Source organism: Triticum aestivum, chromosome 3A (assembly GCF_018294505.1).
Source record: "Triticum aestivum cultivar Chinese Spring chromosome 3A, IWGSC CS RefSeq v2.1, whole genome shotgun sequence".
NCBI lineage: Eukaryota > Viridiplantae > Streptophyta > Magnoliopsida > Poales > Poaceae > Triticum > Triticum aestivum.
Genome location: NC_057800.1, coordinates 129,950,627 through 130,022,715, shown reverse-complemented (window position 1 = coordinate 130,022,715; position 72,089 = coordinate 129,950,627).

The following is a 72,089-nucleotide window of genomic DNA, read 5'->3' as shown; positions in this document are numbered from 1 at the left end:
CCTTATTCCGGGATTCTCATCAATACGGGCGTGGGTAACCCAACCGCGCCATTGATTACGGCGCTTGGAGATAAGAGAGTTTTACCAGGCTGGTGGGGACACGTAGTTGCATCCACCCATATAAGGGCATAAGGATCCACCTTTTCACCTACGCCTCCTTCCTCCTTTGCCTATCCATTTTCACGCACTCGAGCTCCAGCGCCCAAGTCCGCACTTCCCACCTCAACCTTCTCCAGCCATGTCCGGAGCGAGAGGCAAGTGGATGGTCTCCTCCGTCACGGAGGGACACGTCAAAAAACTGAGGAAGGCCGGATACTTGTCTAACGACATCGCGTACCGGCTTCCCGAAGAGGGGCAGCTCCTCCCCACCCCAAGGCCCCATGAGAGGGTAGTGTTCCTTCCCCACTTCCTCCGCGGACTGGGCTTTCCTATCCACCCATTCGTCCGAGGGCTCATGTTCTACTATGGCCTGGATTTCCATGATCTGGCCCCGAACTTCATCCTCAACATCTCGGCATTTATCGTTGTGTGTGAGGATTTCCTCTGCATCCGCCCCCATTCCGGCCTATGGCTCAAGACTTTGAATGTCAAGCCGAAGGTGGTGCACGGCAACCAGGCGGAGTGCGGAGGCGCCATGGTGGGCAAGATGCCCAACATCTTATGGCTCGAGGGCTCCTTTGTGGAGACCCTGAAGGGGTGGCAATCGGGGTGGTTTTACATCACTGAGCGGTGCGACCCTGAGTGGGTCGCAGCCCCCGAGTTCCGGTCCGGACCCCCAACGCGGCTCACGTCCTGGAAAGAGACAGACCTGTCGTGGGGCAGCAAAGGAGAGGTGACTGGACTGCAAACATGCCTCCAATCCCTGGTGGACAAGCAGCTCAAGCTTGTCAACGTAGTCCAGGTTATGCTCATCCGTCGGATCCTCCCGTTTCAACAACGGGCCTTCAATCTGTGGGAGTTCAACCCGACGCAGCACCGAACTCTAAGCAGGCTCTTCGACACGACATACGAAGATGCCTGGAAGGTGCTCTTCAAGGGCGCCGAGGCTCCCACATCCGCTACCGAGGATCGCGGATTCAACGCGCAGCGTCAGCTAGCGCGGTAAGTTGTTTGTACCTTTTACAGGGTATTAGTTTTTCATAGTTTGAATCTATGCGGGATCTAAGCTCCCTTACCTTTGACAGGCTTGGCAGGCACAGTCCGGACAGATCAACTGTCCGGCTCCTTTGCCCGAAGACCCAGCCGATGCCCGCTTGGCAAAGCTGCTGGTTCCGGCACCCCATGTGGTGCCAGAGAAGAAGGCCACGAAGAAGGCCATGGGGACTCGAAAAAGTGCCCGGTGCCAGGAGGTGTCGGGTTCATCATCCGATGGCTCCAAGGCGCATTCCTCCCGTGAAAACGAGGAGGAGGAATAAGAGACCTCTCCCCCTCCAGAGGGGGGAGAGAAGAAAAGGAAGGCCACCCTTACTGGGGAGGCCGAAGGTTCCAAGAAGGGGAAAACCCTTCCTCCGGACTACTCCACCGACGCCGACGGCGGAGAGGAGTGGCCGCTCAGGGCCAAGCCCCTAGCGAAATCGTAAGTATCTGGATACCAGAGTAATTCATAGTATTCCTTTATTGCACAACTTTCCCTTATGTCGAATATGATTATGCAGCCCACCCAAAGACTGGCTCGACATGTCATCGAGCGGTTCACTGGACTCGTCGGATGTGAATTCGCTTCCGACGGCTACCTCCCCTCGCCCTACGGACGACGCCGAAGTGTTGTCCCAACAGGTTCCAAGCCAGGAGGAGGTGGTCCTGGAGGCGCCGCAAGGCGACCTCCCGGACTCCGGGAGTAAAGGGGATAAAACCCCCCAGGGCTCCAAGTCCGGCTCAAGGCCGGACATCGCTCCGGAACCTTCAAAGGTTCGAGAGTCCGGCGGGCGACCTCCTTCCAAGAGGAGCAAGCCCACTGTGCCGGTGACCCCCGTCCAACCGGGGGCGCCGGACAATCTGTTGGAGGTGCTCGAAGGCGCCTCCATCGATGAGGAGCACCGCACTATTATGAGTGCGGTGGTCCAAAAGGTTCAGTCCGCCAAGAGCGGACTAACTGAAGCTTGTACTAGCCTTTAACAGGATTTGACGTAAGTAAAGAATGTGTAAATAATATTACCGCATAGACAGTAGCCCCTGATGCTTTGTTTGGCGTTCGAGAAGAAAACCCGAATAGAGGATAAAATAAAATTCGCAGGAGTCTAACAAAAAGTAGTCAATATGCGTATGCAGGCTTCCCTGCTGGCGTCCGCCGCACTGACTGCGGAAGTGGACATGCTAAAGCAGAACCTCGAGCAGTCCGAGCAAGAGCTCGGGTGTGCCAAGAAGCAGCTCGAGGACAATGAAGGTAAGAAATACCTTGTTTAAATATATATAAAAAGGTGCAATTGCAAAAAATGACAGGATTATCATGGCTATTGTAGGGGCCACGTCTGAGGTGGCGACCCTTAAGCAAGCGCTGGTCGAGGCCGAGAACAGGGCGGCCACGGAGCGCATCGAGCGGGGGAAGTATGAGGCCCAGGATGGCAAGGTGCGGCAAGAGCTCCAGGCTCTCATGAAAAAACATGAGAGTTTGGAGCTTGACTCAAAGACGCGAGCGTCCGAGCTCGCGGCGGCTATTGAAAATGCCAAGTCTGCCAAGGCCTAATCCCAGAAGGTCCTCCAGGAGTTGGATGAGGTGAAAAAGATAGCGGTGGGTAAGGCATTCTTTATGCAAAGCAAACACATAAATGTGAGTTACTTGTTACTTACCTGAATCCGGAGCTCTCCAGGAGCGTTCGCAGATCTTCCCTGGAGTGTGTCCGATGCCGCCGCATTCTATCGAGCCGAGGAGGGCAGCTCGACAGAGAAGGTGTTCTGGTCTCAGTACGTTGAGGTCGGACACCCCGTGTCCCTGAGCGACCAGCTGAAGCAACTGGTCGAGCTCCACAAGGCGGCCGAACAGGCCATGAAGGGCCTCATAGTTCGGTTGTGGCCTGGAGAGGCTCTTCCTGGGAGCTATTTCGGGCTGGTGCGGCGGCTGGTGGGGGCCTGTCCGAGGCTCAAATTCATCAAGTGCTCCGTCTGCATTGAAGGTGCCCGTAGGGCCCTTGCCCGTGCTAAGGTGCACTGGGGCAAGCTGGATGCTGAGAAGCTTGTGAAGGACGCGCCACCGCCGGGGAAAGAGGATCGCAAGCCCGAGAATTACTATAAGGATGTTCTGAAGGGTGCCTGCCTTGTAGCGGACGAATGTTCCAAGGATGTATTTTTTGAGTAAAACTCGCTCGTTTTGTCCTGTGCGCTGAAAACTTGTTCAAATGCGCCAAGCAATGCTATTGGACTTTAAAATATTACCTTCTATGCGGTTGTTTATCAATTCTGAGAGATGGCGAGTCGTCGGCTTCTACCCCCGTGCCACTAGTGCTGGGGTGTTCGGGGATAAACCTGCTCAGCCCAACGAACAAGGCAATCGGACTATAATGCGTGAACACTCTCACTTTGCCACAGAATTCTATAATTTTAAATTTCGGCAAAGCCCCTGGTATTCGGAAGACCGAGTTTGGGGCGGTATCCACGCCGTGGCCGGACAGAGCCGACTCCTCGCTCTAAGCGGCATAAGTCTTTAGGGACTCGAAAAAACCTCTCGAACAGCGACCAGCTCTCGCTTCATCATGACAGTCAGTTTTAGCTTTCTCCACTGAGGTGCTCGACCCAGCTCAACTGGGGCACAATCGCAGTGGTTCTCCTAGTGCTACCTTAGCCGATATAGCATAACGTAAGGCACCAAAACATAGGAGCCGGGCAAACCCAACTATTGACCCAAGACATGATTCGGAGCCGATGCATATAATGCTATAAGTTAAGGGTGCCGCACTTGTTAAAGTGTTCGGACTTCTCACACCATATTGGGGGGTACTAAAGCCCCTGGCGTATTTTGACCGTACCAAAGTGTACAGGTGCAACATGTCGTTAAGGAACATATATTTGTAAAAAAGGTAATGCAAAAATAGACAAAAGCTATGCATTGTTTATTAAAAAGGGCTGCGATCAAAGCAGAACGATACAAATAATGCGATAAGCAAAAGGTTGGACTATTAACATGTCCGTTTCAAGGGCAGGCTGCGGAATGGTATGCGAAACAGGTATACTGCTCGTGATAGAGACCACCTGGGAGTTCCGTAATGCGGCATGGCTTGTCTGCTTCCATGGTTCTTGCATCGTTTGTGCGGCAATTGAACTACCGAACAGGCCTTCCAAAGAATGGAGTCGTGAAAATAAGAGAAAATTAAAAAATCGGCAGCCCCGGTGCGGTTTAAGCCGTGTTTCGGGCGTGCCGTGATGGTGCCCCTCCCCCTGTGCCCATGGTATTTCTAGAGCATAGTTATGTACGCGAAGCACTGGTGTCGCATTTTTGCAAGGGCTGGGCCTGGGGCCGCATTGCTACGCCTGCTCGGAACGTGCCAGGCGGTCTTGTTGTAGGTTACTCCGGGTGTGCTTGACGGTGTTCGGACGTTTAATGGCCGGACTAGAGAACTGCCTGGAGAGGCTGCTTTGTACTTCCGCTGCAAGGGCCACCGTGTGCTCCTCCGTTTGGAGGGAGCGTTTGGTATTTCCATTGACCGTAATTACTCCTTGAGGGTCTGGCATCTTGAGCTTAAGGTATGCGTAGTGAGATACTGCGTTGAACTTGGCGAATGCGGTTCGCCCGAGCAGTGCGTGATAGCCACTGCGGAATGGGACTATGTCGAAGATTAACTCCTCGCTTCAGAAATTATCCGGAGATCTGAAGACCACTTCAAGTGTGGCTGAGCCTGTACAGTTGGCCTCTACACCTGGTATTACGCCTTTAAAGGTCATTTTGGTGGGCTTAATCCTCGAGGGATCTATGCCCATTTTCCGCACTGTATCCTGGTAAAGCAGGTTCAGGCTGCTGCCGCCATCCATAAGGACTCTAGTGAGATGAAATCCGTCAATAATTGGGTCTAGAACCAATGCGGCGAATCCGCCATGACGGGTGCTAGTGGGATGGTCCCTTCGATCAAAGGTGATCGGGCAGGAGGACCATGGGTTGAACTTTGGGGCGACTGGCTCTACCGCGTATACGTCCCTTAACGCGCGCTTCCGCTCCCTCTTGGGGATGTGGATTGCATATATCATGTTCACCGTCCGCACTTGTGGGGGAAAACCTTTCTGTGCACTATTGTTCGGCGGTCGAGGCTCTTCCTCGTCATCGCTATGCACCCCCTTGTCTTTATTTTCGGCATCTAACTTGCCTGCCTACTTGAACACCCAACAATCCCTGTTGGTGTGATTGGCCGGCTTTTCGGGGGTGCCATGTATTTGGCACAAGCGGTCGAGTATTTGGTCCAAACTGGACGGGCCCCTAGGATTTCTTTTGAATGGCTTTTTCTGCTGACCGGATTTATAGCCTCTGAATCCGGCATTTACTGCTGTATCCTCAGCATTGTCGCCGTTAATGCGGCGCCTCTGCTTGTTGCGACGCGACCTGCCACTACTGTCCCTGGTATCCGAATTACCGGGGTTCTTGGTCATATTATTGCTGCGAGCAAGCCAGCTGTCTTCTCCCGTGCAAAAGCGGGTCATGAGTGTCGTGAGTACTGCCATAGATTTCGGATTTTCCTGTCCAAGGTGTCGGGCAAGCCACTCGTCATGGATATTGTGCTTGAAGGCTGTTAGGGCCTCTGCGTCCGGACAGTCGACTATTTGGTTTTTCTTTGTTAGGAACCGTTTCCAGAATTGCCTGGCCGATTCTTCTGGCTGCTGAATTACGTGGCTTAGGTCATTGGCGTCTGGTGGTCGCACATAAGTGCCCTGCAAATTATCGAGGAATGCGGCTTCCAGGTCCTCCCAACAGCTGATTGATCCTATTGGCAAGCTGTTAAGCCAATGCCGAGCCGGTCCTTTAAGCTTGAGTGGGAGGTATTTGATGGCGTGGAAATCATCACCGCGGGCCATGTGGATATGAAGGAGATAATCCTCGATCCATACCGCAAGATCTGTTGTGCCATCGTATGATTCGACGTTTACGGGTTTGAAACCCTCGGGGATTTGATGATCCATTACTTCGCCTGTGAAGCATAGTGGGTGTGCGGTGCCTCTGTACTGGGCTATATCACGACGTAGCTCCAATGAGCTTTGTCTACTGTGTTCGGCCCTACCAGATTTGTGTCTGGCGTGACAGTTATGGTCTCGAGTCATGGGGCGCCCACGCGATCTGTAGATTGATCTTGTTTGCCTTGCCTTGTCCTCCAACATATCTTGCAGGTCAGGCGCATTTTCTTGTGCCTTGGTACGGGGTGCGGCTTGAGTGGAGTGCCAAGAGGCCTCTCTGTCGCGGCCACGAGGTGGCCGGTCGGCCATATCAAGTGCTTCCTCCTCTAATCGGGGTAGCAATCTGCGCTTTGGGTAGCTCTTGGAGGGGCGTTCGAGTTTATGCTCTTCGGCCGCAAGGACTTCAGTCCATCTGTCGACTAGCAAATCTTGATCAGCTCTAAGTTGTTGCTGTTTTTTCTTGAGGCTTCTTGCCGTGGCCATAAGCCTGCGTTGAAAACGCTCTTGTTTGACAGGATCCTCTGGCACGATGAATTCGTCGTCGTCGAGGCTTGCCTCGTCTTCGGAGGGAGGTATACAATTATCGTCCTCGACCTCTCTATCTGCCGCTCTCTCATGAGGGCTGGCTTCTCCATCCTCCTGTGCTGAATCTTGCTGGAGGGGGTTTTCTTTGGCACTCTCTGGAGTATTATTATCTCCCGTGCTGGAATCACCGTATTTGTTTTAGCGGGATTTTGAGGGGCGACGCTGACGCCGGCGCTTAGGCTGTTTCTTGGAGGGGTCATCCTCCGCTGTTCCATCGCCATCTCCTTCTTTTGGGGTGTCCACCATGTATATGTCATATGATGAGGTGGCTCTCCAGGGCCCAATAGGCGCTGGTTCTTCGTCGTCTCCTGCATCGGCGTCCATACAGTCGATGTCTTCGGAGTCGAAGTCGAGCATGTCGGTTAAATCGTCGACAGTGGCTACAAAGTGGGTGGTGGGTGGGCTTTGAATTTCTTCATCGTCCGTGTCCCAACCTTGCTAACCATAGTCCGGCCAGGGCTCTCCTGATAAAGAGAGAGACTTTAGTATCTTCAGAATATCGCCGAAAGGCGAGTGCTGAAAGATGTCCGCGGCAGTAAACTCCATGATCGGCGCCCGATCAGATTCGATCGGCAGGGGCGCGAGGGGTTCGGAGTTTGGAGATGAGTCCGGCTCCTTGGAGTCATGAGTCTCACGGAGTGCGGGGCTGGTGTTCGGCTCGATCGTCGTTGGGATCACAGCCCCCGAGGCGGTGTCCAACCACCCATCCTCGATCGGCGCAGTTGGCTCCGAATTAAGGGTCAAAGCCGATGCGGGTGCGGCCTCCAGGGCATTGTTCGGCGGCGGAGCTAGATCATGCTCGTCGTGACAGTGCGGCGCGCTCGGCAGTGGCTCGAATCCGTCGAAGATCAAGTCCCCGCGGATGTCCGCCGTGTAGTTTAAACTTCCAAATCTGACCTGACGGCCAGGGGCATAGCTTTCGATCTGCTCCAGATGGCCAAGTGAATTGGCCCACAGTGCGAAGCTGCTGAAGATGAAGATCTGTCCGGGGAGGAAGGTCTCACCCTGGACTGCATCGCTATTGATGATCGTAGGAGCCATCAAGCCTGTCGGCGACGACATAGAGGAACTCTCAATGAAAGCACCAATGTCTGTGTCAAAACCGGCGGATATCGGGTAGGGGGTCCCGAACTATGCATCTAGGCCGGATGGTAACAGGAGGCAAGGGACACGAAGTTTTACCCAGGTTCGGGCCCTCTCGATGGAGGTAAAACCCTACGTCCTGCTTCATTAATATTGATGATATGGGTAGTACAAGAGTAGATCTACCATGAGATCGGAGAGGCTAAACCCTAGAAGCTAGCCTATGGTATGATTGTTGTTCTGTATGTTGTCCTACGGACTAAAACCCTCCGGCTTATATAGACACCGGAGAGGGTTAGGGTTACACAAAGTTGGTTACAATGGTAGGAGATCTACATATCTGTATCGCCAAGCTTGCCTTCCATGCCAAGGAAAGTCCCTTCCAGACACGGGACGAAGTCTTCAATCTTGTATCTTCATAGTCCAGGAGTACGGCTGAAGGTATAGTCCGGCTATCCGAACACCCCCTAATCCAGGACTCCCTCACTTCCGCTTAGCGATCTTCAAGGGTATGAAGATGCACTCCCTCTCTCTCGTTGCTAGATGACTCCATAGATTGATCTTGGTGATGCGTAGAAAATTTTAAGTTTCTGCTACGATCCCCAACAGTGGTATCAGAGCTAGGTCTATGCGTAGTTTCTATGCACGAGTAGAACACAAGTTGTTGTGGGCGTCGACTTTGTCAATTTACTTGCCGTTACTAGTCTTATCTTGATTCGGCGGCATCGTGGGATGAAGCGGCCCGGACCGACCTTACACGTACGCTTACGTGAGACTGGTTCCACCGACTGACATGCACTAGTTGCATAAGGTGGCTAGCGGGTGTCTGTCTCTCCCACTTTAGTTGGATCGGATTCGATGAAAAGGGTCCTTATGAAGGGTAAATAGCAATTGGCATATCACCATTGTGGTTTTGTGTAGGTAAGAAACGTTCTTGCTAGAAACCCATAGCAGCCACGTAAAACATGCAACAACAATTAGAGGACGTCTAACTTGTTTTTGCAGGGTTTTGCTATTTGATGTGATATGGCCAAAAGGATGTGATGAATGATATATGTGATGTATGCGATTGATCATGTTCTTGTAATAGGAATCACGACTTGCATGTCGATGAGTATGACAACTGGTAGGAGCCATAGGAGTTGTCTTAATTTATTTATGACCTACGTGTCAATGAAAACACCATGTAATTACTTTACTTTATTGCTAACCGTTAGCCATAGTAGTAGAAGTAATAGATGACGAGACAACTTCATGAAGACACGATGATGGAGATCATGATGATGGAGATCATGGTGTCATGTCGGTGATGATGATGATCATGGCACCCCGAAGATGGAGATCAAAAGGAGCAAAATGATATTGGCGATATCATGTCACTATTTGATTGCATGTGATGTTTATCATGTTTTACATCTTATTTGGTTAGAACGACGGTAGCATAAATAAGATGATCCCTCGCCATAATTTCAAGAAAGTGTTCCCCCTAACTGTGCACCATTGCTAAGGTCCGTTGTTCCGAAGCACCACGTGATGATCGGGTGTGATTGGTTCTAACATTCACATACAACGGGTGTAAGCCAGAGTTACACACGCAATACACTTAGGTTGACTTGACGAGCCTAGCATGTACAGACATGGCCTCGGAACACGGAAGACCGAAAGGTCGAACATGAGTCGTATAGAAGATACGATCAACATGAAGATGTTCACCGATGATGACTAGTTCATCTCACGTGATGATCGGACACGGCCTAATTGACTCGGATCATGTTCACTTAGATGACTAGAGGGATGTCTATCTAAGTGGGAGTTCATTGAATAATTTGATTAGATGAACTTAACTATCATGAACATAGTCAAAAGATCTTTGCAAATTATGTCGTAGTTCACGCTTTGGTTCTACTATTTTAGATATTTTCCTAGAGAAAATTTAGTTGAGACTTGACAGTAGCAATTATGCGGACTGGGTCCGTAAACTGAGGATTGTCCTCATTGCTGCACAGAAGGATTATGTCCTTAATTCACCGCTCAGTGTGCTGAACCTCGAGCGTCATCTGTAGATGTCGGGAAACATCTGACATACACGTTTTGATGACTACATGATAGTTCAATGCGTAATGCTAACGATTTAGAGTTGTGGCACCAAAGACGTTTTTGAAACATCGCAGAACATATGAGATGTTCCAAAGACTGAAATTGGGATTTCAGACTAGTGCCCACGTCAAGAGGTATGAGACCTCTGACAAGTTTCTTAAGCCTGCAAACTAAGGGAGAAAAGCTCAATCATTGAGCATGTGCTCAGATTGTCTGAGTACTACAATCGCTTGAATCGAGTGGGACTTAATCTTCCAGATGAGATAGTGATGATTCTCCATAGTCACTGCCACCAAGCTATTGGAGCTTCGTGATGAACTATAACATATCAGGGATAGACATGATGATCCTTGAGCAACTCGCGATGTTTGACACCGCGAAAGTAGAAATCAAGTAGGAGCATCAATTGTTGATGGTTAAACCACTAGTTTCAAGAAGGGCAAGGGAAAGAAGGGATACTTCATGAGACGGCAAATCAGTTGCTGCTCTAGTGAAGAAACCCAAGGTTGAACCAAACCCGAGACTAAGTGCTTCAGTAATAAGGGGAACGGTCACTAAAGCAGAAGTACCCTAGATACTTGGTAGATGAGAAGGCTGGCAAGGTCGACAGAAGTATTTTGGATATACGTTATATTAATGTGTACTTTACTAGTACTCCTAGTAGCACCAGGGTATTAAAATACCGGTTCAGTTGCTAAGTGTTAGTAACTCGAAATAAAAGGCTACGGAATAAAAGGAGACTAGCTGAAGGTGAGATGACGATATGTGTTGGAAGTGTTTCCAAGGTTGATATGATCAAGCATCTCATGCTCTGTAGCGACCAGACCTCAAACGGTCTGATCTCTATGCTCACGTGTCATCCCTGGATCAGTAATGCTGACACCACACAGTACTCGAAGGATTTATAACAGAGTAGCAATCACACACTTATTACATCGAGTGTCTCAATAGAGAACTTATTACAAAAAATATGGCTTAAGGCCATCTAATAATGATAACAGCGGAAGGCTTGGAAGATAAGTGAGTCCATCAAATCCAACGGCATGACTGAGTATAGAACCACGACCTAAAAACTCCTTAATTGTCGTCTGAAAAGTCTGCAACATTAACGTTGCAGCCCGAAAACGGGTCATCACATGGAATATGCTGGCAAAGTAACACATAGAGAGTAATGCAATGAAACTGCTATACTATATGCATATTTGGCTGGTGGAAAGCTCTAGGGTTACAGTTTTGCGTAAAGCCAATTTTTCCCTACTACAAAGGAATAAATTTTAATTAACTATCATGGTAGTTGTTAAACATTGAGAATGGTTGACAACATTCTCAATCCCAATTAAGCATCATCATTAAACAAAACCCAACAAAATAAATTTTAGAGTAACATGTTGAGATTCACATGATAATCCAAGTACTAGATACTCAAGATGTCCATAACCAGGGACACGGCTAACCATGATTAGTTTATACACTCTACAGAGGTTTGCGCACTTTTCTCCACAAGACTCGATCGCCTCTGTTTGGTTTCTCGCACTACATGGTGTTTGAGAATACGGATGACCGAGACATAGTCTTTCAGAAGCGCTAGCACCTTACGATGGGTAGACCGTTACACCTAATTTCCCCTAGATCTGCTAGTCTACCCTGTAAGAGTTCGCACGACTTAATCAACTATGCTAGAGCCCATAATAGCTTGTGGCTGCACACGGAAGTTTCTAGTATGAAAAATCTCATGATCCCTTTGGGCATGGGTGGCGGTCCATAAAGAAAAACAGGCAATCCTAGAATACCCAGGTACCTCAATCCACCCAGATGTGTGTTTAAGTTGCCACCTTAGATAAACCATTAATTAACAAACTCACACCTGTCATGGATATCACTCACCCAATCCACGTCTACTAGCATGGCATGGCATAATAGGCAAACGTAGAAGTAACTCCCAAAGGTTTGATAATAAACAGGTAATAGGTACTACCTCAACTACTTCCCATCCCAAAATTTAATTAGATCCTAATCATGCAATGTTTGAGGATTTATCTAATGCAATAAAACTGGGTAGTAGGAGGTATGATCAAAGTGTTACTTGCCTTGCTGATGATCCATGAAACCTAGAGATTCGAAGTAACAGGCGGCGCACTCCGGGTATTCTATCGCAGACAAACAAACAAGCATACAATAAGTATTCATCTAATGCACAGGTAAAACTCAAATAAGAGATCTAACCAGAAAGTTCAACTTAAGAACTCCGGTTTGCAAAAAGAATCAAATCAATCGAAGCAACGAAAGTCAAATGGCAAAAGAAACAGGCTTCGTTTACTATTATGGATATAGGGCAATTTTTACAGTGGCAAAAACTTGTTTACGTTGGTTAAGCGGTTAGAGGGTTTCGAGACGAAAATCCAGGCGCTTGAATCGCCTGATTCCGATAACCGAGCGAAAAGTTATACTAAAACGAAAATCGGATCAGGAATCGCGATCAGAAAAATCGCGGATTTAATCCAAGAAAGGAAAAACGACGAACGTTCGCTAGAACGGACGAACGGACGAATGCTCGCTAAATAAATAAATCAGAAAAACCGATCTATTTAAAAAACTGAAACTAAAAAAAAACCGCGACTCTTTTTTACCTCGGGCGGCGGCGGCGGGCGGCGGCTAGGGTTTCGGGTGCGGTGGGCTGGGGCGGCTCGGGGTGGCGCTATTTAAAGGCTGCCCCCGGGCGGAGTCCCGCTCGGGTATGGCCCGAAGTCGGTTCGCGTTTTTTCAATTATTCCGTGCAGAAAAACAAATAAAAGAAATACTAAACGAACTCCAAAAATCCCGAAATAAATTTTCCCGGGCTTCTAAAATCAAACCGCACAAGGTGAACATTTATTTGGGGCCTAAATGCAATTTTGAAAAACGCACATTTTTCCTAAATTCAAATAAAATACTGAAAACTCTGAAATAAAATCTTATTTGATTTTATTATTAAATCCTCATTATTTCTTTATTTTGGGAAAGTCATTTTATTCCCTCTCTCATATTTTTGTAATAGAAATAATTGATGATGAAATAACTAAAATCAAATGATCCTATTCTCAAAATTTGAGAAAACTCAAATATGAAAATAATGAAATCCCCAACTCTCTCCGTGGGTCCTTGAGTTGTGTATAATTTGTAGGATCAAAGCCAAAAGCAAATAAATTATGATATGCGTTGATGATCTAGTGTATAACATTCCAAATTGAAAATTTGGGATGTTACGAACCTACCCCCCTTAAGATGAATCTCGCCCTCAAGATTTGGGTTGGCTAGAAAATAGGTGAGGGTGGTCCTTGAGCAAATCTTCCTCTCGTTCCCAGGTGACTTCATCCTCCGTGTGGTGGCTCCACTGAACCTTACAAAACTTGATAACCTTGCTGCGGGTGACTCGGCTGGCAAACTCGAGAATCTTAACAGGTTTCTCCTCATAGGTCAAATCACTATCCAACCGAATTGCTTCCAATGGCATTGTGTCTCTCGAGGGTATGTCAGCCATCTCCGTGTGGCACTTCTTTAACTGAGAAACTTGGAACACATCACGAACTCCTGACAATCCTTCGGGCAATTCCAACTTGTAGGCCACTTATCCCATACGTTCCAAAACTCGGTATGGTCCTACAAATCGTGGCGCTAACTTTCCCTTAACACCAAAGCGCTTTGTTCCTTGAAGTGGGGATACTCGAAGATAAACTCTGTCTCCGACTTCGTAAACTGTCTCCTTGCGTTTCGAATCTGCGTAGCTCTTCTGTCTGGATTGAGCTACCTTGAGCCTATCGCGAATTAATTTCACCTTCTGTTCAGACTCCTTAATCAAATCAGGTCCAAACAACTGGCGGTCTCCAACTTCATCCCATGACAACGGTGTTCGGCACCTTCTTCCGTACAAGGCTTCAAAAGGGGCCATCTTTAAACTGGATTGATAACTGTTGTTGTAAAAGAATTCTGCATATGGCAAATTGTCGTCCCAACTAGATCCATAATCTAGCGCACAAGCTCTCAGCATGTCCTCCAAAATCTGATTGACTCTCTCAGTCTGTCCATCGGTCTATGGATGAAAAGCTATGCTGAACTAGGCTGGTACCCAAAGTTTCGTGCAACTGATTCTAGAACTTTGAGGTAAACTGGGTTCCTCTATCCGATACAATGCTCCTTGGAATTCCATGTAAGCATACAATCCTGGTCATGTATATCTTGGCCAATTTCGCACTGGTATAAGTGGTCTTTACTGGGATGAAATGAGCTACTTTCGTCAACCGATCAACTACAACCCAAATCGAGTCATAGCCTGAACGAGTCCTGGGTAATCCCGTGATAAAATCCATGCCTAACTTATGTTGGAAATATGCCCTAGAGGCAATAATAAAAGGATTATTATTATATTTCCTTGTTCATGATAATTTTCTTTTATTCATGCTATAAATTGTGTTATCCGGAAATCGAAATACATGTGTGAATACATAGAGACCAACATGTCCCTAGTAAGCCTCTAGTTGACTAGCTCGTTGATCAACAGATAGTCATGGTTTCCTGACTATGGACATTGGATGTCATTGATAACGAGATCACATCATTAGGAGAATGATGTGATGGACAAGACCCAATCCTAAACATAGCACAAGATCGTATAGTTCGTTTGCTAGAGTTTTTCCAATGTCAAGTATCTTTTCCTTAGACCATGAGATCGTGTAACTCCCGGATACCGTAGGAGTTCTTTGGGTGTACCAAACGTCACAACATCACTGGGTGACTATAAAGGTATACTACGGGTATCTCCGAAAGTGTCTGTTGGGTTGACACGGATCAAGACTGGGATTTGTCACTCCGTATGACGGAGAGGTATCTCTGGGCCCACTCGGTAATGCATCATCATAATGAGCTCAAAGTGACCAAGTGTCAGGTCACGGGATCATGCATTACGGTACGAGTAAAGTGACTTGCCGGTAATGAGATTGAACGAGGTATTGGGAAACCGACGATCGAATCTCGGGCAAGTAACGTACCGACGGACAAAGGGAATTGTATACAGGGTTGCTTGAATCCTCGACATCGTGGTTCATCCGATGAGATCATCGAGGAGCATGTGGGAGCCAACATGGGTATCCAGATCCCGCTGTTGGTTATTGACTGGAGAGCCGTCTCGGTCATGTCTACATGTCTCCCGAACCCGTAGGGTCTACACACTTAAGGTTCGGTGACGCTAGGGTTGTAGAGATATGTATGTGCAGTAACCCAAAAGTTGTTCGGAGTCCCGGATGAGATCCCGGACGTCACGAGGACTTCCGGAATGGTCCGGAGGTAAAGAATTATATATAGGAAGTGCTATTTCGGCCATCGGGACAAGTTTCGGGGTCACCGGTGTTGTATCGGGACCACCGGAAGGGTCCCGGTGGTCCATCGGGTGGGGCCACCTATCCCGGAGGGCCCCATGGGCTGAAGTGGGAGGGGAACCAGCCCCTAGTGGGCTGGTGTGCCCCCCTTGGGCCTTCCCCCTACGCCTAGGGTTGGGAACCCTAGGGTGGGGGGCGCCCCACTTGCCTTGGGGGGCACTCCACCCCCCTTGGCCGCCGCCCCCTTGGGAGATTGGATCTCCAGGGCCGGCGCCCCCCCTGGGGACCCTATATATAAAGGGGGGAGGGAGGGCAGCCGCACCCATGCCCCTGGCGCCTCCCTCTCCCCTCCAACACCTCCTCCTCCTCCGTAGAGAACGGCGAAGCCCTGCTGCGGTGACTGCTGCATCCACCACCACGCCGTCGTGCTGCTGGATCTTCATCAACCTCTCCTCCCCCCTTGCTGGATCAAGAAGGAGGAGACGTCACGCTGACCGTACATGTGTTGAACACAGAGGTGCCGTCCGTTCGGCGCTAGGATCTCCGGTGATTTGGATCACATCGAGTACGACTTCCTCATCCCCGTTCTTTGATTGCTTCCGCGTGTGATCTACAAAGGTATGTAGATGCAATCCGATCTCTCGTTGCTAGATGAACTCATAGATGGATCTTGGTGAAACCGTAGGAAAATTTTTGTTTTCTGCAACGTTCCCCAACAACTTATCCCACTTCCATTCGGGTATCGGCAATGGTTGTAGCAATCCCGCTGGCTTCTGATGCTCTGCCTTTACTCTCTGACATACATCACAAATTGCTACATACTCCGCAATATCTTTCTTCATTCCGGTCCAGCAGAAAATATCCTTCAAATCCAAATACATCTTGGTATTTCCTGGGTGAATCGAATATGGTGAATGGTGTGCCTCTTGCAGAATCAACTTCCTGATCTCCGGGTCATTGGGCACATAAACACGGTCTTCAAACCATAGGGTGTCGTGCTCATCTTCACGAAATCCTTTAGCCTTTCCTTCGCTTATTTTCTCCTTTATGGAGGCAATCTCCTTGTCAGTCTTCTGAGCTTCTCTGATTCTATCCATCGAAGTTGACTGAATCTCCAATGCTGCTACATAGCCTCTCGAAACTATTTCCAAACATAACTCTCAAAGATTTTCGGCTAACTCCCTTGGTATTTCTCCCGTCATTAGTGTATTGACATGGCTCTTACGGCTCAATGCGTCAGCTACTACATTAGCCATTCTGGGATGATAATGCAATCTCATATCATAATCCTTGATGAGATCTAACCATCTCCTTTGTCTGAGGTTTAACTCCTTCTGCGTGAAAATGTATTTCAAACTCTTGTGATCCGTGTACACAATCAGAAAATGTCTCCAAGTCTTCAGTGCATGCACTACGGCTGCTAACTCCAAATCATGCGTAGCATAATTCAACTCATGGGGCTTAAGCTGTCTTGAGGCATATGAAACAACTCTCCCTTCCTGCATAAGCACTGCTCCAAGTCCTCGACGTGAAGCGTCGCAATACACCTCATAATCCTTGGTCTGGTCTGGCAAAATTAATATTGGTGAAGTAACCAAGCGTTTCTTCAACTCCTGGAAACTAGCCTCACACTCCTCAGTCCATATGAACTTGGTATCCTTCTTTAACAACTCCTTCATAGGTTTTGCAATCTTGGAGAAATTCTCAATGAATCTCCGGTAGTATCCTGCGAGTCCAAGAAAACTCCGGATCTCTCCAACCGTTGTTGGGGCTTCCCAATTTGTCACGGTATCAACCTTAGTGGGATCTACTGCTATACCTTCTCCGGATATAACGTGTCCGCGGAATCCTACTTTCTTCAACCAAAACTCACATTTGCTGAACTTGGCATACAACTCATGTTCTCTGAGCTTCTCAAGTACCAATTGCAAATGTTCCTTATGCTCCTCTTCATTCTTCGAGTAAACCAGAATATCATCAATGAACACCACGACGAACTTATCCAAGAACTCCATAAACACTTTGTTCATCATGTTCATAAAATAGGCAGGTGCGTTAGTCAGACCAAATGACATAACGGTATACTCGTACAGCCCATACCTAGTGGTAAAAGCCATCTTAGGTATATCCTATTCTCGAATCTTCAACTGGTAGTATCCTGATCGTAGATTGATCTTGGAAAATACCTTAGCTCCTTGCAATCTATCAAATAGATCATTGATCATTGGTAGTGGGTACTTGTTCTTAATCGTTACTTCATTCAACCCACGATAATCAACAACCATCCTTAACGATCCATCCTTTTTCTCCACTAGAAGTACTGGTGATCCCCAAGGCGACGAACTTGGGCGAATGTAACCTTTATCCAGTAACTCCTTAATCTGCTTCTTAATTTCCACCAAATCCTTTGCAGGCATCCTGTATGGTCTCTTCGATACTGGCCCTGTGCCTGGCAATAGCTCAATCAAACTCAATGTCTCTATCCGGTGGCATGCCTGGCAACTCTTCTGGAAATACTTCAGGGAAATCCCTTACCACTTATACTTCCTCCTGCACAACTCCTGTTAAACAATTTACTTGAGTCCCTTTTTGCATATGTTGGGATACATACTTGATCCTTCTCCCTTCTGGGGTGGTAAGCAAAATTATCTTACCGGCACAATCAATGTTTTCTCCATACATCGACAACCAATCCATACCCAGAATTACATCCAATCCTTGTGATTCCAAAATGATTAAATCCGAGGGAAACACATGCCTACCTATACTCAATGGCACTTGAAAACATCCTTGACTGGCCATATACTCCGCTCTTGGTGAGCTTACTAGCATAGGTGTTCTAAGAACCTTAGTGGGCAGGTTATACTTATCCACAAATCCCCTTGATATGTATGAATACGATGCACCGGTATCAAAAAGAATGAGTGCAGTAAATGAATTAACCAAAAACTTACCGATTACTGCATCTGGCTGCTCTTCAACCTCCTCCACGTTAACGTGGTTCACCTGTCCCCTGTTGAAAGGGTTCGGCTTCTTCCCAGAGCTTCCGTTGCCATTCTAGCCTTTAGGACATTCATTGGCATAATGTCCGGTCTTCTGACACTTAAAGCAAGTGACTTGGCTCAGGTCTTTCTTGGTTGGGATTGATGGGTTGGTACGGTTCTGGCCGTTGCTTCCTCCATTGCCATTACCATTCTTGGTGCCATTGTGATTGCGCGAGCCACGTCCTCCATGGGTATGCTGAAAATGTCCTCCCGATCTAGAGGTAAAACGTGGCTTCTGCTGAGCTCCAGAATTGTACTTTCCTTGTCCATACTTCCTCTTGCGATTCTCAATTTGCTGCTACTTGCCTTCAATCATAAGAGCATGATCTACCAACTCCTGGTAGTTGTTGAAGGTTGCTATCATCAACTGGATGCTCAACTCATCATTTAGTCCTTCCAGAAACTTCTCCTACTTAGCTGCATCGATAGCAACGTCATCTGGGGCATAACGTGCTAATTTACTAAAGTCCTCCACATACTGGCCAACTGTCCGTCCTCCTTGGTGCAAGTTGCGAAACTCACGCTTCTTCATGGCCATAGCTCCTGTTGAGACATGGGCAGTACGAAGAGCCTGCTAAAACTGGTCCCATGTGACAGTGTCGACAGGGAAAGTGGCTGTGAAATTCTCCCACCATGATGTTGTGGGTCCTTCAAGCTGATGCGCGGCAAACTTCACCTTCTCCGCATCTGTGCATCCTGCTGTGGTCAACTCTCTAGCTGTCTTGCGGAGCCAATCATCTGCTACTATCGGCTCGGTGCTACTGGAAAACACCGGCGGATTCAGCCTAAGAAAACGGGCTAAGTGATCAACAAGTGGTGGTGGTTGGGGTGGGTTGTTGTTGTTGTTCCCCTGATTCTGATTCTGGACTAGCAACTGCATCAATGTGTTCTGCTGCTGGATCAACAGGGTGAGCTCCGGTGGAAAGGTAAATCCGGGGTCATGTCTCGGCGGCATCTGAGGGTTTAGAAAAGATGAGATTTAAGAATAGAGGGGTCTAAAGAGAAAACACTACCCATATGCACATGAGGCAAAAGCAAACAATTCACTTCGTTCAATCAAACAAGGGCATACAATCAATCTAACTATCGCAAAAGTGCTCGGACTACTGTATTTACATGGTGGACTACTACTACTGATGAGGTGGTCTACTAGAAATATTCTTCGGTTGCAGACTCCATGATATCTGCTCCGGCTTCATCAACATAATCATCATCGCTATCATCTGGGTCCGAGTCGGTGTCATCGATGAAGATGTAGTCTTCTGGGCGAATCTCCTTGGGTTCTTCGTCTTCTTCTACTGGTGTAGGGCCTCCCATAAATATTCCGATCTTCTTGATGAGATCTTCATTCTTCTCCACCAGTACTTCGATTTCCTCTTCATAATCTTCACGTGTAGCCTTGAGTTCTTCCTCCAGCTCCTTTATTCTTGTCCTTGCCTTCTTTAGGTCTATCATGTTGGCACACATCTGGTTCTCCTGACGCTGAATATGCTGGTTTAATTCCTGGATTAAAGCTGCAATTGATCTATCCTTTCTGGTGCTAATCATCTCCCAGTGCTCATCTCGGCGCCCACAAATCTGGTAGAGAGTATCCTTGAGATCATTGCGGTAGACTTCTCCAATGCGTCCCATGGCGATGTGAGCTGCCATGCTCTTTCCTAGACTCCAAGTTGGTGTATCAAAAGAAAACTCTATGGGCTCAGTGACTGGCATGAACGTCCTTCCTGGAACTTGAACTTGAATCATCCAGCGCTCTTCTTCAGGTAAGGTGGCCTTGTAGGTTTCGGTGAAGCTTGGTACTCCTATGTTCAGGTATCTAGTGACTTCCTTCAAGTGACGTCCAAAGGGTGTATCTTCATCCGGTTGCGTGAACTTGTTCCTTGCATCCGCCATCCTAAAGAATAGAAAAGATGAGAAGTCGGAAAGAGAAGTGAGTGAATAGTGTTCTAGGTCTTTAGCTTAGTGGTCGTGTCCTACAGTCAGCGTGTGCTCTCATACCATCTCTATAGCGACCAGACCTCAAACGGTCCGATCTCTATGCTCAGGTGTCATCCCTGGATCAGTAATGCTGACACCACATAGTACTCGGAGGATTTATAACAGAGTAGCAATCACACACTTATTACACCGAGCGTCTCAATAGAGAACTTATTACAAAAAATATGGCTTAAGGCCATCTAATAATGATAACAGCGGAAGGCTTGGAAGATAAGTGAGTCCATCAACTCCAACGGCATCACTGAGTATAGAACCACGACCTAAAAACTCCTTAGTCGTCGTCTGAAAAGTTTGCAACATTAACGTTGCAGCCCGAAAACGGGTCAGCACATGGAATATGCTGGCAAAGTAACACATAGAGAGTAATGGAATGAAACTGCTATACTATATGCATATTTGGCTGGTGGAAAGCTCTATGGTTACAGTTTTGCATAAAGCCAATTTTTCCCTGCTACAAAGGAATAAATTTTAATTAACTATCATGGTAGTTGTTAAACATTGAGAATGGTTGACAACATTCTCAATCCCAATTAAGCATCATAATTAAACAAAACCCAACAAAATTAATTTTAGAGTAACATGTTGAGATTCACATGATAATCCAAGTACTAGATACTCAAGATGTCCATAACCAAGGACACGGCTAACCATGATTAGTTTATACACTCTGCAGAGGTTTGCGCACTTTTACCCACAAGACTGATCGCCTCTGTTTGGTTTCTCGCACTACATCGTGTTTGAGAAGACGGATGACCGAGACATAGTCTTTCAGAAGCGCTAGCACCTTACGATAGGTAGACCGTTACACCTACTTTCCCCTACATCTGCTAGTCTACCCTGTAAGAGTTCGCACGACTTAATCAACTATGCTAGAGCCCATAATAGCTTGTGGCTGCACACGGAAGTTTCTAGTATGAAAAATCTCATGATCCCTTTGGGCCTGGGTGGCGGTCCATAAAGAAAAACAGGCAATCCTGGAATACCCAGGTACCTCAATCCACCCAGATGTGTGTTTAAGTTGCCACCTTAGATAAACCATTAATTAACAAACTCACACTTGTCATGGATATCACTCACCCAATCCAGGTCTACTAGCATGCCATGGCATAATAGGCAAACGTAGAAGTAACTCCCAAAGGTTTGATAATAAACAGGTAATAGGTACTACCTCAACTACTTCCCATCCCATAATTTAATTAGATCCTAATCATGCAATGTTTGAGGATTTATCTAATGCAATAAAACTGGGTAGTAGGAGGTATGATCAAAGTGTTACTTGCCTTGCAGATGATCCGTGAAACCTAGAGATTCGAAGTAACATGCGGCGCACTCCGGGTATTCTATCGCAGACAAACAAACAAGCATACAATAAGTATTCATCTAATGCACAGGTAAAACTCAAATAAGAGATCTAACCAGAAAGTTCAACTTAAGAACTCCGGTTTGCAAAAAGAATCAAATCAAACGAAGCAACGAAAGTCAAACGGCAAAAGAAACAGGCTTCGTTTACTATTATGGATCTAGGGCAATTTTTACAGTGGCTAAAACTTGTATAAGGTTGTTAAACGGTTCAAGGGTTTCGAGACGAAACTCCAGGCGCTTGAATCACCTGATTCAGATAGCCGAGCGAAAAGTTATACTAAAACGAAAATCGGATCAGGAATCGCGATCAGAAAAATCGCGGATTTAATCCCAGAAAAGAAAAACGACGAACGTTCGCTAGAACGGACGAACGGACGAACGCTCGCTAAATAAATAAATTGGAAAAACCGATCTATTTAAAAAACCGAAACTAAAAAAACCACAATTTTTTTTTCTTTTTTTCTTTTTTTTACCTCGGGCGGCAGGTCCGGCGGCGGCGGCTAGGGTTTCGGGCGCGGTGGGTTGGGGCGGCTCGGGGCGGCACTATTTAAAGGCTGCCCCCGGGCGGAGTCCCGCTCGGGTACGGCCCAAAGTCGGTTCGTGTTTTTTTAATTATTCCATGCAAAAAAACAAATAAAAGAAATACTAAACGGACTCCAAAAATCCCGAAATAAATTTTCCCGGGCTTCTAAAATCAAGCCGCACGAGGTGAACATTTATTTGGGGCCTAAATGCAATTTTGAAAAACGCACATTTTTCCTAAATTCAAATAAAATACCGAAAAACTCCGGAATAAAATCGTATTTGATTTTATTATTAAATCCTCATTATTTCTTAATTTTTGGAAAGTCATTTTATTCCCTCTCTCATATTTTTGTAATAGAGATAATTGATGATGAAATAATTAAAATCAAATGTTCCTATTCTCAAAATTTGAGAAAACTCAAATGTGAAAATAACGAAATCCCCAACTCTCTCCGTGGGTCCTTAAGTTGCGTAGAATTTCTAGGATCAAAGACAAAAGCAAATAAATTATGATATGCATTGATGATCTAGTGTATAACATTCCAAATTGAAAATTTGGGATGTTACATGCTCCCTCTACCATCGAGATTGGTGTTAAACCTAAATAATTGTTATTTGGTGTTTGCGTTGAGCATAGACATGATTGGATTATGTTTATCGCAATATGGTTATTCATTTAAGGAGAATAATGGTTACTCTGTTTATTTGAATAATACCTTCAATGGTCTTGCACCTAAAATGAGTGGTTTATTGAATCTCGATCATAGTGATACACATGTTCATGCCAAAAGATATAAGATAGTAATGATAGTACCACATACTTGTGGCACTGCCATTTGAGTCATGTTGGTATAAAACGCATGAAGAAGCTCCATGTTGATGGATCTTTGGACTCAATCGTTTTTGAAAAGATTGAGACATGCGAACCATGTCTGTTGGTAGATATGCATGAAGAAACTCCATGTAGATGGATCCTTTGGACTCACTTGATTTTGAATCACTTGAGACATGCAAATCATACCACATGGGCAAGATGACTGAAAGGCCTCGTTTTTAGTAAGATGGAACAAGAAAGCAACTTGTTGGAAATAATACATTTTGATGTGTGCATTCCAATGAGTGCTGAGGCACGCAGTGGATATCATTATGTTCTTACTTCACAGATGATTTGAGTAGATGCTGAGTATATTTACTTGATCAAACACAAGTCTGAATTATTGAAAGGTTTAAGTAATTTCAGAGTGAAGTTGAAGATCGTCATGACAAGATGATAAAATGTCTATGATATGATCATAGAGATGAATATCTGAGTTACTAGTTTGGCACACAATTAAGACATTGTGGAAATTGCTTCACAACTAATACCGCCTGGACCACCATAGTGTGATGGTGTGTCCGAACATCATAACTGCACCCTATTGGATATGGTGCATACCATGATGTCTCTTATCAAATTACCACTATCGTTTATGGGTTAGGCATTAGAGACAACCGCATTCACTTTAAATAGGGCACCACACAATTCCGTTGAGACGACACCGTATGAACTATGGTTTAGAGAAACCTAAGCCGCCGTTTCTTAAAAGTTTGGGGCTGCAATGCTTATGTGAAAAAGTTTCAAGCTGATAAGCTCGAACCCAAAGCGGATAAATGCATCTTCATAGAATACCCAAAAATAGTTGGGTATACCTCCTATTTCAGATCCGGAAGCAAAAGTGATTGTTTCTAGAAACGGGTCCTTTCTCGAGGAAAAGTTTCTCTCGAAAGAATTGAGTGGGGGGATGGTGGAGACTTGATGAGGTTATTGAACCATCACTTCAACTAGTGTGTAGCAGGGCACAGGAAGTTGTTCCTGTGGCACCTACACCAATTGAAATGGAAGCTTATAATAGTGATCATGAAACTTCGGATCAAGTCACGACCAAACCTCATAGGTCGACAAGGATGTGTACTACTTCAGAGTGGTACGTAATCCTGTCTTGGAAGTCATGTTGCTAGATAACAAAGAACCTACGAGCTATGGAGAAGCGATGGTGGGCCCGGGTTTCGACGAATGGCTCGAGGCCATAAAATCCGAGAGAGGATCCACGTATAAAACAAAGTATAGACTTTGAAAGAACTACTTGATGGTCGTAAGGCTGTTGGGTGCAGATGGATTTTAAAAGGAAGACAGACAATGATGGTAAGTGTCACCATTAAGAAAGCTCGACTTGTCGTTAAGATGTTTCCCGACAAGTTCAACGTGTTGACTACGATGAGACTTTCTCACTCGTAGCGATGCTAAGAGTCTGTTGGAATTATGTTAGCAGTTACTGCATTATTTATGAAATCTTGCAGATAGGATGTCAAAATGTTGTTTCCTCGACATTTTTCTTGAGGAAAGGTTGTATGTGATACAACCAGAAGGTTTTGTCAATCCTGAAAGATGCTGACAAGTATGCAAAGCTCCAGCAATCCTTCTAAGGACTGGAGTAAGCATCTCGGAATTGGAATGTACGCTTTGATGAGATGATCAAAGATTTTGGGTTTATACAAAGTTTATGAGAAACTTGTATTTCCAAAGGAGTGAGTGGGAGCACTATAGAATTTTTGATGAGTATATGTTGTTACATATTGTTGATCAAAAATGATGTAGAATTTCTGGAAAGCATGCAGGGTTATTTGAAAAGGGTTTTTTGATGGAAAACCTGGATTAAGCTACTTGAACATTGAGCATCAAGATCTATAAGGATAGATCAAAACGCTTAATAGTACTTTCAAACGAACACATACCATAACAAAATTTTGAAGGAGTTCAAATATAGATCGGCAAAGAAGGAGTTCTTGGATGTGTCATAAGGTATGAGTATTGAGTAAGACTCAAGACCTAAGCACGGCAGAATAGAGAGAAAGGACGAAGGTCGTCCCCTATGCTTTAGACGTAGGCTCTATAGTATTCTATGCTGTGTACCGCACCTGAAGTGTGCCTTGCCATGAGTCAGTCAAGGGGTACAAGAGTGATCCAGGAATGGATCACATGACAGCGGTCGAACTTATCCTTAGTAACTAGTGGACTAAGGAATTTTCTCGATTATGGAGGTGGTAAAAGAGTTCGTCATAAAGGGTTACGCCGATGCAATCTTTAACACTTATCTGGATGACTCTAAGCAGTAAACCGGACTCGTATAGTAGAACAGTTATTTGGAATAGCTCCAAATAGAGCGTGGTAGCTGCATCTACAAGATGACTTAGAGATTTGTAAAGCACACACGGATCTGAAAGGTTCAGACCCGTTGACTATAACATCTCTCAAAAGCATAACATGATCAAACCCAGAACTCATTGAGTGTTAATAACATGGTAATGTGAACTAGATTATTGACTCTAGTAAACTCTTTGGGTGTTAGTCACATGGGGATGTGACCATGAGTGTTAATCACATAGCGATGTGAACTGGATTATTGACTCTAGTGCAAGTGGGAGACTGTTGGAAATATGCCCTAGAGGCAATAATAAATTAGTTATTATTATATTTCCTTGTTCATGATAATCGTTTATTATCCATGCTAGAATTGTATTGATAGGAAACTTAGATACATGTGTGGATACATAGACAACACCATGTCCCTAGTAAGCCTCTAGTTGACTAGCTCGTTGATCAATAGATGGTTACGGTTTCCTGACCATGGACATTGGATGTCGTTGAAAACGGGATCACATCATTAGGAGAAAGATGTGATGGACAAGACCCAATCCTAAGCCTAGCACAAGATTGTGTAGTTCGTATGCTAAAGCTTTTCTAGTGTCAAGTATCATTTCCTTAGACCATGAGATTGTGCAAATCTTGGATACCGTAGGAATGCTTTGGGTGTACCAAACATCACAACGTAACTGGGTGGCTATAAAGGTGCACTGCGGGTATCTCCGAAAGTGTCTGTTGGGTTGGCACGAATCGAGACTGAGATTTGTCACTCCGTGTAACAGAGAGATATCTCTGGGCCCACTCGGTAGGACATCATCATAATGTGCACAATGTGGAACAAGTAAAGAGACTTGCCGGTAACGAGATTGAACGAGGTATCGGGATACCGACGATCGAATCTCGGGCAAGTATCGTACCGATAGACAAAGGGGATTGAATACGGGATTGATTGAATCCTCAACATCGTGGTTCATCCAATGAGATCATCGTGGAGCATGTGGGAGCCAACATGGGTATCCAGATCCCGCTGTTGGTTATTGACCGGAGAGTTGTCTCGGTCATGTCTACATGTCTCCCGAACCCATAGGGTCTACACACTTAAGGTTCGGTGACGCTAGAGTTGTAGAGATATTAGTATGCGCTTAACCAAAAGTTGTTCGGAATCCCGGATGAGATCTCAGACGTCACGAGGAGTTCCGGAATGGTCAGGAGGTAAAGATTTATATATAGGAAGTCCAGTTTCGGCCATCGGGAGAGTTTCGGGAGTCATCGGTATTGTACCAGAACCACCGGAAGGGTCCCGGGGGTCCACCGGGTGGAGATACCTATCCTGGAGGGCCCCATGGGCTGAAGGGGCGTGGGAACCAGCCCCTGGTGGGACTGGTGCCCCCCTTGGGCCTCCCATGCGCCTAGGGTTGGAAACCCTAAGGGGTGGGGGCGCCTCCACTTGGCTTGGAGGCCAAGCCACCCCTAGGGCTGCCGCCCCCTCCCTAGATGGGATCTACAAGTGGCCGGCGCCCCCCTAGGCCCCTATATATAGTGGAGGGGAGGGAGGGAAGTGGCACCTGAAGCCCTGGCACCTCCCTCCCTCTCGTGACACCTCTTCCTCCCCACTTGTGCTTGGCGAAGCCCTGCCGGGATCCCTCTACTTCCACCACCACGCCGTCGTGCTGCTGGATCTCCGTCAACTTCTCCTCCCCCCTTGCTGGATCAAGAAGGAGGAGACGTCTCCGCTCCGTACATGTGTTGAACGTGGAGGTGCCGTCTGTTCGGCGCTAAGATCATCGGTGATTTGGATCACGACGAGTACGACTCCATCAACCCCGTTCTCTTGAACGCTTCTGCTTAGCGATCTTCAAGTGTATGAAGATGCACTCCCTCTCTCTCGTTGCTAGATGACCCCATAGATTGATCTTGGTGATGCGTAGAAAATTTTAAATTTCTGCTACGATCCCCAACACTCCATTCTTAGCCAACTCATGAAAATCTTCATGAATACCGGCTGCTCTCAAGAAATATTCGGAAGGCCATTCACACGCCCGAACCTCCGCGGTGCACGGCAAATTATACTTAGGCTTCGGTGCCTTTTCCTTCGAGCTTTGGCTCTATGAGCCCCTCAATAGTCTCCTCATCATTTTCTGAAAAATTCTGAAATTTTTAGTAACTTTAAAATAAAAGTAAACCAAACTCAATAATATTGATAGCAACTACTCCTACAAGTGCCTAGGGCCTATATCATGCATCAAAACTACTTGGAACCATATAAATTTGACATGAAAGCTCAAGAACAAGGTCACCTAAGTAGCAAAAATTTGCAATGAATAAAGCACTAGAACAAAAACTAATTGGACCAATGGAGGAGTCGCATACCAAGGAACAATCTCCCCAAGCAGTTTTGTGAGAGGTGCTTTGAGCAAGGAGATCGAAAATGACAGCAAAACGAGCTTCGACTCGGGTTTGAGCTGGTTATTCGTGTTTGGGGGAGGAAGATGAAGTGTGTGGGTGCAGGAATAAGTGGAGGAGGGCCATCGTGGGCCAACGAGGCAGGGGGCGCACCCTCCACCCTCGTGGGCAGGTGGTTGACCCCCCCTGTTGTGTTCTCAGTGCCAAATATTCTCAAATATTCTAGAAAAAATCATATTTAAATTTCAGGGAATTTGGAGAACTTTTATTTTCGAGGTATTTTTATATTGCACGGATAATCAGATAATTGACAGAATTTTTTTTATTTTTATTTTATTTAATATAAATAACAGAAAGTAAAAGTGGGGTACAGAAGGTTGTGCCTTCTATTTTCATCCATCTCATGATCATCAAAAGGAATCCTCTAACAAGGATGATCAAGTCTTGTTAACGAACTCATTCCGAATAACATGGAACCGGAGAAATTTCGAATAACACTATGTTACCTCAATGGGGATATGCACATCCCTAATAATAAGAATATCATATTTCTTCTTGACAGTAGGAAGAGGAAATTCAAAACCTCCAAATATAATCGATGGAATTTTTCCAGTAGAGTTGATACTATAAACTTGAGGTTGTTTCCTCGGAAAGTGTACCATATGCTCATTACCATTAACATGAAAAGTGGCATTGCCTTTAGTGCAATCAATAACAGCCCCTGTAGTATTCAAAAAGGGTCTTCCAAGAATAATAGACATAATATCGTCCTCGGGAATATCAAGAATAACAAAGTCCGTTAAAATAGTAATGTTTGCAACTACAACAGGCACATCCTCACAAATACCGACAGGTATAGAAGTTGATTGATCAGCCATTTGCAAAGATATTTTAGTTGGTGTCAACTTATTCAAATCAAGTCTACGATAAAAATAGAGAGGCATAACACTAACACCGGCTTCAAGATCACATAAAGCAGTTTTAACATAGTTTCTTTTAATGGAGCATGGTATAGTGGGTACTCCTAGATCTCCAAGTTTCTTTGGTATTCCACCCTTAAAAGTATAAGTAGCAAGCATGGTGGAAATCTCAGCTTCCGGTATCTTTCTTTTATTAGTAATGATATCCTTCATATATTTAGCTTAAGGATTTGTTTTGAGAACATCAGTTAATCGCATACGCAAAAAGATAGGCCTAATCATTTTAGCAAAGCGCTCAAAATCGTAATCATCCTTTTTCTTGGATGGTTTTGAAGGAAAAGGCATGGGTTTCTGAACCCAAGGTTCCCTTTCTTTACCATGTTTCCTAGCAACAAAGTCTCTTTTATCATAACGTTGATTCTTTGATTGTGGGTTATCAAGATCAACAGCAGGTTCAATTTCTACATCATTGTTATTACTAGGTTGAGCATCATCATGAAAATCATTATTAACATTTTCATTAGGCTCATGTTCATTACCAAATTGTGTTTCAGCATCAGACATAGATATATCATTTGGATTATCAGGTGGTTCAGCAATAGGTTCACTAGAAGTTTGCACAGTTCTATCATTTTTCTTTTTCTTCTTTTTAGAAGAACTAGGAACATCAATATTATTTCTCTGAGAATCTTGCTTGATTCTCTTGGGGTGGCCTTCAGGATACAAAGGTTCCTGAGTCATTCTACCAGTTCTAGTTGCCACTCTAACAACATAATCATTTTTCTTACTATTAATTTCTTCAAGCACTTCTTTTTGAGCTTTAAGTACTTGTTCTACTTGAGTGGTAACCATAGAAGCATGTTTGCTAACAAGTTTAAGTTCACCTTTCATATCAGCCATGTAATCACCCAAGCGTCTAATCATATAAGCATTTTCTTTTAATTGTCTACCAAAATAAGCATTGAAGTCTTCTTGCTTATACATAAGGATTGGTTTTGAGCATATCAGTTAATCGCATACGCAAAAAGATAGGTCTAATCATTTCAGCAAAGCGCTCAAAATCCTCATCATCCTTTTTCTTGGATGGTTTGGGCGGAAAAGGCATGGGTTTCTGAACCCATGGCTCTCTTTCTTTACCATGTTTCCTAGCAACAAAGTCTTTTTATCATACCGTCGATTTTTTGATTGTGGGTTATCAAGATCAACAACAGGTTCAATTTCTATGTCATTATCATTACTAGGTTGAGCATCATTATGAACATTATCATTAACATTGCCACTAGTTTTAGGTTCATTACGAGATTGTGTTTCAGCATCAGAAATAGAAATATCATTTGGATTCTCAGGTGTTTCAACAATAGGATCACTAGAAGCATGCAAAGTCCTGTCATTTTTCTTTTTCTTCTTTTTAGAAGTACTAGGTGCATCTATATTATTTCTCTGAGAATCTTGCTCAATTCTCTTAGGGTGGCCTTCAGGATACAAATGTTCCTGAGTCATTCTACCAGTTCTAGTAGCCACTCTAACAACATTATCATTATCTTTACTATTCAATTCATTGAGCAAATCATTTTGATCTTTAAGTACTTGTTCTACTTGAGTGGTAACCATAGAAGCATGTTTACTAATAAGTTTAAGTTCACCTTCAACATTAGCCATATAATCACCCAAGTGTTCAAGCATATTTGAATTGTACTTCAATTTTCTACCAAAATAAGCATTAAAGTCTTCTTGCTTAGCCATAAATTTATCAAACTCATCTAAGCATGGGCTAGCAAATTTAGTAAATGGGATTTCAGCTTTATCATATCTATAGAGAGAATTTACCTTTACTACCTGTGTCGGGTTATCAAGACCATGAGTTTCTTCAATAGGTAATGGATTAAGATTATATGTTTCTTCAACAGGCGGTAAATTAATACCATGTATTTCTTCAATAGGAGGTAAATTCTTAACATATTCAACTTTAATACCCTTTTCTTTCATAGATTTCTTTGCCTCTTGCATATCTTCAGGACTGAGAAATAGAATACCCCTCTTCTTCAGAGTTGGTTTAGGAATAGGCTCAGGAATTGGCTCTGGAGGTGTCCAATTATTTTAATTTGTCAACATATTATTCAATAGAATTTTAGCTTCATCCGGTGTTCTTTCCCTGAAAACAGAACCAGCACAACTATCCAGGTAATCTCTGGAAGCATCGGTTAGTCCATTATAAAAGATATCAAGTATTTCATTTTTCTTAAGAGGATGATCAGGCAAAGCATTAAGTAATTGGAGAAGCCTCCCCCAAGCTTGTGGGAGACTCTCTTCTTCAATTTACACAAAATTATATGTATCCCTTAAAGCAGCTTGTTTCTTATGAGCAGGGAAATATTTAACAGAGAAGTAATAAATAATATCCTCGGGACTACGCACACAACCAGGATCAAGAGAAATAAACCATATCTTAGCATCACCCTTTAATGAGAACGGAAATATTTTGAGGATGTAAAAGTAACGAATTCTCTCATCTTTAGTGAACAGGGTGGTTATATCATTTAGTTTAGTAAGATGTGCCACAACAGTTTCAGATCCATAACCATGAAAAGGATCAAAATCAACCAAAGTAATTATGTCAGGATCAATAGAGAATTCATAATCCTTATCAGTAACAAAGATAGGTGAAATGGCAAAAGCAGGGTCAGGTTTCATTCTAGCATTTAGAGATTGCTTACTCCATTTTGCTAATAACCTTTTAAGTTCATTTCTATTTTTGCAAGCTAAAATAGTGAAAGAAGCTTCTTGATCAAAAACATAACCCTTAGGAATAACAAGTGATTCTTCATCATCACTTTCATCAGTATCATCAGATTCAATATTTTCAATTTCTCTAGCCCTAGCAATTTGTTCATCAAGAAAGTCACTAAGTGGCACAGTAGTATTAGGCATAGAGGTAGTTTCATCATAAGTATCATGCATAGCAGAAGTGGCATCATCAATAACATGCGACATATCAGAACGAATAGCAGAAGCTGGTGTAGGTGTCGCAAACTTACTCATAACAAAAGGTGAATCGAGTGCGGAGCTAGATGGCAGTTCCTTACCTCCCCTCGTAGTTGAGGGATATATCTTGGTTTTTGGATCTCTCAAGTTCTTCATAATGATAAGAAGATATATATATCCCAAGTGACTCAAAGAATAGATCTATGCTCCCCGGCAACGGCGCCTGAAAATAGTCTTGATAACCCACAAGTATAGGGGATCGCAAAAGTTTTCGAGGGTAGAGTATTCAACCCAAATTTATTGATTCTACACAAGGGGGGCCAAAGAATATTCTCAAGTATTAGCAGCTGAGTTGTCAATTCAACCACACCTGGAAACTTAATATCTGCAGCAAAGTGTTTAGTAGCAAAGTAATATGATAGTGGTGATAACGGTAGCAAAAGGTAAAAGAAGTAAAAGTAATGTTTTTGGTATTTTGTAGTGATGATAACAATAGCAACGGGAAAGTAAATAAGCGAAGAACAATATATGGAAAGCTCGTAGGCAATGGATCAGTGATATAGAATTATGCCGGATGTGGTTCATCATGTAACAGTCATAACCTAGGGTGACACAGAACTAGCTCCAGTTCATTGATATAATGTAGGCATGTATTCCGAACATAGTCATACGTGCTTATGGAAAAGAACTTGCATGACATCTTTTGTCCTACCCTCCCATGGCAGCGGGGTCCTTACGGAAACTAAGGGATATTAAGGCCTCCTTTTAATAGAGAACCGGAACAAAGCATTAACATATAGTGAATACATGAACTCCTCAAACTACGGTCATCACCGGTAAGTATCCCGATTATTGTCACTTCGGGGTTAACGGATCATAACACATAATAGGTGACTATAGACTTGCAAGATAGGATCAAGAACACTCATATATTGATGAAAACATAATAGGTTCAGATCTGAAATCATGGCACTCGGGCCCTAGTGACAAGCATAAAGCATAGCAAAGTCATAGCAACATCAATCTCAGAACATAGTGGACAGTAGGGATCAAACCCTAACAAAACTAACTCAATTACATGATAGATCCCATCCAACCCATCACTGTCCAGCAAGCCTACGATGGAATTACTCACGCACGGCGGTGAGCATAATGAAATTGGTGATGGAGGATGGTTGATGATGACGATGGCGACAGATTCCCCTCTCCGGAGCCCCGAATGGACTCCAGATCAGCCCTCCCAAGAGGTTTTAGGGCTTGGCGGCGGCTCCGTATCGTAAAATGCGATGATTTCTTCTCTCTGATTTTTTTCTCCCCGAAACTCAATATATGGAGTTGGAGTTGGAGTCGAAGAGTCAACAGGGGGCCCACGAGGTAGGGGGCGCGCCCCCACCCTCGTGGGGAGGTGGTGGGCCCCCTGGCCTTCATCTTTTGTAGGTATTTTTCTTATTTTCTGAAAAGTGGCTCTGTGAAGTTTCAGGTCATTCCAAGAACGTTTGCTCCTGCACATAAATAACACCATTGTAATTCTGCTAAAAACAGCGTCAGTCCGGGTTAGTTCCATTCAAATCATGCAAGTTAGAGTCCAAAACAAGGGCAAAAGTGTTTGGAAAGGTAGATACGTTGGAGACGTATCAGTTGCCAAGGGGAGTGCCCATACCCGACACTCAGTTCTCCTTTAGTGGTAGTGATGATGGAGTTGTTGAAGATGTAGGCTTGTCGTCCATCTTCCAAGGTATAGGCTCACCATCATAGAAGGATGATCGAGTCTCCGGGATCCTCGAATATGCAGCCAAACTAATCCTCTTCAATCTATATTCATACTCACATTTTTGGTTTTGCAGGTCATATATCTGGGCTTGGAGGTGCTCGATTTTCTCGTGAAGCTTGAAGATGGTCTCCCCAATGTCCTTGGCATCCAGCTTGTGTTTGTTGGTGAACTCCACAATCATCATGTGGTTGGCGTCGAGTCCGCGTTCCACCATCCCCTGGCACTTGAAAACGTGTTGCTCCATTGCTTTGAGTATTGTCTCCACGCTTCCGGTCCTCCTTGGTCCCTCAACATGGCGGATGTGCAGCACCCCCTCACGCAACTCAATGGTTTGAGGGTGTTGCAACACCTCCACGAGGTAGGGGTTGATGACCCTCTCGAAAAACTTATCCTTGGGGGTGCTTGAAGACGTCATGGTGATCTAGATCTGTTAGAAAAACAGCTCGAAACAAAAACAGGAGATATTTGTGTGGTGTGGTGGTCAAAACCTTCAGGAGATTTTATTTTTACTGACCAAAAGAAGTATCGTGCAAGAAAACAGAGTCCGGTGGACACACAGGGTGCCCACGAGGTAGGGGCGCACCCTCCACCCTCGTGGGAGCCTCGTGTCCTTTCCGGACTGCTTCTTATTTTTCCTATTTTCTTAAATATTCCAAAATTTAGAAAAATTGCTATTAGAACTGTTTTGGAGTTGGTTTACTTATTGTACCACATACCTCTTCCATTTCGGAGGATGAAACGTTCTGGAAGGTGACCCTTATATACTCCTCCGGGGTTACGGTTTCAATAACATTAGTTTCAACATTTATAGGATTACTTGAGATATAATGTTTGATTCTTTGACCGTTCACCACCCTTGGATTTGTGCCTTCAAAGTTGTTGATTTTTATGGCACTAGAACATAGACCTCCTCGATAACGTAAGGACCTTCCCATTTAGAGAGGAGTTTTCCTGCAAAAAAAATCTTAAACAAGAGTTGTATAACAATACATAATCACCTACATTAAACTCACATTTTTGTATCCTTTGTCATGCCATCTATTAACTTTTTCTTTAAACAGTTTGGCATTCTCATATGCTTGGGTTCTCCACTCATCAAGTGAGCTAATGACAAATAGTCTCTTCTCACCGGCAAGTTTGAAGTCATAATTGAGCTCTTTAATGGCCCAATATGCCTTATGTTCTAGTTTGAGAGGTAAGTGACATGCTTTTCCATAAACCATTTTATACGGAGACATACCCATAGGATTTTTATATGCAGTTCTATAGGCCTATAATGCATCATCAAGTTTCTTGGACCAATTCTTTCTGGATCTGTTAACAGTCTTTTGCAAAATTAATTTAAGCTCTCTATTACTCAGTTCTACTTGACCACTAGACTGTGGGTGATATGGAGATGCAATTCTATGATTAACATCATACTTAGCAAGCATTTTACGAAAAGCACCATGAATAAAATGTGAACCACAATCAGTCATTAAGTATCTAGGGACTCCAAACCTTGGAAAAACAACTTCTTTAAGCATCTTAATAGAGGTGTTATGATCAGCACTACTAGTTGGAATAGCTTCTACCCACTTAGTAACGTAAGCAACAGCAACTAAAATATGTGTATACACTGGTACGCGTCGGTCCTAAACAAACGGTTTTTAACCCCTTTCCGCGACGACATTCGGAACCTTCGCCAAGTGAGTGTGGGCGATAGGGGGGTCCTTCCCACACGAACCAGAAACCGTTGGGGATATGCCCTCCTGGCACACACGCTTGACAAAATGAGGTTGTGTGCGACCGGCGAGCACTCAAATACAGAAATGCATACATTAGTGCTAAAAAAATACAATTATATAGGCGAAATCATTTCCGGTCGTAAGTACATCCCACACAGTCAGTCACCACTAAACGTTTCCGTTCGTATATACATCCCACATAGTCACTACAAGGAAAACGTTTGCACAAGGTGGTGTAACGCAAACAGTTTTGAAGAGAATATCGTTTGTGATTATTCATTGATCCAACACGGTTTATTCCTAGAAACTGTGTGCGTTGCCTGAGGTCATCGCCCACGGTATTTTTTCGACAACCGTTTGCAATAGCAAAACCCAATTAGCAAGCTAATTGGCCAATTAGCAGGCTAATTTCCCTATTATTAATAATCCATTTACTAATCTAATTGACATTCATATTAAGAACATAATATATTCCATTTCCATATTAAGGAAGAAGGATTTCATAATTGAAATACATCATAGTACAACATGATATAGCTTCAGCGCTTAGCTACCCCATTACACAACTGCACCAGCAGCAAGTTTCACATGCAACATCTAGAACCTTTCAAAATTAGCATCATAGACGGTACATAGAGAGATGCATCTCATCTGGAAAACTACTGAAGCAGAAGGCGAATATTGAGCCTTCATTCATGTCGAAGGTCTTTGCAACTTTAGGCCAGTGCCTGTCGATGATTGACCGTCCATCCTTCGACCTCTTCAGGAAAACTTCAATATTGAACCGTGGGTGTTGTATGAAAACTTTCCTCGCCTCCTAACCACATAGGTGGTTTGAGAGGTAATCATCAGTGAAGCCTGAAAACAAGGATCTGCATAAATATCGTCTCTATATTAGAAATGGGGCAAAGGAATACAAAAAGGCAAGGTATAATAGTTAGTACCATCTTGTAAACCTCAATGCTTCCCATTGTTTCCCTACAACACATATAAGGTAGTTAGCCATCAGGTTAAGTAAGGGTTCGCATGCTATCAGTAAAATATGTTGAGGATAAATAAGCACATTGCATATTCATCACATTAATTCAAGCCACATGGAGGACCCATTTATCCAAACCAAGCATGATTAAGAACTAGGAAATATAGCACTTGTATATGTTTCGCGTGTATTAAGTGCAGCCATTCAATTTATTCCTCACATGGTATACAATAACAGAATGCAGCCACGGCAAGTGAACATCACATTGCAGAATTGAACCAAGCAGTTAACTAAACACCACAACAAATGAACCAAACGTTAAATGAGCACCACATTGCACAATATAACATACTCCAAATAGAAGATCAGACAGTTAACCACACCAAGCATGCTTAACAACTTGGAAATATAGCAATTGTATTTGTTTCTCATGTATTTAGTACAGCCAAATTCGATTTATTCCTCACATGGTATACAATAACAGAATGCAGCCACAACAATTGAACATCACATTGCAGAATTGAACTAAGAAGTTAACTAAACACCACAACAAATGAACCAAGCAGTTAAGTAAACACCAATTGAACAATATAACATACTCCTAATAGAAGATCAGACAGTTAACCAAACCAAGCATGCTTAACAAATTGGAAATATTGTACCCTGAAGAATTGAACATCACATTTGCAGAATTGAACCAAGCAGTTAATTGAACACCACATTGCAAGACATATAGAACATATACACTATAGCAAAATTTTGCATGGTGAAAGTAGATAGCACAATTCATTAGAATTTGTTAAGGAAAGGCAGTAGCTAGCAAACTGAGGATGGGTCCTTATAGTGAGCTAATAAGACAAGCTACTCCTCATTGTCGGAGATATCGATGACGATTGGCTCCTTGGACATGGAAGAGGGCAAGGCCTCCGCATTGTGGGTACCCTCGTTGTAGTGGTGAGTTGCCTGAGCCGCTCCGGGCACCAGCCTTCTGGCTCTTGAGATGAGGTAAGCACATGCACGCTGAGAAAACACATCATAGTCTTCGTTGAAGGCACTGACGGTGGCCTCGAGAAAATGCCACGAACTGTCATTTAAAGCAGCCAACCGCATCACGGCGTCGGCGCGCGATGCGTCAACAGTGGCCTCAACGGCGAGGTGCTCCTCCAAGATCTGGGGGTCGGCATAAATGGCAGCCATCGCGACCTAATCCGCACGTGCGGCCGCGATTTTCTTCTCCGCTGCCAAATGCTCCTTAAGGTCCTGGCTATACTGCATGCACCATGTCTTAGGCCAGCACTTATTTGGTGGAGGGGTCGGTGATTTGGGTGGAAGCTGTCGCACTCGCCCCAGCGGTCGGGGCATGTGCGATGTGGAAGGAGGAGGAGGATGGGGGTCAGGTGTGGATTACCTGCCTGGATAGGCGAGGCCGAGCAGCGTGAAGCAGGGTCGCCGGCGAGGAGGTGGCGGCGCTGCAAGCAAGGAGTGAAGGTTTCAACTTGGAAAGAAGGCGGAACGGGAGGAAATGTGGCTTTTGGTAAGGGGAGGGGGCGGGGAGGTAGATATTTCCGCGGAAGCCAAAAATTTGGAATCGCTTCACACAAAAAATTGGCGCGCAAAGTGTCATCACACGGTCCCTTATTCAGACACAGTCCGAAGATATTTTGTGCTGCATCTCGCACAGTTGGTTATAATAAACTGTGTGGGATCTACTTGATTTTTGGTCTTGATTTCAATTACATAATGGGGTCACAACGGCCATGGACGGTGTTTGAATTGCTAGACCTTTTATCTGCAGTGATCATAAAAGAATTGGAATTATTCAGGGTTCGTTTGGACATTTTTATGTATTAAGTGAGTTTTCAATGCATTTATGTGCATAATTCAAATTTGAACTACATGTGCATGCTCCAGTGCATATAATTTGGTTGAAACATCAAATTTGTGTCCTTGGGTGCATGCTTAGGTCCCATGCAAGAAACAGGAATGAATTTCAAACACTGGGGCACCATTGATTGCCGCCCAAACATTGAGATGCCTCGTTTTTAAATTCTAGTAAATCCAAAACTCGTCTGAAATTCATGAAACTTGGCATGCTATCATGGAGTCGCATCAACATGTCGTGGTGCAAATTTTGTCCCATTTGGGGCGGGTTTGGGTATATGCTTCTCACAAACCGGAGCTTCTCACGACAACCATGATGGTTTTCGGTAGGGAACGTCGCACCTTTGGGGATGAAATGATATCCATTGCCTGTTATTGCTTTCAAGTTTTTTTTTCTCGTGTCAACCTAGAACAACAGGAGTGTTGTGTGAATTTTTCTTATTTTTCGGGGTTCGTTTGGACATTTTTATGCATTAAGTGAGTTTTCAATGCATTTCTGTGCATAATTCTAAATTGAACTACATGTGAATGCTCCAATGCATATAAATTGGTTGAAAAATCAAATCTGTGTCCTTGGGTGCATGCTTAGGTCCCATGCAAGAAATGGGAATGAATTTCAAACACCAGGGCACCGTTGATTGCCGGCAAAACATTGAGATGCGTGGTTTTTCAATTCTAGTAAATCCAAAACTCGTGTGAAATTCAAGAAACTTGGCATGCTATCATCGAGCGGCATCAACATGCCGTGGTACAAATTTTTTCCCATTTGGGGCGGGTTTGGGTACATACTTCTCACAAACCAGAGCTTCTCACAACAAGCATGATGGTTTTCGGTAGGGAACATTCCACCTTTGGGGACGAAACGATATCCATTGCCTCTTATTGCTTTCAAGTTTTTTTCTCGTGTCAACATAGAATAACAGGATTGTTGTGTGTATTTTTGTGATTTTTCGGGGTTCGTTTGGTCATTTTCATGCATTAAGTGAGTTTTCAATGCATTTATGTGCATAATTCAAATTTGAACTTCATGCGCATGCTCCAGTGCATATAAATTGGTTGAAAACTCAAATATGTGTCCATGGGTGCATGCTTAGGTCCCATGCAAGAAATGGGAATGAATTTCAAACACCAGGGCACCGTTGATTGCCGACAAAACATTGAGATGCCTTTTTTTTAATTCTAGTAAATCCAAAACATGTCTGAAATTCATGAAACTTGGCATGCTATCATGGAGCGGCATCAACATGCCATGGTACAAATTTTGTCCCATTTGGGGCAGGTTTGGGTATATGCTTCTCACAAACCTGAGCTTCTAACAACAAGCATGATGGTTTTCGGTAGGGAACATTCCACCTTTGGGAACGAAACAATATCCATTGCCTCTTATTGCTTTCATGTTTTTTTCTTGTGTCAACATAGAACAACAGGAGTGTTGTGTGAATTTTTCTTATTTTTCGGGGTTCGTTTGGACATTTTTATGCATTAAGTGAGCTTTCAATGCATTTATGTGTATAATTCAAATTTGAACTACATGTGCATGCTCCAGTGCATATAAATTGGTTGAAAAATCAAATATGTGTCCTTGGGTGCATGCTTAGGTCCCATGCAAGAAATGGGAATGAATTTCAAACACCAGGGCACCATTGATTGCCGGCAAAACATCGAGATGCCTGATTTTTAAATTCTAGTAAATCCAAAACCCGTATGAAATTCATGAAACTTGGCATGCTATCATGGAGCGGCATCAACTTGCTGTGGTACAAATTTTGTCCCATTTGGGGCAGTTTGGGTATATGCTTCTCACAAACCAGAGCTTCTCACAACAAGCATGATGGTTTTCGGTAGGGAACGTCCCACCTTTGGGGATGAAATGATATCCATTGCCTCTTATTGCTTTCTAGTTTTTTTCTTGTGTCAACATAGAACAACAGGAGTGTTGTGTGAATTTTTCTTATTTTTCGGGGTTCGTTTGTACATTTTTATGCATTAAGTGAGCTTTCAATGCATTTATGTGTATAATTCTAAATTGAACTACATGTGCATGCTCCAATGCATATAAACTGGTTGAAAAATCAAATCTGTGTCCTTGGGTGCATGCTTAGGTCTCATGCAAGAAATGGGAATGAATTTCAAACACCAGGGCACCGTTGATTGTCGGCAAAACATTGAGATGCCTGGTTTTTCAATTCTAGTAAATCCAAAACTCGTCTGAAATACAAGAAACTTGGCATGCTCTCACGGAGCGGCATCAACATGCCGTGGTACAAATTTTGTCCCATTTGGGGCGGGTTTGGGTATATGCTTCTCACAAACCGGAGCTTCTCACAACAAACATGATGGTTTTCGGTAGGGAACGTCCCACCTTTGGGGATGAAATGATATCCATTGCCTCTTATTGCTTTCTAGTTTTTTTTCTCGTGTCAACATAGAACAACAGGAGTGTTGTGTGAATTTTTGTGATTTTTCGGGGTTCGTTTGGACATTTTTATGCATTCACTGAGTTTTCAATGCATTTATGTGCATAATTCTAAATTGAACTACATGTGCATGTTCCAATGCATATAAATTGGTTGAAAAATCAAATGTGTGTCCTTGGGTGCATGCTTAGGTCTCATGCAAGAAATGGGAATGAATTTCAAATACTAGGGCACCGTTGATTGCCGGCAAAACATTGAGATGCCTGATTTTTAAATTCTAGTAAATCCAAAACCCATATGAAATTCATGAAACTTGGCATGCTATCATGGAGCGGCATCAACATGCCGTGGTACAAATTTTGTCCCATGTGGGGCAGTTTGGGTATATGCTTCTCACAAACCGGAGCTTCTCACAACAAGCACGATGGTTTTCGGTAGGGAACGTCCCACCTTTGGGGATGAAATGATATCCATTGCCTCTTATTGCTTTCTAGTTTTTTCCCCATGTCAACATAGAACAACAGGAGTGTTGTGTGAATTTTTCTTATTTTTCGGGGTTCGTTTGGACATTTTTATGTATTAAGTGAGCTTTCAGTGCATTTATTTGTATAATTCTAAATTGAACTACATGTGTATGCTCCAATGCATATAAATTGGTTGAAAAAACAGATCTGTGTCCTTGGGTGCATGCTTAGGTCTCATGCAAGAAATGGGAATGAATTTCAAACACCAGGGCACCGTTGATTGCCGGCAAAACATTGAGATGCCAGCTTTTTAAATTCTAGTAAATCCAAAACTCGTCTAAAATTCAAGAAACTTGGCATGCTATCATGGAGCGGTAGCAACATGTCGTGGTACAAATTTTGTCCCATTTGGGGCGGGTTTGGGTATATGCTTCTCACAAACCGGAGCTTCTCACAACAAGCATGATGGTTTTCGGTAGGGAACGTCCCACCTTTGGGGATGAAATGATATCCATTGCCTCTTATTGCTTTCTAGTTTTTTTGCTCATGTCAACATAGAACAACAGGAGTGTTGTGTGAATTTTTGTGATTTTTCGGGGTTCGTTTGGACATTTTATGCATTAACTGAGTTTTCAATGCATTTATGTGCATAATTCTAAATTGAACTACATGTGCATGCTCCAATGCATATAAATTGGTTGAAAAATCAAATATGTGTCCTCGGGTGCATGCTTATGTCTCATGCAAGAAATGGGAATGAATTTCAAACACGAGGGCACAGTTGATTGCTGGCAATACATTGAGATGCCTGGTTTTTAAATTCTAGTAAATCCAAAAACCGAATGAAATTCAGGAAACTTGGCATGCTATCATCGAGCGGCATCAACATGCCATGGTACAAATTTTGTCCCATTTGGGGCGGGTTTGGGTATATGCTTCTCACAAACCGGAGCTTCTCACAACAAGCATGATGGTTTTCGGTAGGGAACATCCCACCTTTGGGGATGAAATAATATCCATTGCCTATTATTGCTTTCTAGTTTTTTTTCTCGTGTCAACATAGAACAACAGGAGTGTTGTGTGAATTTTTGTGATTTTTCGGGGTTCGTTTGGACATTTTTATGCATTAAGTGAGTTTTCAATGCATTTATGTGCTTAATTCAAATTTTAACTACATGCGCATGCTCCAGTGCATATAAATTGGTTGAAAACTCAAATATGTGTCCTTGGGTGCATCCTTAGGTCCCATGCAAGAAATGGGAATGAATTTCAAACACCAGGGCACCATTGATTGCCGGCAAAACATTGAGATGCCCTATTTTTAAATTCTAGTAAATCCAAAACACGTCTGAAATTCATGAAACTTGGCGTGCTATCATGGAGCGGAATCAACATGTCGTGGTACAAATTTTGTCCAATTTGGGAGAGGTTTGCGTATATGCTTCTCATAAACCGGAGCTTCTCACAACAAGCATGATGGTTTTTGGTAGGGAACGTTCCACCTTTGGGGGCGAAACAATATCCATTGCCTCTTATTGCTTTCAAGTTTTTTCTTGTGTCAACATAGAACAACAGGAGTGTTGTGTGCATCTTTGTGATTTTTCGGGGTTCGTTTGGACATTTTTATGCATCAATTGAGTTTTCAATGCATTTATGTGCATAATTCAATTTTGAACAACATGCGCATGCTCCAGTGCATATAAATTGGTTGAAAAATCAAATATGTGTCATTGGGTGCATGCTTAGGTCCCATGCAAGAAATGGGAATGAATTTCAAACACCAGGGCACCATTGATTGCTGGCCAAACATTGAGATGCCTGGTTTTTAAATTCTAGTAAATCCAAAACTTGGCGTGCTATTATGGAGCGGCATCAACATGTCGTGGTTCAAATTTTGTTCCATTTGGGGCAGGTTTGGGTATATGCTTCTCACAAACCTGAGCTTCTAACAACAAGCATGATGGTTTTCGGTAGGGAACGTCCCACCTTTGCGGACGAAATGATATCCATTGCACCTTATTGCTTTCATGTTTTTTTCTCGTGTCAACATAGAACAACAGGAGTGTTTTGTGAATTTTTGTGATTTTTCGGGGTTCGTTTGGACATTTTTATGCATTAAGTGAGTATTGAATGCATTTATGTGTATAATTCAAATTTCAACTACATGCGCATGCTCCAGTGCATATAAATTGGTTAAAAAAATCAAATCTGTGTCGTTGGGTACATGCTTAGGTCCCATGCAAGAAATGGGAATTAATTTCAAACACCAGGGCACCGTTGATTGCCGGCAAAACATTAAGATGCCTGATTTTTAAATTCTAGTGAATCCAAAACTTGTCTGAAATTCATGAAACTTGGCATGCCATCATGGAGCGGCATCAACATGCCGTGGTACAAATTTTGTCCCATTTGGGGCAGTTTGGGTATATGCTTCTCACAAACCAGAGCTTCTCACAACAAGCATGATGGTTTTCGGTAGGGAACGTCCCACCTTTGGGGACGAAACGATATCCATTGCCTCTTATTGCATTCAAGTTTTTTTCTCGTGTGAACATAGAACAACAGGAGTGTTGTGTGAATTTTTGTGATTTTTTTGGGTCCGTTTGGACATTTTTATGAATTATGTGAGTTTTCAATGCATTTATGTGCATAATTCAAACTTGAACTACGTGTGCATGCCCCAGTGCATATAAATTGGTTGAAACATCAAATTTGTGTCCTTGGGTGCATGCTTAGGTCCCATGCAAGAAATGGGAATGAATTTCAAACACCAGGGCACTGTTGATTGCCGCACGAACATTGAGATGCCTCGTTTTTAAATTCTAGTAAATCCAAAACTCGTCTGAAATTCACGAAACTCTGCATGCTATCATGGAGCGGCATCATCATGTCGTGGTACAAATTTTGTCCAATTTGGGGCAGATTTGGGTATATGCTTCTCACAAACCGGAGCTTCTCTCAACAAGCATGATGGTTTTCGGTAGGGAACGTCCCACCTTGGGGGATGAAATGATATCCATTGCCTCTTATTGCTTTCTAGTTTTTTTTCTTGTGTCAGCATAGAACAACAGGAGTGTCGTGTGCATTTTTCTGATTTTTCGGGGTTCGTTTGGACATTTTTATGCATTAATTGAGTTTTCAATGCATTTATGTGCATAATTCAATTTTGAACTACATGCGCATGCTCGAGTGCATATAAATTGGTTGAAAAATCAAATATGTGTCCTTGGGTGCATGCTTAGGTCCCATGCAAGAAATGGGAATGAATTTCAAAGACCAAGGCGCCGTTGATTGCTGGCCAAACATTGAGATGCCTGGTTTTTAAATTCTAGTAAATCCAAAACCCGTATGAAATTCATGAAACTTGGCATGCTATCATGGAGCGGCATCAACAAGTCGTGGTACAAATTTTGTCCCATTTGGGGAAGGTTTGGGTATATGCTTCTCACAAACCTGACCTTCTAACAACAAGCATGATGGTTTTCGATAGGGAACGTCCCACCTTTGGGGACGAAGCGATATCCATTGCCCCTTATTGCTTTCATGTTTTTTTCTCGTGGCAACATAGAACAACAGGAGTGTTGTGTGAATTTTTCTTATTTTTCGTGGTTCGTTTGGACATTTTTATGCATTAAGTGAGCTTTCAATGCATTTATGTGTATAATTCAAATTTGAACTACATGCGCATGCTCCACTGCATATAAATTGGTTGAAAAATCAAATTTGTGTCCTTGGGTGCATGCTTAGTTCCCATGCAAGAAATGGGAATTAATTTCAAACACCAAGGCACCGTTGATTGCCGGTAAAACATTGAGATGCCTGATTTTTTAATTCTAGTAAATCCAAAACTTGTCTGAAATTCATGAAACTTGGCATGCTATCATGGAGCGGCATCAACATGTCGTGGTACAAATTTTGTCCCATTTGGGGCAGTTTGGGTATATGCTTCTCACAAACCGGAGCTTCTCACAACAAGCATGATGGTTTTCGGTAGGGAACGTCCCACCTTTGGGGACGAAACGATATCCATTGCCTCTTATTGCATTCAAGTTTTTTTTCTCGTGTCAACAAAGAACAACAGGAGTGTTCTGTGAATTTTTGTGATTTTTTGGGGTTCATATGGACATTTTTATGCATTAAGTGAGGTTTCAATGCATTTATGTGCATAATTCAAATTTGAACTACATGTGCATGCTCCAGCGCAAATAACTTGGTTGAAACATCAAATTTGTGTCCTTGGGTGCATGCTTAGGTCCCATGCAAGAAATGGGAATGAATTTCAAACACCAGGGCACCGTTGATTGCCGCCCAAACATTGAGATGACTCGTTTTTAAATTCTAGTAAATCCAAAACTCGTCTGAAATTCATGAAACTTGGCATGCTATTATGGAGCGGCATAAACATGTGGTGGTACAAATTTTGTCCCATTTGGGGCAGGTTTGGGTGTATGCTTCTCACAACAAGCATGATGGTTTTCGGTAGGGAATGTCCCACCTTTGGGGATGAAATGATATCCATTGCCTCTTATTGCTTTCAAGTTTTTTCTCGTGAAAACATAGAACAACAAGAGTGTTGTGTGAATTTTTGTGATTTTTCGGGGTCCGTTTGGACATTTTTATGCATCAAGTGAGTTTTCAATGCATTTATGTGCATAATTCAAATTTGAACTACATGCGCATGCTCAAGTGCATATAAATTGGTTGAAAACTCAAATATGTGTCATTGGGTGCATGCTTAGGTCCCATGCAAGAAATGGGAATGAATTTCAAACACTAGGGCACTGTTGATTGCCGGCAAAACATTGAGATGCCCTGTTTTTAAATTCTAGTAAATCCAAAACTCGTCTGAAATTCATGAAACTTGGCATGCTATCATGGAAGGGCACCCGACATGCTGTGGTATTTTTGTGTCCATTTTGAGAGAAGACGCACTGGAATAATGACAACCAACAAAGGCATATAGAAATAAAAATTGGTGCCACTTTAATATCTCAAACTTTTGTATAATTCAAACCGTGTGCATTCGGTTAAGCATTCATGTGATGCCACGTGTCTTGGTTTTAATGGCTATAGGAGGTGCCGTGTGGATAGCTGCTTGACTGAACGAGAGGCGGGCGAGCACAGCCCGGTGTGCAGGCTCACCGGGAAGCGTACAAGCTGTTCAACGAAGGATCTGTGCATCTCTTCAACGCAAACGGTTCAGATTACGGTATGCAAATTAAAGTCAAACTTTGGCGCTAAGGCAAGAGACACTGCGATTTGTCAAAATATGCAGCTAAAAATCAATATCACCATCTATTTTTTGCAACTAAAATTCAGTAATTAAGCATAGATTTCATTCGTACTAGAGATTGAGAAGTCGTTCTCACCGGGAAGCGTGACAGCCTTGGACCGCCACCCGCCTCGCTCCCATTGGTCTATATTAATGGCACCGTCGAGCGGCCGCACCCCCCCCCCATCCTCGTCACACACACAATTCCTCTCTCTCCGCCCGCATCCTCGATGCCGCTCTGAGTCTTCAAAGTCGTCAGTGTACGAGGATGCCGCCGAATCGCCCCATCAGAGGGAGTGGTGACGCCAGGGCTGCTGAAGCACCGGAGCACGATGTGAATACGGAGACAGAGGTTCCCGTCCCCACCGACGAGGTGGAGAACGAGGCTGCCAACAAGCGGAGGCGGGTCGAGAAAGAACCGCAAGCGACTCCGGCAGGCCTATACTTCATCAACAATCTCGCCGATGATATGTTGATAGTCATCATATCCCTCCTCCCAATCAGAAATCGGGCGAGGACAGCCGCCATTTCCTGGCGGTGGCGCACCCTATGGCTCTGCACCCCTGTCAACCTCATCTGCGCCCACAAGCTCTGCCATGGCTATCGCCAAAGCTTGGATGCGTTCTCCCAGATCCTGGGCAGTCACCATGGCCTAATCAAAGGCCTTATCACGGGCAAGTTCCGTTCCAATGGCAAGGAGCGAGCCAAGCTTGATGACTGGTTCCGATCCCGCGCCATAGATCAGCTCGAGAAGCTAAGTTATAATAATGGGCATCTGAGCTTGCTGCCAACATTCGCGCTCCGCTTCGTGCCCATGTTGTGCCTCGCCAAGTTCATGAACTGCCATCCCCCCTTAATGATGCGTGAGGGAGTCCTGGATTAGGGGGTGTCCGGATGTCCGGACTATACCTTCAGCCGGACTCCTGGACTATGAAGATACAAGATTGAAGACTTTGTCCCGTATACGGAAGGGACTTTCCTTGGCGTGGAAGGCAAGCTTGGCGATATGGATATGTAGATCTCCTACCATTGTAACCGACTTTGTGTAACCCTAACCCTCTCCGGTGTCTATATAAACCGGAGGGTTTTAGTCCGTAGGACAACATACAGAACAACAATCATACCATAGGCTAGCTTCTAGGGTTTAGCCTCTCTGATCTCGTGGTAGATCTACTCTTGTACTACCCATATCATCAATATTAATCAAGCAGGACATAGGGTTTTACCTCCATCGAGAGGGCCCGAACCTGGGTAAAACTTCGTGTCCCTTGCCTCCTATTACCATCCGGCCTAGACGCATAGTTCGGGACCCCCTACCCGAGATCCGCCAGTTTTAACACTGACATTGGTGCTTTCATTGAGAGTTCCTCTGTGTCGTCGCCATTAGGCTTGATGGCTCCTACGATCATCAATAGCGATGCAGTCCAGGGTGAGACCTTCCTCCTCGGATAGATCTTCGTCTTCAGCGGATTCACATTGCGGGCCAATTCACTTGGCCATCTGGAGCAGATTGAAAGCTATGCCCCTGGCTGTCAGGTCACATTTGGAAGTTTAAACTACATGGCTGACATCCGCGGGGACTTGATCTTCGACGGATTCGAGCCACTGCCGAGCGCGCTGCACTGTCACCACGAGCATGATATAGCTCTGCCGCCGAACAATGCCTTAGAGGCCGCGCCCGCATCGGCTTCGACCCTTAATTCGGAGCCAACTGCGTCGATCGAGGATGGGTGGTTGGACGCCACCTCGGGGGCTGCGATCCCAACGGCGATTGAGCCGAACACCAGCCCTGCACTCCGCGAGACTCGTGACTCCAAGGAGCCGGACTCCTCTCCAGACTCCGAACCCTCCGCGCCCCTGCCGATCGAATCCGACTGGGCGCCGATCATGGAGTTCACTGCCGCGAACATCTTTCAGCACTCGCCTTTCGGTGATATTCTGAAGACACTGAAGTCTCTCTCTTTATCAGGGGAGCCCTGGCCGGACTACGGTCAGCAAGGTTGGGATATGGACGATGAAGAAATTCAAAGCCCACCCACCACCCACTTTGTAGCCACTGTCGACGATTTAACCGACATACTCGACTTCGACTTTGAAGACATCGACGGTATGGACGCCGATGCAGGAGACGATGAAGAACCAGCGCCTATTGGGCCCTGGAAAGCCACCTCGTCATATGACATATACATGGTGGACACCCCAAAAGAAGGAGATGGCGATGGAACAGCGGAGGATGACCCCTCCAAGAAACAGCCTAAGCGCCGGCGTTAGCGGCGCCGCTCAAAATCCCGCCAAAACAAATACGGTGATTCCAGCACGGGAGACAATAATACTCCAGAGAGTGCCGAAGAAAACCCCCTCCAGCAAGATTCAGCACAGGAGGATAGAGAAGCCAGCCCTCATGAGAGAGCGGCAGACAAAGAGGTCGAGGACGATAATTGTATACCTCCCTCCGAAGACGAGGCAAGCCTCGACGACGACGAATTCGTCGTGCCAGAGGATCCCGTCGAACAAGAGCATTTTCAACGCAGGCTTATGGCCACGTCAAGAATCCTCAAGAAAAAACAGCAACAGCTTAGAGCTGATCAAGATTTGCTAGTCGACAGATGGACTGAAGTCCTTGCGGCCGAAGAGCATAAACTCGAATGCCCCTCCAAGAGCTACCCAAAGCGCAGATGGCTACCCCGATTAGAGGAGGAAGCACTTGATACGACCGACCGGCCACCTCGTGGCCGCGACAGGGAGGCCTCTCGGCTCTCCACTCAAGCTGCACCCCGTACCAAGGCACGGGAAAATGCGCCTGACCTGCGAGACATGTTGGAGGACAAGGCAAGGCAAACAAGATTGATCTACGGATCGCGTGGGCGCCCCACGACTCGAGACGATAACCGTCACGCCGGACACAAATCCGGCAGGGCCGAACACAGTAGACAAAGCTCATTGGAGCTACGTCGTGATATAGCCCAGTACAGAGGCGCCGCACACCCACTATGCTTCACAGACGAAGTAATGAAGCATCAAATCCCCGAGGGTTTCAAAGCTGTAAACATCGAATCATATGATGGCACAACAGATCCTGCGGTATGGATCGAGGATTACCTCCTTCATATCCACATGGCCCGTGGCGATGATTTCCATGCCATCAAATACCTCCCACTCAAGCTTAAAGGACCGGCTCGGCATTGGCTTAACAGCTTGCCAATAGGATCAATCAGTTGTTGGGAGGACCTGGAAGCCGCATTCCTCGACAATTTCCAAGGCACTTATGTGCGACCACCAGACGCCGATGGCCTAAGCCACGTAATTCAGCAACCAGAGGAATCGGCCAGGCAATTCTGGACACGGTTCCTAACAAAGAAAAATCAAATAGTCGATTGTCCGGACACAGAGGCCCTAGCAGGCTTCAAGCACAATATCCGTAACGAGTGGCTGGCCTGGCACCTTGGACAGGAAAAGCCGAAATCTATGGCAGCACTCACGACACTCATGACCCGCTTTTGTGCGGGAGAAGACAGTTGGCTTGCTCGCAGCAATAATATGACCAAGAACCCCGGTAATTCGGATACCAGGGACAGTAGTGGCAGGTCGCGTCGCAACAAGCAGAGGCGCCGCATTAACGGCGACAATGCTGAGGATACGACAGTTAATGCCGGATTCAGAGGCTATAAATCCGGTCAGCGGAAAAAGCCATTCAAAAGAAATCCTAGGGGCCCGTCCAGTTTGGATCGAATACTCGACCGCTTGTGCCAAATACACGGCACCCCCGAAAAGCTGGCCAATCACACCAACAGGGATTGTTGGGTGTTCAAGCAGGCAGGCAAGTTAGATGCCGAAAATAAAGACAAGGGGCTGCATAGCGATGACGATGAAGAGCCCCGGCCGCCGAACAACAGCGGACAGAAGGGTTTTCCCCCACAAGTGCGGACGGTGAACATGATATACGCAACCCAGATCCCCAAGAGGGAGCGGAAGCGCGCGTTAAGGGACGTATACGCCGTAGAGCCAGTCGCCCCAAAGTTCAACCCATGGTCCTCCTGCCCGATCACCTTTGATCGAAGGGACCATCCCACTAGCACCCGTCATGGCGGATTCGCCGCATTGGTTCTAGACCCAATTATTGACGGATTTCATCTCACTAGAGTCCTTATGGACGGCGGCAGCAGCCTGAACCTGCTTTACCAGGATACAATGCGGAAAATGGGCATAGATCCCTCGAGGATTAAGCCCACTAAAGCGACCTTCAAAGGCATAATACCAGGTGTAGAGGCCAACTATACAGGCTTAGTCACACTTGAAGTGGTCTTCGGATCTCCGGATAATTTCCGAAGCGAGGAGTTAATCTTCGACATAGTCCCATTCCACAGTGGCTATCACGCACTGCTCGGACGAACCGCATTCGCCAAGTTCAATGCAGTACCGCATTACGCATACCTTAAGCTCAAGATGCCAGGCCCTCGAGGTGCAATTACGGTCAATGGAAACACCGAACGCTCCCTCCAAACAGAGGAGCACACGGCGGCCCTCGTAGCGGAAGTACAAAGCAGCCTCTCCACGCAGTTCTCTGGTCCGGCCATTAAACGTTCGAACACCATCAAGCGCGCCCGGAGTAACCTACAACAAGACCGCCTAGCACGTTCCGAGCAGGCGTAGCAATGCGGCCCCAACCCCAGCCCTCGCAAAAATGCGACACCAGTGCTTCGCGTACATAACTACGCTCTAGAAATACCATGGGTAAAGGGGGAGGGGCACCATCACGGCACGCCCGAAACATGGCTTAAACCACACCAGGGGCTACCGATTTTTTAATTTTCTCTTACTTTCAGGACTCCATTCTTCGAAAAGCCTGTTCGGCAGTTCAATTGCCGCACAAACGATGCAAGAACCAGGGAAGCAGACAAGCCATGCCGCATTACGGAACTCCCAGGTGGTCTCTATCACGAGCAGTATACCTGTTTCACATACCATTCCGCAGCCTGCCCCTGGAACGGACATGTTAAATAGTCCAACCTTTTGCTTATCGCATTATTTGTATCGTTCTGCTTTGATTGCAGCCCTTTTTAATAAACAATGCATAGCTTTTGTCTATTTTTGCATTACCTTTTTTTTACAAATATATGTTCCCTAACGACATGTTGCACCCGTACACTTTGGTACGGCCAAAATACGCTAGGAGCTTTAGTACCCCTCAATATGGTGTGAGAAGTCCGAACACTTTAACAAGTGCGGCACCCCGAAATTATAGCATTATATGCATCGGCTCCGAATCATGTCTTGGGTCAATAGTTGGGTTTGCCCAGCTCCTATGTTTTGGTGCCTTACGTTCCACTATATCGGCTAAGGTAGCACTGGGAGAACTACTGTGGTTGTGCCCCAGTTGAGCTGGGTGGAGCACCTCAGTAGAGAAAGCTAAAACTGACTGTCATGATGAAGCGAGAGCTGGTCACTCTTCGAGAGGTTTTTCGAGTCCCTAAAAACTTATGCCGCTTCGAGCGAGGAGTCGGCTCTGTCCGGCCAAGGCGTGGATAGCGCCCCGAACTCGGTCTTCTGAATACCAGGGGCTTCGTCGAAATTTAAAATTATAGAATTCTATGGCTAAGTGAGAGTGTTCACGCATTATAGTCCGATTGCCATGTTCGTTGTGCTGAGCGCCTCCCTCGAAGGACCCAAACATGAGAAAAAGAGCGCTCAGGTTTATCGCCGAACACCCCAGCACTAGCGGCACGGGGGCAGAAGCCGACGACTCGCCATCTCTCAGAATTGATAAACAGCCGCACAGAAGGTAATATTTTAAATTCCAACAGCATTGCTTAGCGCATATGAACAAGTTTTCAGCGCACAGGATAAAACGAGCAAGTTTTACTCAAAAATCACATCCCTGGAACATTCATCCGCCACAAGGCAGGCACCCTTCAGAACATCCGTATAATAATTCTCGGGCTTGCGATGCTCTTTCCCCGGCGGTGGCCCGTCCTTCACAAGCATCTCAGCATCCAGCTTGCCCCAGTGCACCTTAGCACGGGCAAGGGCCCTACAGGCACCTTCAATGCAGATGGAGCGCTTGATGACTCCGAGCCTTGGACAGGCCCCCACCAGCCGCCGCACCAGCCCGAAATAGCTCCCAGGCAGAGCCTAACTAGGCCACAGCCGAACTATGAGGCCCTTCATGGCCTGTTCGGCCGCCTTGTGGAGCTCGACCAGCTGCTTCAGCTGGTCGCTCAGGGGCACGGGGTGTCCGGCCTCAGCATACTGAGACCAGAACACCTTCTCTGTCGAGTTGCCCTCCTCGGCTCGATAGAATGCGGCGGCATCAGACACGCTACGGGGAAGATCTGCGAACGCTCCTGGAGAGCTCCGAATTTGGGTAAGTAACAAGTAACTCACGTTTATATGTTTGCTTTGCATAAAGAATGCCTTACCCGCCGCTATCTTTTTCACCGCATCCAACTCCTGGAGGGTCTTCTGGGATTCGGCCTTGGCAGACGTGGCATCTTTAATAGCCACCGCGAGCTCGGACGCTTGCGTCTTTGAGTCAAGCTCCAAACTCTCATGTTTTTTCATGAGAGCCTGGAGCTCTTACTGCACCTTGCCAACCTGGGCCTCATACTTCTCCCGCTCGGTGCGCTCCATGGCCGCCCTCTTCTCGGCCTCGACCAGCGCTTGCTTAAGGGTCGCCACCTCAGACGTGGCCCCTACAATAGCCATGATAATCCTGTCATTTCTTGCAATTGCACCTTTTTTATATATATTTAAACAAGGTATTTCTTACCTTCCTGGTCCTCGAGCTGCTTCTTGGCCCGCCCGAGCTCTTGCTCGGACTGCTCGAGGCTCTGCTTTAGCGTGTCGCAGTCAGTGCGGCGGACGCCAGCAGAGAAGCCTGCATACGCATATTGACTCTTTTTTGTTAGACTCCTGCGAATTTTATTGATCCTCTATGTGGCTTTTCTTCCCGAACGCCAAACAGAGCATCAGGGGCTACTGTCTATGCGGTAATATTATTTACACATTGTTTACTTACCTCAAAGCTTGTTAAAAGGCTAGTACAAGCTTCAGTCAGTCTGCTCTTGGCGGACTGAACCTTCTGGACTACCGCACTCATAATGGTGCGGTGCTCCTTGTCGATGGAGGCGCCTTTGAGCACCTCCAACAAATTGTCCGGCGCCTCCGGTTGGACGGGGGTCACTGGCATGGCGGGCTTGCTCCTCTTGGAAGGAGGTCGCCCGCCGGACTCTGGAACCTTTGAAGGTTCTGGAGCGGTGTCCGGCCTAGAGCGGCTCTTGGAGCCCTGGGGGGTTTTATCCCCTTTACTCCTGGAGTCCGGGAGGTCGCCTTGCGGCGCCTCCAGGACCACCTCCTCCTGGCTTGGAACCTGGTGGGACAACACTTCGGCGTCGTCCGTAGGGCGGGGGGAGGTAGCCGTCGGAAGCGAATTCACATCCGACGAGTCCAGTGAACCGCTCAACGACGCGTCGAGCCGGTCTTTGGGTGGGCTGCATAATCATATTCGACATAAGGGAAAGTTGTGCAATAAAGGAATACTATGAATTACTCTGGTATCCGGATACTTACGATTTTGCCAGGGGCTTGGCCCTGAGCGGCCACTCCTCTCCGCCGTCGGCGTTGGTGGACTAGTCCGGAGGAAGGGTTTTCACCTTCTTGGACCCTTCGGCCTCCCCAGTAAGGGCGGCCTTCCTTTTCTTCTCTCCCCCCGCTGGAGGGGGAGAGGTCTCTTCTTCCTCATCCTTGTTTTCGCGGGAATAATGCGCCTTGGAGCCATCGGATGATGAACCCGACACCTCCTGGCGCCGGGCACTTTTTCGAGTCCCTGTGTCCTTCTTCGCGGCCTTCTTCTCCGGCACCACATGGGGTGCCGGAACCAGCAGCTTCACCAAGCGGGCATTGGCTGGGTCTTTGGGCAAAGGAGCCGGACAGTTGATCTGTCCGGACTGCGCCTGCCAAGCCTGTCAAAGGTAAGGGAGCTTAGATCCCGCATAGAGTCAAACTATGAAAAACTAATACCATGTAAGAGTTACGAACAACTTATCGCGCTAGCATGACGCTGCGCGCTGAATCCGTGATCCTCGGTAGCGGAGGCGGGAGCCTCGGCGCCCTTGAAGAGCACCTTCCAGGCATCTTCGTACGTCGTATCGAAGAGCCTGCTCAGAGTTCGGTGCTGCGCCGGGTTGAACTCCCACAGATTGAAGGCCCATTGTTGACACGGGAGGATCCGGTGGATGAGCATAACCTAAACTATGTTGACAAGCTTGAGCTGCTTGTCCACCAGGGTTTGGAGGCATGTTTGCAGTCCAGTCACCTCTCCTTTGCTGCCCCACGACAGGCCCATCTCTTTCCAGGACGTGAGCCGCGTCGGGGGTCCGGACCGGAACTCGGGGGCTGCGACCCACTCAGGGTCACGCGACTCGGTGATGTAGAACCACCCTGATTGCCACCCCTTCAGGGTCTCTACAAAGAAGCCCTCGAGCCATAAGACGTTGGGCATCTTGCCCACCATGGCGCCGTCGCACTCCGCTTGGTTGCCGCGCACCACCTTTGGCTTGATTGAAAGTCTTGAGCAATAGGCCGAAATGGGGGTGGATGCAGAGGAAAGCCTCGCACACGACGATAAATGCCGAGATGTTGAGGATGAAGTTCGGGGCTAGATCATGGAAATCCAGGCCATAGTAGAACATGAGTCCCCGGACGAATGGGTGGACAGGAAAGCCCAGTCCGCAGAGGAAGTGGGGAAGGAACTCTACCCTCTCATGGGGCCTTGGGGTGGGGAGGAGTTGCCCCTCTTCGGGAAGCCGGTACGCGATGTCGTTAGACAAGTATCCGGCCTTCCTCAGTTTTTTGACGTGTCCCTCCATGACGGAGGAGACCATCCACTTGCCTCCTGCTCCGGACATGGCTGGAGAAGGTTGAGGTGGGAAGTGCGGACTTGGTTGCTGGAGCTCGAGTGCGCGAAAATGGATAGGCAAAGGAGGAAGAAGGCGTAGGTGAAAAGGTGGATCCTTATCCCCTTATATGGGTGGACGCAACTACGTGTCCCCACCAGCCTGGTAAAACTCGCTTATCTCCAAGCGCCGTAATCAATGGCGCGGTTGGGTTACCAACGCCCGTATTGATGAGAATCCCGAAATAAGGGGACACGATCTCTGCTTCAATGAGACGTGCCAAGAAAACCGCCTCGCATGACACGCTGAGGTGGGACAATAAAACGATTCGAATAAAGGCTTAGCCGTGGTGCGATGTCACACTACGGGATACGTCGGCAGATTATATTTGTGTAAATATTATTCTCTCTATGGCAATATGTGGAAACTTATTTTGCAGAGCCGGACACTATCTTTGTGTTCAAAATCTTCTATGAAGTACTTGGAGGAGGAACCCGCCTTGCAATGCCGAAGACAATCTGCGCGTCGGACTCGTCGTCATTGAAGCCTGGTTCAGGGGCTACTGAGGGAGTCCTGGATTAGGGGGTGTCCGGATGGCCGGACTATACCTTCAGCCGGACTCCTGGACTATGAAGATACAAGATTGAAGACTTCGTCCCGTATCCGGAAGGGACTTTCCTTGGCGTGGAAGGCAAGCTTGGCGATACGGATATGTAGATCTCCTACCATTGTAACCGACTTTGTGTAACCCTAACCCTCTCCGGTGTCTATATAAACCGGAGGGTTTTAGTCCGTAGGACAACATACAGAACAACAATCATACCATAGGCTAGCTTCTAGGGTTTAGCCTCTCCGATCTCGTGGTAGATCTACTCTTGTACTACCCATATCATCAATATTAATCAAGCAGGACGTAAGGTTTTACCTCCATCGAGAGGGCCCGAACCTGGGTAAAACTTCGTGTCCCTTGTCTCCTATTACCATCCGGCCTAGACGCACAGTTCGGGACCCCCTACCCAAGATCCGCCGGTTTTGACACCGACAACGCGCCCGCTCTTTTTCTACCACGACTGAAGCACCTCGAGCTCGTCATCGTCTGCATTCCAAAGGATGACATGGAGCTCCTGCTCCACGGCTGTACTGCACTCGAGTTCCTTCGTCTTCAGGAGATGAATTGGTCGAGTACCTTGCACATCACCTCCAGGACTCTCCGCCCTATTTATGTGTGTTGCTAGTGCTGCAACGAGAGATCACAAAAGGTGGACCACAATATGGTCATCCAGGACACACCTTCACTTGAGAGATTACTTGTAGTTGATCAACAAGGTCCAACAAGAATCAATGTCATTTTTGTGCCGAAATTGGAAGTGGTGGGCTACTCGTCTGTCAAATACTACAACTTTCAGGTACAACAGTCGCCTTATATACCTCTCCTTCTTGATATCAACGTTATAATTATGTTTGAAGATGTATGTTCGTCTGTCATCTAGTGAAGCTTCACCCAGACTCTGGGCACAGTGATGGTCTTGGCACTAGAATCTGTCGTCCCCAACCTGGACAAAGTTTTCAGTTGCCTGAGATGCTTTCCCTGCTTGAAGAAGCCGTATATCAAGGTGATGTTCCTTTCCTGTTAAATGTTAACCATAAAGGAGTTCATTTTTTTGCACCTTTTCCCATGTTTATAATGACTATGTACTATGATTTCTGAAGGAATTTTGGAGGATTTTAAGACATACACCCCCACCCCATATTGGTTGCTTCATTCATATGGTTACAATCGTCCATAAGCATTTCTCCTTTGGATTCATCTGTACTAGTTTTCTTAGGGAATTTTTCATCCAATCCAACCTCTTGTGAAGAAGGATACATGTTTCTAGATTGTAATCAAATTAATACCCATGTTAATCATGACAGATCGAAGATGGCACCAATGTTGGGGATATCTCTTATCAGGAACTTATCGGTCGACCCATGATAAGGGGTAAATCGGTTAGTTTATCGGCACATTGGCCGATTTATCGCCATATCGGCTGGCCGACTCATCTTATCGGTCAGACACCGGTAAGTGATAAATCAGCCGATTTATCAGAATAACGGAAGATATCTTGAATAGTGGATGGCACATTGGTGCATTTTACAAATCCTGCAAACCAAATGGGCATGTAGCACTGTACAAAACTGCATGTAGGCACTAACACGTTCTCTTGTTTTGAAGTGCATATTAGGCCCGGTGGAAGATGTTGATAACGACAATCACATCGAATCCTGGATCTGCATCTCTGAAATATTACTTTGAACTCCTACCGAGGGACCCCACTGGAGATTACACTCGCCATGTTCTTTCTTGCCAGAGCAAAGGTGCTGAGTGTACTGAGGTTGAACACGCATTTAATTAGGAAAGATCAATGGTATAATTATCAGAGGCGGCTAGTACTTCGGAATGGAAGTGCCTCCAAAAATACCAAACTTCGTATGGGAAGAGCATATGGCAAATCAATTGGAAGTTATTGTGTCAAACCCATACATGACTTGTCAGTGGCTGGTCCCTTTTCAAAAATGACGCAACTTGCAATGTTTGAATTTGGGCGTTGTAATCTTTGAACTTGAACCTTGCAATATTTATGGTATTTGTTATATTGAACCATTTATGTTCTCTTGTCTCAAAGCAAACTGTTCATCCGGGTGAACCGCATGTCGTACATCACACACACCTTGATCTGGCTGACCATTTCTTTTGTGTTGCCTAATCACAAACAGTTCATCTGAGTTAACCGTATGTTGTACATCGCATACGCCTTCATCAGGTTGCCCGTTTCTTTTGTTCCGCCTCATCGCAAATGGTTCATCCGAGTAAACTATATGTTGTACATCACACACACCTTGATCTGGCTGACCGTTTCTTTTGTGTTGCCTAATCACAAATAGTTCATCCAAGTGAATCGTATGTTGTACATCGCACACGCCTTCATCAGGCTGCCCGTTTCTTTTGTTCTGCCTCATCGCAAACGGTTCATTGGACTGAACTGTATGCCATGGATCGCACACGCAACTAAAGTCTGAATCGTGTTTGATGCATCCTCCATTGCAAACGTTTTGCACCTTTTTTGACGGGTTTTTTACATCCCCGTTTGTGATTAATGCATCACACACAGTTTCGTGAAAGGGTCTCTGATCTTAGTGTTGCGTTAGCAGCATCCTGCAGTAGTGATACCCATTAGAGGAAGGAAACGGTCCCATATAATCAAAGCCCCAAACATCAAATGGTTCAATAACAAGTGAATAATTCATAGGCATTTCTTGACGTCTACTAATATTACCTCTTTGACATTCATCACAAGACAAGACAAACTTATGGGCATCCTTAAAGAGAGTAGGTCAATAAAAACCGGATTGCAATACCTTATGTGCAGTTCTATCTCTAGCATGGTGTCCTCCATAAGCCTCGGAGTGACACTTGCGTAGGATCTGTTCCTATTCATACTCAGGTACACAACGTCTAATAACACCATCTACTCCTTTATAAAGGTGTGGGTCATCCCAAAAGTAATGTCTTAAATCATAGAAAAACCTTTTCTTTTGCTGGTACGTGAAACTAGGTGGTATAAATTTAGCAACAATATAATTATCATAATCAGCATACCATGGAGAAGTATGAGAAGCATTTATGACAGCTAATTGTTCATTAGGAAAGCTATCATCTATAGGTAGTGGGTCATCAAGAACATTTTTTAACCTAGACAAGTTGTCTACACCGGGGTTCTCAGCTCCCTTTCTATCAATAATATGCAAATCAAATTCTCGTAGCAAGATAACCCATCTAATAAGTCTAGGTTTAGCATCTTTCTTTTCCATAAGATATTTAATAGTAGCATGATCAGTGTGAACAGTTACTTTAGAGTCAACAATATAAGGTCGAAACTTATCACAAGCAAATACAACTGCTAAAAATTCGTTTTTCGTAGTAGCATAATTTCTCTGGGCACTGTCTAGAGCTTTACTAGCATATTGGATGACATTTAATTTCTTATCAACTCTTTATCCTAGAACAGCACCTATAGAATAATCACTAGCATCACACATAATTTCAAAGGGTAAATTCCAATCAGGAGGCTGAACAATAGGTGCAGAAATCAAGCCTTTCTTAAGTATTTCAAATGCTTCTACATAATCGTCATCAAAGACAAAAGGAACATCTTTTTGTAAGAGATTAGTTAGAGGCCTAGAAATTTTTGAGAAGTCTTTAATGAACCACCTATAAAAACCGGTATGACCAGGGAAACTTCTTACACCTTTACTGTCCTTTGGACACGACATCTTTTCAATAGCATCAACTTTAGCTTTATCAACTTTAATACCTCTTTCAGAAATTTTATGCCCCAAGATAATACCTTCATTAACCATAAAATGGCACTTCTCCCAATTCAAGACAAGATTAGTTTCCTCACATCTCTGCAAAACTCGATCAAGGTTGCTTAAGCAATCATCAAAAGAAGTTCCATATAGGGAAAAATCATCCATGAAAACCTCAACAATCTTTTTACAAAAGTCAGAGAATATAGCAGTCATACATCTTTGAAAGGTAGCACGTGCATTACATAGACCAAAAGGCATACGTCTGTAAGCAAAGGTACTGAAAGGGCAAGTAAAGGTGGTCTTTTCCTAATCCTCTTTTGACAGAGGTATTTGAGAGAAACTAGAATAACCATCTAGAAAGGAAAAATGTGTATGTTTGGATAATCTTTCTAGCATTTGATCAACGAAAGGTAGAGGGTAATGATCCTTTTTAGTAGCTTTATTTAGTTTGCGTAAATCAATTACCATTCTATAACCTGTAACAATTCTTTGTGGGATCAATTCATCTTTATCATTAGGAACAACAGTAATACCTCCCTTCTTAGGGACACAATGGACAGGACTTGCCCACTAACTATCAGCAACAGGATAAATTATACCTGCCTCCAGAAGCTTTAGTATTTCTTTTCTTACCACTTCTTTCATCTTAGGATTTAACCATCGTTGGTGATCGACAACCGGTTTAGCGTCTTTCTCCAATTTTTTTGTGCTGGCATAGAGTGGGACTAATGCCCTTAAAATCATCAAGAGTATATCCAATAGCAGCATGGTGCTTCTTCAGAGTTTTCAATAATTTCTCTTCTTGCTCTGAAAGGTTAGCACTAATAATAATAGGATATATCTTCTTTTCATCATGATAAGCATATTTAAGAGTATCAAGTAATGGTTTAAGCTCAAACATGGGATCACCCTTGGGTGGAGGAGGATCCCCTAGAATTTCAACAGGCAAGTTGTGTTTCAAAATAGGTTCCTGTTTAAAGAATACTTCATCTACTTCCCTTCTTTCATTCATAAACATATCATCTTCATGGTCTAGCAAATATTGTTCTAAAGGATCATTAGGAGGCACGGCAATAGAAGCAAGACTAACAATTTCATCTTTACTAGGAAATTCTTTATCATGGGGTTGTCTATGAAATTTAGCAAAATTAAAATCATGAGACATACCCCCTAAACCAATAGCAACAACATCCTTTTTGCAATCTATCTTAGCATTAACAGTATTCAAAAAGGGTCTACCAAATATAATTGGACAAAAATAATATTGTGGGGAACCAAGAACAAGAAAATCAGTAGGATATTTAACTTTCCCACACAAGACTTCAACATCTCTAACAATCCCAACTGGTGAAATGGTGTCTCTATTGGCAAGCTTAATAGTAACATCAATACCTTTTATCTCAGCAGGTGCAATATCATGCATAATTTCTTCGTATAAAGAATGAGGTATTGCACTCGCACTAGCACCCATATCACATAAGCCATGATAGCAATGATCTCCTATTTTAACAGAAATAACAGCCATGCCTACAATAGGTCTATGTTTATTTTTAGTATCAGGTCTAGCAATTCTAGCAGCTTCATCACAAAAGTAAATAACATGCCCATCAATATTATCGGCCAAGAGATCTTTAACCATAGCAATACTAGGTTCAACTTTAATTTGCTCAGAGGGTGTAGGTGTTTTGGTATTACTCTTACAAACCATAGTTGAAGCTTTAGCATGATCCTTTATTTTAGCACGGAAAGGTGGTTTCTCAATATAAGCGATAGGAACAATAGGATCAACATTATAAGTGATAGTCTTTTCTTCAACTTTAATAGGTTCAATTAATTTTACTTCAATGGGATGATGATATTTAAGCCACTTCTCCTTAGGGAGATCAACATGAGTAGCAAATGATTCACAGAAAGAAGCTACTATCTCAGAGTCAAGTCTATATTTAGTGCTAAATTCACAAAAAGCATCAGTATCCATAAAAGATTTAACACAATCAAACTTACGTGTTATACCCGACTCCTTACCTTCGTAGAGTTCCCAATCTTCAGAGTTGCATTTAATTCTTTCCAATAAATCCCATCTGAATTCAATAGTCTTCATCATAAAAGAACCAGTACAAGAAGTATCGAGCATGGAGCGCCTATTGAGAGAAAGCCGAGCATAAAAATTATGAATAATATTTTCTCTTGAAAGCTTATGATTGGGGCATGAATATAACATTGACTTAAGCCTCCCCAATCTTGAGCGATGCTTTCTCCTTCGCGAGGCCAAAAACTATATATATAATTACGACCAGGATGAATCAGATGCATCGGATAAACTTCTGATGAAATTCCAATTTCAATCGGTTGTAGTTCCACGATCCAATATCATCACATAGCCTAAACCATGTCAATGCCTTTCCCTTCAAAGATAAAGGGAAGACCTTCTTCTTGATAACATCCTCAGGCATACCTGCAAGCTTAAATAATCCACAAACTTCATCCACATAGATTAGGTGCAAATCAGGATGCAATGTTCCATCTCCTGTAAAAGAATTAGCTAGCAGTTTGTCTATCATACCCGAGGGAATTTCAAAGTAAACATTTTCAGTAGGTTCAGTAGGTTGAGGAGCAACTCTTTGCTCTACTGGTTGGGGTCAAGATACCCCTAACAAGCCCATCAAATGATTACTTTCCATAGTAATAAGTGATAGTAAATTTCAGCACACTATATAAATTTTTCCTTACCAACACTACAAAAAAAATACACTTCCGTCATAATACGTGTTTGTCATAGTAGGTCGCATTTTCTGTCATGCATGTACATCCATGACGATTTTATGACAGAATCAAGATAGTCATACCTGTGTTGTCGTACAAGTATTCCATGACATTACCAAAATTATCATCATGGAAGTGTCCACTTCCATGACGATAAATCCCGCGTCATAGAAGTGCTTTCGTCAAGGGTGACCAACACGTGGCATCCACCGTAACGAAACGCCGTTAAGCTATCGGGTCGGGTTTTGGATCCGATAACCCATTAACAGCCCCGACCAATGGGGATTTTCCACGTGTAAAATCATCATTGGCTGGAGGAAACACGTGTCGGCTCATCGTTGGGATAGATGTCATCCACTCATTAGACAGAAGGCGCCTATGATACGTCGACACGTGGCACGGCCCAACAGAGGCCCATTCCTGTGAAAAGGCCGGCCCGTTTGACTTGGTCAAAAGGTGGCGGGCCAGCCCATGTAAAGCTTGTTAACGACCTATTCGCATATAGCCCATTTACAGCCTGCTAACCCAAGGCCCGTTACACCCTATCCGAATTAGGCCCAGTAGCGTCATCTGGGCCACCCAATATGATTCCAGCCTATTTTCACTTCTGGCCCATGTATGGCCCATGACGTCTTTCGGCCCATATGAGGCCCTATGTAACTCTTGTCCTATTAACGGCTCGTGGTGAAACTGGCCCGTAATGAACAGTGTATCACTTCACACCCATTAACGGCCCGTGGTGAAACTGGCCCGTAATGAACAGTGTATCACTTTATACCCATTAACGGCCCGTTATTCCGTTGGGCCATTTCCAGCCCATGTTATCTTTCGGCCTTCTCAGAGCCCATTTATTCTTGGGCTCATTTCCAGCATTTGTTTACTTACGGCCCGTTACTGTCATTTTCTGCTTGTGGGCCAAATTTAGCCCATGGTTGTAGCCGGCCCGTTTGTGGTCCGTTAATACGTTGGGACGTTTTCATAGTGTCATCAAATACGGCCTATTAACGATGGCCCGTTATGGTCAGCCCATGAACGGATGATTCCAACTCTAGCCCGTTTACGGCCATAATGCGGCCTATTATTGGCCCATGTTTGGCCAATCGATCATACTGCCCGTATAAGGCCCATTGATGATACGGCCCGTAGAAGGCCCGTTGTTTTTACGGCCCGTAGAAGGGCCATTGTTTCCATGGCCCGTAGAAGGCCCACTGTTTCTATGGCCCATAGAAGGCCCACTGTTTCTACGGCCCGTAGGAGGCCCAGTGTCACTGCAGTAAATATTAGCCTATGGTTATTCTGGCCTAGTTTTAAAAAATAGGTTATTGCAGCCACTAGCAAACCGCGGAAAAAGAACTGCAATGACTACAAGCAAACAAATAAACAAGACAACAAGGAAATAAATAAGAAAGCAACTTATGCTAGGCTATCACAGCCATCACACATATTACATCCACTGGGCATCAAAGTTCGCCACCTGTGCAAATAAACGCGCCGACAAAAGAATATACAAAACTAAGAGCACTTCAGAAGGCACTAGGCCTGGCCAGGTCGGGCCCGCCCAAACAGCTGAAGAAGCTGAGTAGACCTTAGTTGTGTCAATGATAGATGCATCAACACTAGATTTAAGGCATGATCTTGCGCACGACAGTCCTCTGACATCTTCATTGCATCTTTGACTTCAAGTCGGAGCTGAGCTGAAGCAAGCCTTTCCGCTTTAAGTTGAGACTGAAGAAGTCGAACTGATTGAGGCAGCGACTGCACAGAGGTTGTCTCACACCTGCTGGTGAGTAGCTTCAACTCACTGTCTTCATTAAGACAGGACCTTGGGGTCATCTCGCTATCCTCAAGATGGTTTGGCTCACTATCTTCCCTAAAGTTCTGCCTGGCGTAAGAGATACGAGTCTGAAAGAGAAACAACGAGACACGTAACAGGTTTCACAATTATATAAGCAAATAAATGGATCTGTTCTGCATAAGGAACCTGTTTTTACAACTACAATTTGAAACTGGTAGTTGTTGCAAACATCCAATCAGATGTAAATAGCAAAGCAAACAGCAGTGGAGGAAATGATGCCTATCCAAATCTATATTAGAACAAAGTTTGAAGGCTTGAGAAGGATGAACTTACATTACATGTTAACACGGGCTGGACAAAGCCCTTCTCCATGTTGATGGAAGGATAATTCAATAAATTCCCCAAAGAAAATTCTTTATAAGCATTGCCATTATTCTACATTTTGCAAAGAGTAAATATAGATCAAATAATATTGGAAGAAACAGAGGATAATGATGCTCAGGTGCAGACTGATGATACATAATCAAATAGCAATTAATTAAGTACATCGATACAAGGCAAAAGGGAGAGAGGTACTGACAAGAGCAATGCAGAGTCCATTATTGTTTTGAGATTGTGTGATCCTTTGAGCAAGGAGATTCATCTGAAATTAGTTTTCATACAAGAGAGAAGGTAAGGCACAAGCAGAAATTTAGGAGTTCAAATTTTGAATTGATATCATAGACAGTACCTGACGCTGGGCTCCCAGCAGTTCTAATAGGGGTTTGGCCACTGGAGTAGGGGTAAAGTGTGGTACAGTTGGGCATGTGTTTTTTGTGGCTGCTGATCTATCGGATTTAACAGGTATCACTACCTTTTCCAAATACCTAGTTTGTACTCCTTGAGGATCTGCACTCACCCTCTTCGTTTTGGACATCTATTACGAAAGAGCAACATTTGACTCGAAAAACATAGTGTGATGACACATGGAATAGGCACAGAAAATGGATAGGTATGGCATATACTCATATATGATGCTTAAACTAAGCAAATGGTGTAACAAAGTAGAAGTAATGCAAGAGGTCAGATGCAAAATATCTTCGACCAATACAACTTTGCAAAGTTAGAGCAAGCACCTTGATGGGTGAATAAGATAGGCCATCGTCCACCATGCCAAGTTTGTTAGCCAGTGGATCGTTCCGCAATATTCCTCTCGTGCGCCCATTCTCATATTCATTTTGATAATGTTCAATATCTGACATGCATGAAAACATAAAAACAAGTGAGATTTTCTTTGTAATGTAGAAGTGATTCTAATCCAATACTGCCTCCCTGTAAACCCCTTTGTGCTATCTTTGCAATTCTTTTAAAAGATACCATGCATGCTGTAATTTGTTGTGTGCATTAATATAATGTGGCCTACTACTCAAAATATGGGAGCTCCAGAAGTGATGACACTTCGCAGATGATAGCTTCAACATATAGTAAAGAAGAACAAGTCGACCTGACCTGACAGATTCAAAATATACTGAGGGGGAACAACTCGACCTGACCAATCAACCGCAAGAGAAGAGTATCATCTTAAAGAAGAGCAGAAGAGCAAGTAGATTGAAGATATTACAAGTCTTTCAATACAATGTCGGTTGGCCACCCATGATGAACCAGAGCGCACAGAGAAATACTATTCTTTCCGGTCTCTCCATATGTGGCTCACATGCATTTCGAAACTAAAGTAGGAACATTTAGCTAACCAATTAAACATCTCTCAGTTTTACTAATATCAGCAATAATATCATATATGAATTTGTACAACTAAGCTTGTTTAGCTCGATGGGTGGAGCAGTGCTATTACGACATGAACCACGTAGGCTGATTGTGGTCATCATAAAATGGGAAAAACATAAGCATGATGAGTACAATGTTGACCGTGGCAGTGGGATGGCAGATCTGAAGCTGCAAACCGCGCAAAGGGTAGTTACCAACCGATGTTTGCTTTTAAATAGCAACTAAGATTTGGTATGGACAAGAAAGTACGGTCAACAAGTGACAAAGAAATGCAATTATGTTGTCTCTCTATATGTCACAACATGCATTTGGAAACTCAAGTGGGACCTTTAGCTAACCAATTAAATGTGTCGGTTAACTAATATCAGTATCATATCACAATCATATTTGAACAACTAAGCTTTTGAATTCTGAGTGTTGTGTTGTTTAGCTTGAAGGGTGGAGTAATGCTAGTACGATAGAAAGCACCTACGCAGATCATAGTAGAGTACTGATAAAACGGGAAAACCCTTAGCATCAACAGAAAAATCAGGAAAGTGGAACTAGCTGGACCAGTGGGTGGCGCACATGATCTTCGAAACGAATATAGGAACATTAGGTGACCAATTAAACGTTCTCTGTTTTAGTGATATGAGCATCATATCAGATTTGTATTTCAACACGTAACCTTTGGGTTGAGGTCTTGAGGAGCAGTGCTAGCACGACATGAGGACCTATGATGATGGTAGTGAATATAAAGGGGGGAAACCATAAGCTTTACGAGTATAGTGATTGTGCCATGGCGGATCTGAAGGTGCAAACCGGACAAAGCTACTTCGCAACCAATGTTTGCTTTCAACTAGCCACTATGATTTGGTACGGACAAGAAAAGTACAGTAAACAAATTATGATCTATTTTCCGGGTGAGATCAATAACTTAAGCACATATGGAAGAGTACCACCTCTCTTGCGACGCCGTGTAGGCCTATGCTGATACGTTGAGGGTGTTGCGGGTGCGATGGTTGTCGGCGGCGGGGAAGAAGACTTTAGACGGCCGACGGCTGGGTCGGGGGATATATCCTGTTGTCGTGGATGAGGCGGTCGTAGGAGCGGCAATGGCAAGGTGGACGATGGCGCCGATGAAGCTAGAGGAGGCGATGAAAGGATCCTGGTCCAGCGCCATGGATGAGAGACGTCCATCTCTTGCAGTGGACGACGGGGTAGGGGTAGCGGCTCCGGCAAGGTGGAGGATGGGGTGGCGGACGGAGGTGGCTGGCCGCAGTGCGGAGGTTGTCGTGCCGCCGACGGTGTATGAATGGGGAAATGGAGGGGAGGGGGTCTCAAACTTTGGAACGCGCTTCTCTGAAATGGGGGAAAGTTACGAACTTATCCCCCGTTTAAAATTTCGGACATCGCGTCGGTTGGGGATAGGACGGTAATCTCGCATCTCCCAAATATTTGCCGGTAACTATTACGGGCGAGGAGAGGGTGTTTTTCCGCCCACGGTTGGCGCCCATGGTGTATGAACCGGGCTGACAGGTAGGGCGGTTGTGTCACGTCTGATGGAAGTTACACATCTGCCCCTATTTAAAATATTAGCCTACATCGATTTCGGACGAGGAGAATTTGTTTTGCCGCCCACCGTGTATGAATGGGGAAATGGAAGAAGAGACACATGTCTTTTGGATGAGCTTGAATCAAATGTGTTTTGCCGCCCACGTTTGGCGCCCACCGTGTCTGAATGGGCTCAGAGGCCGTCGTGTCACGTCTGATTGAAGTTACTAGTCTACCCCTATCGACAACAGTGTAAATCCGGTCGATAAGGATGTCAAGTGTCAGGGGTAGACATTAATTTCCATCTCGCAAACACTTGCTTCGGGAAGCCCACAAATTATAGTGGGTGTTTAGCCGCTTCGTTCAAAACTTGGGAGAATTAGCATTCACGTTTGCCCTGGGACCTGGCAAACTAAATTCAAATTCAATTTGTATTCGATTACGAATATCCACAGATAATTATATGTTTTGTTATTTATTTCTTCAAAACCACAACAAAGATTTATTCCACCTTTATATATGATTATGATTTAGAAATGTTGTGATCTTCGAATTCAGTAGGTTGGATACACTCTGAGTCAAACAATTATTTCATCCAATACAATATGCTCACACGAAAAACAGTTCACCTTATGTCAATCATACAAGTACTGAGGATTACCTCGCCTAAAAAATTTGGATCATTACAACACATGGACAACATAGGGGGTCTTGCAACATAATCCATTCAGAGACATGACACAACATGCAAGTACAATAATCTAATGAAAATTTCAACTGGTATCTAAAGAAGAACCGGGATTACCTTGGGCTTCAGATAGCAGAAACAGCAGGACCTCCTCCGTCTTCAAATGCAACATTCTTACTTCCTCCAATTCTTGGGTTGCTTGCATAATGTGTGCCGCTAATTCCGTAATTTCCATCCTCAAGATAAAGATTACCTCATTCATGGCAGCCACACCATCTCTTTCTGCCTCTAGTAGAGCCTCAAGCACTATAGTATCTGTGCTCAGACTGCTCTCCGGCGGTGTTGCCTCTGAACTGCTACCATCTGGTAACATGGATGGCGCACTGCTTCCACAAATAGATTCTGGGGTTGTACATTGTTTCCTAGTGTGAACGGCATCCTGAAAGGTTTCCGCTGGACATCAGTAAGAGATAGTTATCATATGATCCAGGCAGTGAGCTTACATGGTAAATGATGGACGAATTATTGCCGAGCATGGCAAACTATATTTAAATAGTTCGAAGCAGCATCAGCCGAAAAGAAATTAAAATGGTAAGATGAAACTAGGGATGTAAGTGGCAAATAAACGACATCCGCCAGTCCCATCTAGTTAGTTTTTGCTACATCCCTAGTTCATTTTCCTCAAAAAACAAAAACTCTTTTGAACTATCATACCACTAGTGGACTTTAATCAGGATTAAACGGGACCCAGTTGACATCCCTAGTTGAAAGGGAGTGTACAACTGCTATATTTAAGTTGCCAAGGCATCTAAGCAGTTGAAATAATCTGAGAAAGAACTTAACAGCCCTCCACCACACCACGGGGTCCTCTTCATCCAGAGGCAACGCCACCGCTCACTGTTCATCGAACCCCCCCCCCCCCGCAATGCTCACTGTTCATCCTGAGATCATGGTGATGCATAGCAACGAGAGGGGAGAGTGTTGTCTACGTACGCTCGTAGACCGATAGCGGAAGCGTTATGACAACGCGGTTGATGTAGTCGTACGTCTTCACGGCCCGACCGATCAAGCACCGAAACTACCACTACTAGGAAAAGGCCTACTAATGGCGCACCTAATTTGGCCATTAATGGCGCATTAGGGGTGCGCCATTAGTGCCACGCCATTAGTATATTTTACTAATGGCGCACCACTGGTGCGCCATTAGTATCTGGTATACTAATGGTGGACCTCAGATGCGCCATTAGTATATACAACAGTGCTCCATTAGTATGCCTCCCAGGGGGCCATGTATACTCAGGTGCTTTGGCATACTAATGGCGCACAACAATAAGATGCGCCATTAGTAACTTCGGCATACTAATGGCGCACTGTTTAATGATGCGCCATTAGCATCCTTTGGCATACTAATGGCGCACTGTGATGTGATGCGCCATTAGTATGAATATTAGGTTTTCTTATTTTTTAATTTTCTGTTTTTTGCACAGGTTACAAAATGTATAATTGGACAAAATATAGACAACACACATCAACAACAGATTCATCGAATACAATAGAAGATTAGTCTCTGAATACAATTCATCATATTAGTCTCCGAATACAATTCATCATATTAGTCTCCGAATTGAAAAGACCGAACAAAGATAGAACATTATATTACAAGTCTCGAGACCGCGAGTAGCGAGTTTGTCTTCACATTACAAGTCGATATCGATCATCTAAACTACCATCACATAGAAGAGAGCTGCGGTCATCACGATGAGCATCATCATGATGAAACTCGTCTTCATCCGGTTCCTCCAACGCTCCCTCCCCTCTCCCGCTAGATAGCGGGCGTATCTAGATCCGGCCTCGGCCCTAGTGGTGTACCCTTTGTAACTGTTACCGCTGAATCGGTGAACCTGTCTCCGACACTCCTCCCAGTCGTCGTAGACTCCGGGAACCTTACCCTCATACACGACATACGACGGCATCGCTATGCACTAGCCAAACGAAACGTTAGTACCAATTCACAGACAATACATAAGCAATATATAAGTATGCAACAGAACGATCGGAAGAGAAAAGCAAGACATTAATAGCATTGATTACATCTAAGTTGAACGACTCTCGAAACCAAAGAGACATACTACAAGTTCATTAAAGTTTAATTACAACATGAGCCAATCGATGTTTCAGAACTAGACACAGCATCACTGCTTTCGACTCGACTCAAGGGACCGGAGCGTGGATGAAGCCGCCGTCTATCGTGGGAGTCATGAAATAACGGTCGTTGTCAGCCTGCATTTGTAGCATTGTGTCGATGTCACTGTTGGACGGTTGATTTCTGAGGTAGAACTGCCCCGAGGTACGAAGGACATCTTGATGGATGATTTCCGCAAACTCCGACTGGATGCGAAAGAATTCTTGTCTGATGTCCGCGTCCTGGATTGCCGACACGCTCGCGGCCCAATCTTTGAGTTTACTCGGTAGCAGAAGTTGATGATGGTCCCGTACGATCGCCCGCGTGTGATGGATGGCATAGTAGGCACCCTTCTGACCGCCAGGCGGCTGCTTGACGCAGCAGAACATCGTATTGTGGGAGAACACGTGCTTGCCGTACTTACGAATAGGCCTGGTGAAGGTGCCTCCAGATTTGACGTATCCGGGGAGAACATCATCAAGAACCTTCTTGACATTTGTGTAGTCTATGTTCGACTGACGGTCCGGGTCGAAATACGTGGCCATGGAATATTTGGGGCTTAGGAGGATGAGCGTGCAATGTGTGTCACTGCAGAAAACACGGAATGTTAAAAGAAAAACGATCGAAATCTAAGAATTCATATGTTACGGGGCGGTTGAGGGGAGGACTTACTCGGGAAAGTAAGGCACGAGGAAGTTATCCTTATCTTGGTTTGCCAGAATGACGCCTTCGAGGTAAGAAGTCGCGACTTGCCGGTCCCCAGCGCTGCCCAAGATCTTGGCACGCATGTAGAAGGGGTCGACTATCACGATGTCCGGGGTCTTGTCGCGAATGATCCGCATCTCCATACTCAGCGAAAATAGCCGAACGAAGGTGTAGTGCAGTGGATGAAGGTTCAATATAGCGTGGATGTCATCAAACCGCAGGATGATCGTACCCCTGAAGGAGTTATCCACAAAGCCCTTGCCCTCTGGCACCTTGGCCGCGAAAACCGGGTATGCCACATCCTTCTCTCCGAGACCCCGCTTCTCCAAAGAAAGAACACTATCATGCAGACTCCGCATAGCACCGGTTGCAGCATCGAGCATATTTCTCGGTAGCATCGGCCTACCCGCCACATGCACCCTCCTCAAGATATCCTCAGGTGAAGGTGTCCCGTCCTGAGCACGGATCGTACTCGGTGCCGGCTGGCCCGCACCCTTGTTAGTCTTTCTTTTGCGTGCCTTCTTCTTCTCCTATAATGGGACCGAGTTCTGCTCACAAACCGCCTTCTTGAGTGTGTTGGGGCTGATAATATTTCGCACCTCGCCTATCTGAGGCTCGGTGAAGTCGGCAGCTGGAGGCGTCTCCTGAGAGCTGAACGGCAGACGACGCCTGTTGCAACTTGGCTTCTGCGCGGTACCAGCTAGATCGTGCACGTCTTTTGTTGGGTTGGGTTCTTGAGAAGGAGGCCCCATGAAGTCGCCACCGTACCCATGATCGGTAAAGTACTGATCGATGTTGGCAAATGTATCGTCGCCGTCGTCGTTCTGATCCTGTGCCATATGCATGTTTGGATCCAGTGGCATAGGGATGTCCGGCACCGTTGCGGCGGTCTTGCCATGGGGCCGACTTGGCGCCGGCACGACTGGCGGTGTTGTCTTTGGGGTGGTGTCCCCCGCCCCCAAACGAATCTGGCTCTTCGGCCAAAGCAGGGGCCAGCTCAGGCAGGCGCTGAGGGTCATCACGTCATCATCGTCAGCCCCGACGGGTTGAATCGGAGGTAACAACTCGTCGCAGCCTGGCAGCACCCGAACCAGTTGAACCCTAAACAAGTTGGGTGGCATCTGGGTACCATGGAACAAGGGGTTGCCCGGTTGAACGATTTTGCCCTTGGCGACATCGACCAACTCGTTGTTCTCGAAGTGCAGGAGAGTGCACGGAACATCGGCGACGCCCTGCGAAAACATGTAGGGCGTCAGGGATGCCCAGTCAAAGGCAAGGAGATGAAGTCC